A 71,489-nucleotide genomic window follows, 5' to 3' on the forward strand; every position below is an offset into this window, starting at 1 on the left:
CTAGGCTGGGCGGGGCCGACTCTCCAAAGAGTGATTTGTTGGCCTGGTGCCCCTCCCCCCACAGCCCGGGCAAACCGTTCTAGAGAGAAAGAGGCCTGGGAGCGGCCGAGAGAGAGGTTGGCAAAGTAGATTAAACCGAAAAGTGCAGGCGGAGAACGCAAACCCTGGACCGCTGCAGCCATGGCAACGCCCGCATTTGTCTTACGCTCTGTGCCCATCCCAGGAGGGGAGGAACTGCCTCAAGAGGAAAAAGGGTCCAGAACAGTGGTTCTCAACCTTCCCAGTTTCTCGTGCTGTGGTGACCTCCAACCACAGATTCTTTTCGTCGCTAGGTCGCTACCCCATAACTGCACTGTGATCGCACTGTAAATGTTTCTGGAGACAGAGGGCTGTCGAAGGCGTTGAGAACCACTGGTCTCGAAGGATGCAAGGCCTCTCTCTCCTTCATCCCACCTGGATAGGCGGGGGCACCCTCTTTCTTCTTCAGGAGGAAAAAGGAGGCTGATGTCCCAGAGGGTGGGCTTGCTCAAGAGAGCTGTACCCCAGTACTTCCAGTGGATATGGAGAAGGTGGGGAGAGAGAGAGAGGAGGGAATGTCTCCCCAGACAGGCACACAGCCTGTCTCCTAGCCTCTTGTCTTTCAGGATTCTATCATGAACCCCTCCCGCCACTAATCTCCAACTGGTAGTTTTTCCATCGCATCTTCCATCAGATTTTCTTAATCCCGAGATGAGGCTGGATGACAGCACCGCTTAAACTGGTATCATCGTGAAGGAGACAGGAAATAAGAGGGCTGCAGAGCACTTGCTCATTACGTTATGTGCTTCGATGCCCAGCACCGGCCAAACAAGACAAGAGGAGTAGGTGAAAATAGGGTGCATTGAATTTGAGGTTCTAGACGCTGGAGAAATGACCTGGAGCCTAAGAGCTCTTGCTGTTCCTCCATTGAACTTGGGGTTGGATTGGCGCCCATTAAGTGCTGCTGTGGATGGAAACCTGTTTTAATCGCAGGTGTAGGATATGGGACTGATTCAGATGGTCCACAGCAGCAGATTATTTGCCACGTGCAGGCTCTGAGAGTGTCCCTTTGCCAGCTGCAGATTAAATCTGAGGACTCTAAGGGGGAGGGGGAGGAATGGAAGGAGAGACAGAGAAAGAGAGACAGAGGACACCGAGAGGGAACTGGACTCTACTTCTGCCTGCCAGGGCCAGGCCAGAGACGGTGAGATTCATTGATCCATGTGGATGCAAATGGTATTCTTTCAGGCTGTAAAACACTTTAAAGAAGAAATGGGCAGGACGCTGGGCCAGCCCAAGGACCTTCTGTCCAGTGGTCCTTGAGGATAATAAAGTGAAAGCCTCCACTCCTCGATATACTGAACTCAGGTTTCACCTGAGAACCAAATTGCAGGGCCCGAAAGAACAGAAACAGACACGCAGGGCTGGATCAACTAGCAACTCAGTGAAATAAAACTCCCCCTATTCCAAGACAAATCACTGCAAGGAATGTGATTCCTCTAGTTGCATTCAGAATCAATGAAGACACTGGAGTAATTAGCACAGGAAATCTGGGGGCACCCAAAACTTTTCCATTAAATGAAGAATCTTGATTTGCTACTTAGTGATACTGTCATTTGGGTACTTGTCACATCTGCCTTAACCACCTCCCTGGGGGCTTTTCATGACAGGGTAATGTCTACCCTTGCCTGGCTTACTGTGCGTTTAGTGGAGCTGTGTGGCAGGGCTGACTCCCATACTGTACCCTGGTGCCTTTCCACCCACCCTTCTTTGTGGTACCACGGTACCAACTAACCCTCCCTTCCCAGCCCAGTATCAGGAAGTGCAAACCCGGAGAGGAAGGAGTACTTCAGTCATTTCTCTACCATCACAGTGAACTGAGGAAGCTTCTGCAGCATTAAGCAATCCATCATAACAGTTGTGACTGGTTAACTTTAATTTGTCAAAATAAATCTGCAGTATTTTGCATGTTAGTAATACAGTGCTGGTATTGACAGGTAAAATCATCATCCGAGTACATAGAAACCTTCATTTAGGAGCACACCTTGGGAGGGAAATGAATACACAGTAAAAGGTAAATGCAGGCCGAGCAGCGAGCCCTAGAGCAAGCGTAACAGGCTGGATGTCAGATTCGAGGATTATCTAATACAACTGTTTAGCTGCCAGTCTGATAAAGGAAAGCTCTCCACCAGGTTACAACCAGGAGGGAAACACACTCTGCCTTTTTGTAGAGTGGTGGCTGTCGGTGCCTTCCGCACATGGTTGAATCAGTTCGTCACCATCACAACTCAGTTTCCGTTCCAAGACACAGGAGGAGTTCACCACACAACCTGCCTGTGCCCCCTTGCAGTGGCCTATCCTCACCCTGTCCTGTCATCAACTCCTCCCTCCCCAAAGAAGACACAACGTGGCTTTATTATTGCAGACAAGCTTCTTAAGTGAATAAAGAATGCATACAAAATAGCATTTTAACTGAAGTCATACAATGAAGTCTCACTCCTGTTTACAATGAATTGAAAAGAACAATCATTTCTAGTATATATCTTTTTTTTCCCCCTGTAAGAACTAATACTTTCAGGATCTTACGACCACGCTGTAGCCTGGGGGAAGGGCCCACACCTTCCCACTTTGAGAACTGCTCCTTGGCCACTGTGGAGGAAGCCCGGGCTGTCTGAACCGTGAAGGACCATGACAGCCAGCACAACACAGATGACAGGACCCAGCAGGCAGAGCACAGGCCAGGAAATGTGGGTTTCCTCCACATGTGACCACTGCCCCCCAGGTCTCAGCAGTGCCATTTCTAGGCCTTTCCCACATGAGCCCTTCCAGTAGCTCACACATAATGATCTACACATAAAAACAAACCATTTTTCAACTGTGGATAAGAACTGTTGTAACAAAGCCATAGCTACATATTTTTCTCTACATTTTGTTTATTGAGACAAACTAATTAAAAGGCACAAACATAGGGCATGTTTACATGGACATTATAACAAACATATACATTAAAAGTGTAGGAATGTGTTGCCTTCCTGCTAAACAGAAAGTTCCTAAGCTTTATATATACAAAAGTTGTACAATTTAATGTCCTAAAGTACAAAAGATCATTTATAAAATTATTTTACACTAGGTACTATTTATTTTAATTTTTTTTTTTTTTTTTACTATGTAGTTCATCCCCCTAGAACTGTTTTGTATAATGACACACAGATACCTGTCCCTGATGTAGCAAGTCTGCTTCAGATGCAAGGTATTTTGATGTTTGTACTGACACAGTGGGGTATAAACGGAAGTCATCCGGTGTGACAGTCCCGCATGCATTCTGCAGGGCTAACAGAACTCATTTCCATTTCTCTTAATTGCAAGATTAAAAATGAAAAAGACCCCAAACACATTGCAATGTAAAAAAAAAAAAAAAAAATATTACAGCATCTTGGTTTGAATGAACCTTTCTTTAACACAATGCTTTGAAAACATGAAGTGTGGCATGATGGCGTAAAGAGCATCTGTTTCCCTAGCTTTTGGTTTCTACCGTATGTACAGGGATAAAGCATCCCACTAAGAAACAAAAAGCACATGTCTCAACGTGCACAATCATTGCAGGGTTTCCGTGGAGCATGCAGACAGCTGCCTCCCTGAAAACGCCAGAAAGCGGATACAAGTGTTTTTTTTTTTTTCCCCCCCAAAGGGAAAAAAAAAAGTGATGTCCATATTTACAAAGTTGAACAAATCTGCACAATACTTGATTAAACAGAAGAAGGGGGAAAAGATACACTCTGCTTGTTCTGAAGGGGCATACTACCTAGTTAGTGGTTAGAATAAAAACTGTATACAATTTAATATAAGACATAAACTCTAGTGAGCATCTAACACATCTGTGTCTGTTGTAACACCAACAGACGATGATTGGGAGAGAGAGGGGCATATCACATCCCAGTGCCTCCAATGTCTTCCAATTTAAAGCAATAGATTTAAACTGTCCCAAAGTTCTCGTTGCTCCTGAACAGGCCCCACTGGCCTGCTAGGAGCCTGCTGTGTGCACACCTGACTTCTCCTCAGCCAGCCGCAGCCTTTTCTCATCAAAACACAATTTGTTTGGTTGTTTTTTTTTTTTTTTTTTTAAGTTTTTTTCTTTTTTTAAAAAGTCAACTACAATGCTATATTCCATCAGGATTAATATGCTGAGCAATATTTACACTCCAAATATCAGGTCACAATCCCTAGTATATGTTGAAGTTAGAATGATAAATTATCATATGCTTTGCATATCAGAGCTGGTATCACCTTTCCCATAGGGAATGCTGCCTGAAATTAACATATTCCCAAAGGTAAAATGCATATTCTCTGAAATGCATTTTATTATGACAATGCATCTATTTACTCATACGAACAAAAAAACACAGACAGTTCTACACTAGCTCTCAGTCTGTGGGTTTAGAACTTCAGGTTAAAATCATCCACCTTTCACAGAGGGAAAAACTCTGCTAGTGTTTTTACTGGATTAAAAACAATAATAATTAAAAACAAATAATGCTGTTTTTTGATTTTTTTGTTTTCGTTTTTTTGTTTTTTTGTTTTTTTCATTTTGAAATGGGTTTGATGATTGGTTTTAGATCTGGCATTTCATCTTGCCAGCTACTATCCTGTTTAAGCAATGCTGTCAGCTAAAGGGGGTTTCTGATTAAACTAAAGTGGTCCAGTGGTAACTTACACATATACCCTACTTTGAACCCCAGCCAAATTGGAGCAAAATGCTACTACACTCTTATTAACTAACATAATAAAACCTCCAAATTTCATAGCTTTAGTCAACTAAAAGTACGTTGCTGGTAAATATTTACTTTAACCCATACTTTGACTTTATAATACTGTTTACCAAGGTGGTGATGTAGGCAAAGCTTGGGGCAAAAAAGGCATGCTTTCTACAGGCCTCATCGCTATATTGAGAGGAGCAGCCAGTGTCATAGGCGTGGGCAGGTTCATGGGAGATGTGATGGTGACAGGGTGTGCTATATTAACTGGGGCGGTTACAGGGGTGGGGAGGTTGACTGGGGTGGTGAGTGTTAAAGGAGAGGTCATGGACAATGGGCTGGTTATAGTTACAGGATGCCCTATGTTCATTGGGCTGGTTATATTAACTGCACTTGAAACATTTACTGGACTTCTCATGCTCATTGCAGCTGCCACTGTGACTGGGTTTGACATAGTCCCAGACGACACAGAGGACGTTATATTGAATGGAGTAGTGAGAGTCACAGGTGTCGTAGCAGCCGTGGAGGTTTGGCACAGGTTGGCAGCTTCTAAAATGAGAAGACAAAAGGGACTTTAGACTCTCAAAACTATAAGCAAAATTCAGCTTCTGAATTAATTTCTCTTAATTAAAAAGAACATTTAATAAATCAAATTACAGTTTCTACCAAGTGATCAAATCTGAAGAGAGGACCTCCTGAGGACAGTCCTGGGGCCAGGGTTCCCACTAGGAGGACTTGGGCAACTTGTTCAGCCCTGAACTTCTGATTTCAGTTCACATTTACTTACCTACCTCAGAGATGCTGAGAGGATCACTTAACTTCCGTAAGGCACTCTGAGGGACAGAGAGTCTAAGTAGGACTAAGGGTCTAGCTATCTTCATGCAGTTCCCTGAATTCTACAACCTGTCTTGCGAAGAGTCATCCAGTGGCAGGCCCGTGGAAGGAAGCCTGTCCACACAGAGCTGTCCCTAGCAGAGCTGTGTACTCATGAATACAGCATGGTAAAGGTTTCTCAGATGTGAAGCCACATTCTGTTGAGTTTTAAAATGGGTAAAGAATGATAAACACTATTTCTGTTGTCTGTGTGAGTCAGAAGAAAACTAAGTTAAATAATGATGTAGTTTATAATGTTTCTTTTCTTTTCTTTTCGAGACAGGGTCTTATTACATAGCCCTGGCTATCCTAGAACTAGCTCTGTAGACCAGATGGCCTCAAAGATCATCCACCTGCCTCTACCTCCCCAGTGCTGGGATTAAAAGCTTTCTCCATCAAGCCTGGCTTATACAGCTTCTTGCATTATGGGAATGCTACTACTCATGATTGTGTTCTTCTTTCCCTCTAACTTTTACTTCCTCTTCTTTCTAGTGCTGATATATCATCTACCTGTACACATGATACACACCACTAAGCGTACCAAGGACTCACTAAGACAAGGAAATCCTGTGGCATGCTGGGAAACCCCAGTCCTTGTTACTCAGCAATGCCTGAAGAGCTCTTTGAGAGCTCCCTGGGGCTGGAGAGCTGCCTCACAGTTCAGACCATATTTTACTCTGGCAGATGACCTGGGCTCAATTACCAGCACCTACATGGGGGCTCACAACAATCTGTAACTCTAGTTCCAGGGGATCTAAAAGCCCTATTCAGGCTTCTGCTGGCAGGAATACACACAGTGCACAGACATACATTCAGGTAAAACTTCATACATGTAATTATTACATCTTCATTAAAAAAAGAAAAGAAGAAAATCTCTGGAAGGTAACGCCCCATTCCACTCCCCTCAAGAAAATTCAACACTACCTATCAATATGCCATAAAATGGCCATAAGGAGACAGACCCATGACACCCATTCAAATTACGACTGGAGGTGTGCACAGGGTCCACACAGGGGTTGAATGCTTCAGGTCAGTAAGCAGCTCTTCTATGATTGGTCTGACTTTATCTGGTATGCTTCACACTACATAGTAGGAGTGCCAAACAGGACTGATGACGGAAACCATCTACGGAGGCTTTCTTTTTAAATAGATTGCTGGGATAGTCAATAGAGAAACTGAAATGGAACCTGGGAAACTTACAAAGTTAAAAAGCTTCCTCTGTGATTATCTGATTTTCATCCAAGTTTGGGAACTTAAACTTATTCAGGTCTAATATTTAAAGGGCACTTCTGGCTGGGTGCGAATCTCTGGATTTGAGGCCAGCCTGGTCTATGTAGGGAGCTCCAGGCCAGCTAGGGCTACATAGTGAGACCTTGTCTCAAAAACAAACAAACAAATAAACAAGCAAACAAAAAAGTGACATTTCTGATTCAAGTTTAGGTTTTCAATACTGCAGTCTCCTCTCTCCCAAAATGTGATGTTTACTAACAGAGAAAGACTCCAGCTACAAATGGGAACACAATAGCATTTTGTTTAATGAAGGTCAGAAGATGAGCTAAACAATCAAGTCTTATTGTGCAAAGCAAACAGCACTGCAACAGTGAACACAAGCGTGCACGGAGTGGGAATGGAAGAAGGCTGCTCGCTTCCTGCTTCCTGGGTGATGCTGCCACTGCTGAGGCTCTTCTCATGCTCGGCTCAAAGGAAGGCGTTTCTGTCTCGTGGGCCACTTCCCTGCCTCCCCTCCAGTCTTCTTTTCACTCTAGAGGATCAAACTTTTGGTACTGTACATAGAAGGCAAGTGTTTACCACTGAACTGTCCCCCAGTTCTCAAGCATTCTTCACGGTGACTTCAAAGACTTTTACTCCTTCTCTAGTGAAAATATCCTTCACAATATGACTTTCAACTACTACACAGTTATCCTCATTCTCAACTTGTCTAACTAAGTCCTCAACCACAGAGGTGCAGATATGTTAAGGTAGGGACAGTCCTGTGAAGGGCTAAAGGAGAGACCAAGAGCCAAGAGAAAAGACAGCAGGACAGTAAGTTCTGAATTATACACCAAATAATCAATGCAGGACCAGCCCGAGGAAACAGAAAACTGGCTATGAGAAAATGAACACGAACAGCTCAACCACCTCAAAAGTTGAGACTATTTTAGAAATTAAAAAAAGGAGCCCATGGCAGGCATTGTGGTGCATGCCTTTCATTCCAGCACGCGGAAGGCAGAGGCAGATGGATCTCTGTGATTTCGAGGCTAGCTTGGTCTGCAAAGAGAGTTCCACGACAGCCAGGGCTATGTCGAAAGGCCCTGCCTCAAATCAAAACAACAACAAAAAGGAGCCCATAACACAAGGACCCTACCATAAAAAGGAACGGTAAGCATACCAACCTTGACTGCATATGTAACAAAAAGTAAATTCACAGAAAGAACATGTCAGGAAGCACTGAGGACTTTCCCCCACAAGAAAAACCTAAATAGAAGCACTGATGCTAATAATTACGACCCAGTAAGCAGCACTGTGCAGCCAGATTCCTGCACTGCGGTGTGCTCTTCTCCCATCCCCTGGAGTTCTAAATTGCATGCCCCTGGAGCCACACCGGCAGCACGAGAAGCCCCTTCTTACCTTTCTTTCTGGCTTTGACGGCTTCTTCCCACAGTCTCAGTGTCTCTACCTGCTTCCCTGGCCAGCTCGTCACATGCTGTTGCTGTTGTTGTTGTTGCTGCTGCTGCTGCTGCTGTTGCTGCTGCTGCTTCTGATTGCTGGTCTCTTCACTCATGCATGCTATTCCAAAAACAAACCACAAACATTGTGTTTACTTTGACAAAGTGTGGCCATGTTTTCAAATGCAAACCTAGGAGCTACAGACATAGGTCAGCTGTTACAGTGCTTGCTTAGCATGCAGGAAGCTCTGGCTTCCATTCGAGACCTTGTCAAAAACAGAAGCAAAGAAACCCCAGCCAGGCATGGTGGTGCACACCTTTAATCCCAGTGCTCAGGAGGCAGGTGGATCTCTGAGTTCTCAGCCAGTCTGATGATCTATACTGTGAGTTCTAAATCAGACAAAACTATAGTGAGACCCTATTCCAAAAATCAAACAAACAAAAAAAGCAAAGAAAAACAACCAAACCTAGATGCTTCAACTCCTGTGCCTCTATGACCACTACCATTTAACTAATGGCTCTTTTTTTATTTTTATTTATTTATTTTTATTTTTTTAATTTATGAGACAGGGTTTTCTCTGACAGCCTTGACTGTCCTGGACTCTCTTTGTAGACTAGGCTGGCCTCGAACTCACAGAGATCTGCCTGCCTCTGCCTCCCACAGTGCTGGGATTACAGGTGTGAGCCACTGCCGCCCATTTTAACTAACAGCTCTTAATGTAGTACATCCTTTTTCCTGCTTGTATCTATATCGAACAAGACAAATAAGTTTGCTAAGAAACAGAAAACTAGGGCCAGCAAGATGGCTCAGCAGGTAAAAGCACCTGGCACTAAGCCCAGTGGCCTGAGCTCAATCCCTGGGACTGTAATGAAAGGAAAGAACCTCCTCCCCAAAGTTCCCTCTGACCTCCTTGCCCTATGCCATGTGTGTGTATACACACTAAATAAAAATTTTCAATAGTCTACAGAACCAGAGAAAACTAATATAAGGAAGAAATTAATTCTTTGCTAAATTAAAAAGGAATTATCTTTGAAAAAGGAAGTTGGATGTTAGCATGGGTTCACCATTCAATAAACTATTAAATATATTTAACCACAAAGACAAACATTAGAAGTGAACTTTTACAAAGTATAACATGCTAGATAATGAACCCAATCTACTCACAAAGATGCACAAATACATAGGATTAAAACACATTAAACTTAGCCAAGTGTGGTGGCACATACCTTTAAAACTAGTACTTAGGAGGCAGAGGAAGGCAGATCTCTGAGTTCCATGCCAGCCAAGGCTACAAAAACAAAACAAAATGAAAAAAAAATATTAAACATTGCCATTTACATAAGTCCTTCACGCTCATTTATTTATAGAATCTGACATTTCTGTTGCATGAAATACGTTAAGTAATAAGATATAGAATTATGAAAATAGCTTTCTTCTAGTGGTTAGGAAAATTTTCAAAATAAAACGTTGGGTAAATTAAGTATTAAAATGTATCCATGTCTCTGAAATATCTTGTCTTCAGCTCTGAACTTAAGACAAGTCAAATATTCAGATCTTCAAATGTTATGATATCCCCTCTCCATGTGCCCTTGTTCCTGTGTGTGTGTCCATACATGTGTATAGAGAAAAGGGCTCATGTAGCTCAGGCTGGTCTCACTCAAACTGTTTCTGTTGGTGATGCTAGCCTTGAACTCCGGATCCTCCTGGTTCCATCTCCCAAACGCTAGAATTGTAAGTATATGCAACCACACTTAACTCAAGTTTATTATTACTATACTATATTATAGTATTTTGAGATAGGGTCTCATGTACCTCAGGCTGGCCTCCAATGTATCCTATAGCTAGCTCTGATCTTGAATTTCTAGTACTGTTTCCACCTCCCGCCCCCCATGCTCTCGGAATATAGGTGTGAACCACCGCCCTCAGCTGCTGTGGTTCTGAGCACCAGAGCTTACTCAGCCCTCATCAACAACAGCACTGAAAGAGCTGGGATGAAATTCTGCTCCATGGGTATAATGAGTAGTAGACAAGTGTGGGGCTAGAAGCGAATGAATGGAAAGCGTAACACTGCTGTTTGCGTACATGTATTCAAAGCACAGTTCCGACACCAACGTGTGCTCTCCGTCGATGCCCGCTTGCCTATTTTGGTGACGGGAGGAAACAGGATGAACGTTAATATAGTCCTGAGAGCACAGTCTCGGTTATCCCTGACACATTGAAAAAAGCCTGGATTGTCATCAATATGAAATGCAAAACAATCTGCAGCGTCACCTACTTTTGCTGATGCCTTGTTTACAGGTGTTGCAGTTGATGCTTTGGCTTTGCCCGTGCGTCTTTAGGTGGCTGGTGATGTACGCTGCACTCAGGAGCTTCCCGCAGATGTTACAGGAAACCTTGCCCTCGTGGCGCACCATGTGTGTCCGGAGTCTGTCTTTGGTGGCAAAGGCAGCGGTGCACGTCTGCATGAGGGAGGAAAACTTTTTTTAAATATAGACTATCCTGTTCAACTCATTTTAAAGTACGTATATCTTACACATCCCCTACCGGCGTCAGCAGGCTGCCTGAACTAGTATAATTTTCATTGCACGTGTTATTGAGAATCACAGATCATACTAGAACATCTGGTGAATTTTAGATGCTTCTACTTTGGGGGAAGAAAACCTATCAACACAGAGTAATGAAAAGATATAAGGCTCACACTCAGTTAAACCTAGATTCAGAGCTGGGATGGGGCTCAGTACCTGCCTCCTGGGTTCAGTTCCCCTCCCCACAAGAACAAGACGAAACGAAAGCCTGGATTCAAACTGAGTTTTTCAAGCCACGAAACAGTGGAATGCTGAACAGGACGATCTATCTGATGTCTCTATGGAACAGGGTCAACACCCATCACAAAACTCCTGGCAGATTAAGCACCTGATATGCATAGCACTAGCTAGCAACCTTCTTCCAATTAGACTTGTCTTAGAATTTAAGTCACTGACTTAATAAAATCAGTCATTAACAAACAACTGAAAGGAGCACTAAAGAACTTCCAGCAACAAACTAGAATTGACAATGTCTAAATCATTCATTCGATTTAGCAAAATTCTTAACTTTTTCACTCTAACAATTTGTGCCTAATAAAATCACCAATATAAATATATATTTTCAAATTTTCCAATTTGGCAACAGCAGACAAAAATCTAGTAAATAGTAAGTCATCCCAAGGATAAGAGAAAATGCAATATAAAGTTCTCTCCTTCCCTGGGCTAGAAAGACAGCTGGCTGTTTAAGAGCCCTGGCTGCTCCTGCAGAGGACCCAGGTGCAGTTCCCAGCACCCGCACAGTGGCTCACAAGCATCTGGAACTCCGGTTCCAGGGCCTCTAACAAGCTCTTTGCCCTGCCTGGGCACCAGACATGCATGTACATGCAGGCAAACATTCATACACATGACATTGAAAAAGAAATCTTAAAGAGAAATTACAAAAGGGGCTCAGCAGTTCAGAGCAGTGCCTACTCTTGTAAAAGACCCAAGTTCAGTTCCTAGCACCCACGTAGTGGTTCACAACCCTCTATGCTCTAGTTCCAGGAGTTGATTGCCCTCTTCTGACCTACTCGGGTTCCTGTGCACATACGGAACACATACATACACTTAGGTATACACACGTACATAGAAAGTAAGTTTTTTTTGTTTTTTGTTTTTTTTTAATTACAAAAACAAAAATTCCAGGGCTGGAGAGATGGCTCAGAGGTTAAGAGCAGTACTTGCTCTTCCAGAGGTCTTCAGTTCAAGTCCCAGCAACCACACGGTGGCTCACAGCCATCTAGGCAGGTCTAGTGCCTTCTTCTGCCATTCAGGTGTACATGCAGACAGAACATTGCTTATATAATAAAATAAATAAATCTTTTAAAAAAATTCCCCTCTAACACCAAAAAAAAAATTCATTGCTTAAGAAAAGGAAAATGCAGTTACACAAAAACAATATGCTTATATTTTAAAAACCATCTTTTACTACAAAATATACTGCCTTACATATCACAAAACTAGTATTCCAATGAAGCACACTCACGCCAACCAGTGCCTTGAAGGCCTTGGAGGACCATGAGACTTGACTGGCTCCAGCTTTCTAGATAATGTGCACCAAGTGCTATGTTAAAGATAAGTCATTTTAACTCTTACTTGGCATTTGAAGGGTCTTTCTGTTGAATGCACATGTTTGACATGACAGCTGAGGTGGTCAGGCCTGTAAAAGAGTTTCAAGCAGAGGGTGTAACAAACACATACATACAGAGAGAATGCTACTTATGTGACCCTGCACCTTGGCGGACTGTAGGGGAATGTCCTGCAGAAAGCAAGAACTACAATCCCTCAGCCCTCACTGCAAATCACCTCACCTTTCCAACCACGAACACAAATCTTAACCCATCACTGTTATTTCCCTTCCACTCATAGTAAGTCCTGACTCTTTACAATCACAAACACTCAAATTTTAGTCCTAATACCAGGAATAAGTACCACTGTGTTAACTCTAATAGCTCTTTAAAAAAAAAAAAAAATGAAATAGCACACAAATTTAAAACTGGGGAGGGCGGAGGTAGGAGAAAGAGCCTCCTAAAAGCTGCATTAAAAATATCCAAGGTCATCCCAACTGACAGGAAAGTTTCTTTGATGTGCACAGTGACCCTTACATCCAGTTCTCCAACTGAACTAGAAAGTGATAGGATTTTTGGAGTGATAAGAATCCAGGTGCCAAAAGAAGGCCTGGAGCTACCAAAGTACCTCCTTAATGACACAACAGCTTAACTGCTGTGTCTCCACTTGTCAATCACACCAAACCAGAGTTAGACCTAAATACATCATATTTATCACCAACCTCCTCTAACAATGCAGACCTGCTCATATATCTTCCCACGTCAACCAGGATCACAGACACAACCTGAAGCTCACAGATACCATAATGAAAAGCAAAGCAAAATGTGGTACCTTGAGAAGCCTTTCCCACAAACACTGCAAGTATAGGGTTTGGTGATGCCTCCTTCATGAGATCTCACATGGTAAGTCATGCGGTCCTTCCTCTTGAAGCGCTGATTACAGATAGGACACTCAAAGGGCTTTTCGTCCGAGTGGGAAAGCTTGTGCCGATTGAGGTGGTACACATCCCGGAAGGCCTTCCCGCACATCTCACAGGCATGGTTCTTCTTGACAGGCTTGCTGGGTTTCTTGACAGACTGGGGCACAGGCATGGCTGTGGTACTGGCGCTGCTACTGGGGTTGGTGCCCGAGGAAGATGTAGTGACTGTTGACAAGATGCCTGCAATAGTTGAAACCAACGAAGTTCGGCTGCTGTCCCCAGCGATGGTGGAGATAAGGGGAACCACCGTGGTGGGGGTTTTCTTTGCCCGAGACACCAACTTGATCCCTGTGTGGCAGGACTGGTGGCGCCTCAGGTGATAGCTGTCCCTGAATGCTTTACTGCAGTAAGTGCACACAAATGAAGTTTTGGGTTTTTCTTTTTTAATCCCAATGGCATCCTTTAATGTTTCTGGTGCAGCCTGAGGTTTCTGAGTTATTGGTATTGGAAGCAACGGTTTCTGATCAGGGGGCTCCACAGCGGAACTCAGGAGGGGCAGCAAGCTGTTCTGCGCTGCCTGTTGTTGGTGATGGGAGGCTTCGTGGGCCTAAAACAAACATTTACACTTGAGAAATTGAGTCTCCACGGTGACCCTAACACTCCATATGCTCCAGACAGGAAAGAGAGGAGGAGACAGTCCAGGAGCCCGTGAGCCGCTCTCTGCAACAGAGCTGCAGTGACCACCCGCCCTCAAGAGCTCCAGTTACAGAGCACTGAAAACCGCTGCTGATCAAAATTTTTGTGCATCTACATTGCTGACAGCAATCTTACTCTCAAACAGTGGACTAAAGTATACACTACCCTTGCTCAGGAGAGACATATAAGCTGATGAAACCACTGTGTATTTGGCTGCCGAAACAGAAACCAAGTTTAAATAACTTGTCAAAAAAAAGTACATGCCAGGCTGAAAACTGAACAATACCTTAGGCTGCGTCAACATACAAACTCTGTCCACGGCCATCACCATCATCTGCTGTCCGTTACAGGACAGAAAAAGCACCCAAGTTTCTCCCTGTCTTTCAGAAGAAAACTAGTGCCTGAGAAAGGGGCTGCTAAGCAGTGAAAGGAATGCAGCTCTGTGAGTACATATGTTAGCTGTTACCTTTACTTATAAAGCTCATCACTTAACTAAAGATGTGGCTGGCGTGAAGGCCGCCATTTATCAACTGGGAAGGCAGCTGTGAGGGTGGCCTGTCAGGTGTTTCTCAGCTCAGGGATCCTCCGCTAGGGTCTGTGTCCTTTGCCAACACTAGTAAAAGAAAACTGAACCGCAACCACGGTCACGTCCATCCTCTTCCAGAAAGAGGATTTTGATAAAATACTAGATGTATGCTGTTAAGATATGCTTCTCTACTTCAAAACTGTAGCTGGACCACTGTTTGGAAATTTTAGAAAACAATGGAAAAAAGTTCTTGAAATAGCTCTTCCTAATATGCTGTTGTGCACCAACATTATTTTTTAAATACCTGACAGTGAGCCCAAGCCCCTATGCTTGAGTTTCATAATCCTAAAAGGATCATGCTAAGAGTTAACATATAACATCCTAGGAAGAGCCTATCCCACCATCTCAGACACGTCAGATGGTTTTTCTTACTGGTCAGTCTGTAGTCACTTGACTAGCTAGGTTGATTAAAGGCACAGAAAACAAACCAACAAACACCCGAGGAGGCTGGCAGAGCTCCTCTGATGGTCAAGAACATCTAGCCCACACATTCACTCAGTGACAGGTCAGCAGCTATGTCTGGAGCCACTCTCCCCCAAAGGTCAGGACACATGGTATCCAAAGGTAGGGGTCTGAATGTAACAACTTTGAAACAAATGTCCTTTAGGCTTTAGAATGACGCTAGAAATCTTAGATACTAATGGGTGTCTTTCCAGATTTAAGGCTCACACTGAATCACAGCTCATTTTTCATTTAATTTGTGAGGCTCTCATAACTTGGGATCTACCTCCCCAGATGACTTCAGCAGAAACTTCACAGAATCTGGTCTCTGATCTTACTCTTTTTTCCAGCTAAGCAAGGTACCCAAGTTTCCACACAGAATGCAAACAGTTAAGAGCTAAAGCAAGCTCAAGATATACAATTTCAAAGGCTAACAGATCAGACGCTGCGGAATGCAAATCTTCTGGACAAAGTTCAAACTTATAACATTTGAGCTATTTTTCAACTCTAAACAACCATTAGCAGGATGAAGGACTAAAAGAAATTACTGTCAGGTTCCCAATTCAGAAGTTTGTGCAGTAAAAATTACGTTTGCAGCATCGCTGATGCTCACTCATGAGGGTCACACCGGGTCCCTGTTTCTTGAGTGAAATACTGGAGGACCACTCAAGGACTCTCTGAAGATTGCTAGGAGCCCACACTTCTCTATGAAGCTGGCTAAGAGCGCAATTTTCCTCAACTTGTTCTCTAAGGGAGAGAGTTAAATGACAACTGTGGCCCGCCTTCAATGAAGTGATTTATTTCTCAAATGTAAGTCCTCGGTAAGCTTTTATGAGGCTAGCATCATCACAGCAAACTTTAAGTTTCACCTTCTAACTCAAGTGCACAGCTCTAACCCTGCCCAAGCTTTCCTTTTTCTGGGACTGGCAAAAAAACAAAACAGAAATGTTATTTCATCACCCAGGGTGGTAGGATGTGGAACCATGAAATCTCCATGGCCAGAGGGTAAAAGATTTTGTACTGAAACAAATTAGCATGGGTGAGTCAGATCTTGAATGTCCTGTTAGAAGAATCATCATCCATCACATATTTTAAGAGCTACACTTTCACTTTCCATCATGTTATCTGGAAGGCAAGCAGGTTATTAAAAACTGCTTAAAGATATAAATTCAACAGGATGCTCCAAGAAACAGAGTTTAATTCTTCATGTCCCCAGTGAAAGTTACTGAAAACTGGAACTCAATGTCTATTTGTACCTTCCCATAGGAAAGACTGAAAGTCTCTTTACTCATTGTCCTCAACCCTAAATTTTCACAGCACAAACCAAATGTCCGAGATCAATAAGAGCTTTCACATTTCCTCACCAGGTGGAAAAAATTAACAGGTTGGCATTAGCTTTATCCAGGGGGAAAAAAATAGTTTAAATAGCTTTCAAAAGTATTTCGTGGGATCTTTGAACTAGCTTCCCAAAGATGAATTGTGGGTTTCTCCTTTACATGAAGAACGTGTTTTGTTTGGTCTCCATTAGGTTTACAGATACTCTGTCTGATACTGTTTAAACCACTTCCAAGGCTCCTCAGTCCTTTATCATAAAATGACTATTTGTAAGCTTCTTCTAAAGAGAGCATTTGCCATCTTTGCACCAACCCCCATGCCAACTAGTTCTGTATTTCTTTGCCAAGGCATTCATTCTTAAGCTGATCATCACTTTATTAACAAGCTCTTCAAAGCATAATAAACCAATACTAGATCAGGATGATAAAGTTTGACGTTCACGAGTTCCAAAAGCTTAAGACTTTCCAGTTTTAGTAACCCCGTTTATTTCATTAATTACTTAAAATCAAAATGCCCACATTTGAAATACGTCTTAATACGACAAGCCAGATTACACAATGGGTAATTTTGAATTCTCCAATTCCCTGTATTAACTCCATCGGGATGGGACCAGATGCTGCGAGGACAATCTTTAGAAGATTCTGCATTTCCAAAGGTTTCAAGCGCCCAAGCTATGCGCTTGGAATTTCACGAAGTATTTAGGAAAATAACTCAAAGAGGCAGGCGGGAAGAACACACTATAAAAACGACCAGCTTCGTAACCTTCGGTTCTGAAGTTTCTGCGTGAGCTCATCTCTACTGCTCATCAATGCATTTGCAAACAGAAATGAAGTAGGGAGAGAGAGAGAAAAAAAAAAAAAGAAAAAGAAAAAGAAAGAAAGTTGCAAACAGGGGTCCCGCATTAAAGTGGCAGGGAATGGGTCTGGCCAAAGTATCCGCCACAGAGGCTTCGAAGTCTCTGGCAAAAGATGCGAAGACCCCTACACTCCACGAGCGACTCCTCGGGGGGCTTTGTACGCGGACTCTGCGCTCGCTGTCCGCTCCCCGTCGCCCACTGGGCTGGAGCGAACGCTCGAGCGGGGCGCGAGCGAGAGGAGCGAGCCGCGCTCCGGAGAAGGTCGGGCCTGCAGGAGTCCCGGCCCCCGCCGCTCCCCGCCCCCGCCCGGCCCCGCCGGCCCGGGGATTCCCCAAGCTCAATGAGTCTGCGGCCGGACAGCTGGACAGAGGCGAGGGGACCAGCCGCCGGGGCTCGGCTGGGACTTGGGCTGGGAACGGAGAAAAGTTTGCAGAGGGGAAGGACGCTCGCAACACCCCCGGCCGGGGACACCCGAGGGGGCGGCGAGAAGGGGGAGTGGCGGCGAAGCCAGAGATACCCGCTATTCGCGGGATGTGGGAGGAGGGTCAGAAAGTCAACACACAAGCACACGCACAAAAAGAGGTGACGCGAAAGCACGAGCGAAGGATGGATGGGGAGTGGGAGTAGGACCCGGGGACCCCCGGGCTGCGGCGCGCGGCCCGGGTCGGGCGCGCAGTGGCCGAGCGGCCCGCGCTTGCCAGCGGCCCGGCGCCCTCCTTTCTCTGGGCCGCGGGGTGGTGACAGCGGCCGGCCTCCTCCCTTCCCCTTCGGGGCGGGAGGGAAGGGTGTGTGTGTGCGTGTGTGCTTAGGGGGGCCCCGGGTTCACCCCGAGGCCTGCTTCTCCCCCGCACCCCGTGAGGCCGCCTCCTTTCACCTCAGCCGCCGGGCTCCGCCGGAGCGGGCGGGCGGAAAAACAAAGGGGGATTAAGGCCGGGCCGGAGAGCGGAGCCGGGAGGGGAGGAGCGCCCGCCCGAGCCCGGCCCGGCCCCCCTTGCCCCCCGGCCCCCCCGGGGCCCCCAGTACCTGGAACAGGAACGCGGTCCAGTTGGCCTCCATGGCTGCGGCGGCCGACCCCCCTCCTCCCCACTCCCCCCGCTCGGGGAGCCTCCTCAGCCGGAGGAGGCGACAACAAAGCGGCGGCGGCGGCGGCGGCAGCGGCAGCGGCGGCTCCTCAACATGGCAGCGCCGAGCGCGGCCACTTCCGGTAACCTCCGGGACGCACCACCGCGGCGGCGAGCGCGGGCGGGGGGGGAGCCCCGGCCCGGCCGCCGCCGCCCCCAGCCGCTCCGACCCCCTCCGGGCGTCCCCGCCGCCGGCGCGCCGCCTCGGAGCTCAGCCAGTGCCCGCGGGCGGTGGGGTCAGGGCGCCCGCGCGGGGGCTGGGGTGGGGCCGGGGGCGGGGATGGGGCGCGGCGTCCCCCCCCGCGGGGGTGTGTGATGCTGCGGTCCGTGGCTCAGGCAGCTGGAGCAGGGGGAGCTCAGGAGAGAAGATGGAGGACGCCAGGGTCTGGCGCTGGCCCGCTGGGCACAGCTGGGTAGCCTCGCGTGACTCTGACTTGGTGCCCAGCGGCGTCGAGTCGCTATCATGCCCTCAGCAGCAGTCAGAGCTCCGGTTGGTCACCTGGCTCTTCGGTCGGTCAAGCACATCCCAGCTTCCACCTACCAACTAGGGGACGCTGGCCTCTAGTGTCCCCCTACCCTCCGGTATTTTCATTCCTGGCCAGCTAAGCCCTCAGCGCTCTTGCTATGTGATATCACCATCACCCTTTGCGTGGCCTTCCAGTTTGAGCAGGGAATTCCACTAGGGTACAGCCGAATGTGGCGGGAAACACTTCCCACGCTTTCAGATGTCATTACTGGGTTATTCTTGGGTGATGGGACTGCGCTTCCCCGTCCTTCCCTTTCACTCCAGACACAGGAAATTCTGCTTAAAAACCCCTCTCCCGCCAGGGTTAAAAACAATGAAAACAAACGAGAAAGTATAGAGACCAAGTATTTTAGTCTTTTAGTACATTATTCAATGCTCCCCCCCACACACACACATTCACAAAAGTCAGACTTCTGGTTGGACAGCGTCAGATGTCGCTGAGGTGACCCCAGCCTCTGCAGTTCCCAGTCTTCTGTGTGGGAGTCAGCCAGCACTGCTACTGGTTGGAGTCTGTAGATCATAGCCCGTATGATGTCTTGAATGTTTGCTATCCTTTCCTCACATAGAGGTAGCTACTGTGAATATCATAGACAAGCTATTATTAAACATGTGTCTCTAGTCCAAGAAATCTGCGGTGGGGAAATGAGGGGGCAGGCTCCATCTATGGTATTTTTATAAACTAGTTTTAAAATTTTCCTCAGATGGGTACATTATTTCAAGACTTCAACATATTCCAAACTCATTACTTCTAGACACTTCTAAAGAAAGACACATCTTCAACTTCCCCCAATATATATATACGATCCAAACAGCATAATTGCAGAATAAAGACAGGTACAGTAACTTGATCTGTTTTTCTGTCCATTAGACAAGCAAATATATTCCTCTCCCACTCTTCCATCAGTCACCAGAATAAAGGGGCTGGGAAATGATGGTCTGGTTCCTTTTACAGTTGACTCCCCATTAGATACTGCCTGGAGGCTTTGGGTATGACCGAGAACTCCAGCAATTTGGATGGATCAATAGCGGTAATCACCAGAGAACTGGTCAGCCTAAGACAGGAGGGACAGAAAATTAGTTTCTGATATATATCTCTCAGCTAAACTGCTGCATGTCCCCTGTGTCTATTAGTCTCATTTGACATTTCAGGAAGCATGTATATGTAAACTAAAGAAAGAGGATGAAACCCAAGGAACAAGACAAAATATGTTCTTGCTGACCTTGGACATAGTCTGTCCTTGCATTTTCATTCAATGGATACGTCTCTGCTTCTTCCCTACCTTACACCTTCAAGGTCTCTGTGTATGTTTGCTTTCCCTCCTCCCATGCATAGCTGCTTCTCTTTAGCTGCTATTTTAAACTGTAATCAAAATGAAGCTTCAGGACCACAAAAACGAGTACTTAATATAAGTCTTATGCCAATACTGTGGGATTTCTTATACTTATTTTGGAATCTAGAAGCTCCTTCCCCAATAGTTTTTCTCATAGTGCCTCTCAGCAGGGGGTTCCCCATGAACAGGAAATAGTCAAGTGAAAACAGTTAAGCTGTCATACGGAAGACGGATTTTAGGGGAAAATGGCTAATTTCACCTGTATCTTAAGTATATTGCTTACAGTATAGTATTAAAATCAACTTCCAGTGACTTGGTCAGTGGTATTACTGAAATCAGAAGTCCTGATTATTCCTCAAAATATTGCCTCAAAGGAAATTAACCATGTCTTTAAAATGTTTAAGTTGTATTTTTAATTCTGGGGTGTGTGTGTGTGCATTTGGAGAGCAGATTCCCAAGGATGTCAGAAGAGGGTGTTGATCCTCTGGGACTGGAGTTATGCTGCCATGTGAGTGTTGGAAACGGAGTACAGGTCCTCTGCAAGAGCAGGATGTACTCTCAATCACTGAGCCAGCTCCCCAGTCCCACCAACATTTTAAATTTAATTAAAAAATTAAATATTATATATTTTTCATTAAGGAAAGGTGTCTCAAAGTTTGGAATATGAACTCAAAAACAACCAGATTCAACTGTTACAGGAATATAATCAAACCAAGGATCAAGGACTCCATCCTTAGGAAGGGCTTTTCTACATTTAGGAGAATATCATCAAAATGATTATCATCAAACAATATAATAAACAAAATGAGTCAGTCCTTTCTCAAAGGCCTGTTTCCACAGACCTTTTATTGAAGTTCAGTCAAGATTACAAGTGTCTGCATACAGTATGTTATTAAAATCAACTTGCAGTGAATCAGTCAGTGGAATCAGGTATTACTTTCAGACATAAGTATCAGAACTCTTCAGTGTCTATACAAATAAACAAAAAAATTCTATCTTTGTCCATCTCAAAAAAGTCAGGTTCCAAATTCACCTTGTTCAGATTCCCCTTTCACTTCAAGCTGGATAACCTGTCACTCACTCATATCTAGACAACGAGAACAAAATACCTATCCCACAAGGGCAACCTAAATGAAAAAATGTATGCAGAAAGTTCTTAGAATACACTTAAAATGTAACAGGTACTAGATAAATATTTTTACTGGTTCAGTGGTTAAATTTGGGCCTGAAAACTCAGCATACAGACTCTGAGCCAATCAATAAGCCCTCCAACTTACTCAAAAGAGGCAAGTTTAGAGATCCTGTCTTAAGAAAAAAACAAAAACAACTTCAAATTGGCAAGTTAGCATCCTGTGTGTGCATGTGTACACATACACCAAGCAAAAACAAAAAACAACAAAACCAAAGTAACAACCAACCAGAATTGACTAGAATAGTGACATAGGCCTACAATTCCCATACTTGGGAGGCTGAGGAGAGTATTGTTGAGTGTTTGAGACTAACCTATAGAGTACAGGTCAGCCAAGGCTCCTTAGCAAACAAAAACTCTTGAGGCATGGAAGAAGGGACTATGATTGATACCAAAAAGTACTGGCCATAAAGAATTGTCACCCCTCAACATCAGCCTCAATACAAACATGGGAGAAAGCATACCCCTGCCAGAAAAAAAAAAAAAAAAAAAAAAGGAAGGCTTGCTGGGAAGGACAGCAGAATTCTCCTTCCCTTCTTCTTGATAACCACTCTAATGTATCATTGCTAGTTGTCTGTTTTAACTAGCAGGATGAACAAGAGGAAAATAAAGGTTTTTTGTTTGTATTTTATTTTTTGGTTTTTTCGAGATAGGGTTTCTCTGTGTAGCCTTGGTTGTCCGGGACTCACTTTGTAGACCAGGCTGGCTTCAAATTCACAGCAATCCACCTGCCTCTGCTTCCCTGAGTGCTGGGAATTAAAGGCGTGAGCCATCATACCCAGCTAACAAAGATTTCTTTATTCCTGAATACCTACTTTAGTTCCTTGATAGCAGGAACAGTCACAAGGATTAAATCTACTCATATGTCTAGTAGAGTCCAGCTGGTATTTGAGAGAACTTGATTAAAACACGGTTATTTTTACAAAAGGCAACCCAAGACTTCAGAAACTGAGTCTAAGGTCATAACTCTTTTTGACTCTATCAAATTAACAAATCAACAATATACCTATCAGTTTCATCAATAAAGCATTTATGTCAAAATACTAGCTTCTATTTTACTCTTGGATGACAGAATGTCCAACAAATAAGGGCTGAGGGTATAACTCAGTGGTAGAGCACTTGTCTAAGACAGGTGGTGGTGGCACATGCATTTGATCCTAGCCCTTGGGAGGCAGAGGCATATGGGTCTCTGAATTTAAGGTCAGCATGGTCTACAGAATGAGTTCTAGGACAGCCAAGGCTACACAGAAAAACTCTGTCTCAAAAACAAACAAACAAAGCACTTGTCTAGAATGTGATAAGCCCTAGATTTGATCCTCAATAAGCAACGGTAAGCAAAAAGAATTGTGAACACAAGCAAAATAGCATAGGCCACAGCAGGAAAGGAACCAAGGCAGGTCAAAAATACACTAAGAAATTCAATACATCTGGAAAACACATTCAGGCACCAACATTTCAGATCCTTTGGACACCTGCTCCTCACTGCCCTTAGATGCCCCAGGTCCCTAGAGCAATGGATAACTTAACAGTCCTACAAATTTGGTGGGCCTGAGTGAACCACAAACCTCTGCCTCAGTTACATCATCAAACCTTTGCAGTTGCTTCTTTGGAGACGGAACCCTTCTCTGTGGCTATTGCTTCTACACCATATATAGTTATTGAAAATAAAGTGAGACTAATCAGTATTGTGCCACCAATCTAAAACTGCTATTCATGTGTAAATATATATATATTTTTTTATTTTTATTTTACTAATTGTAGTCTCTCTCCAAATGTTTCCATAAAAGTAGAACAAGACCAAACTATTTACTTCAACAGAAACAATTTTCTTCAGTTTCTTTTACTGGGCCAATTTGATTTTCAGTCTGCAGAGATGGGTTGTCCCCCCAGTTTTTGGTAGTGAAAGAAACGAAATCATGAAACCAGTGTTGAGGAACCTATGCAGTAAGTTCTCTCTCTGGGTTAAAGAAGTGAATAGCAAAGACCTAAGTCTTGATGTGACATTACAAGACTAGCCAGATTAAGATCTAGAAAAGCTGTTCTGATCTAGAAAATAAGCCAACCGAGGGCAATAGAAGAGCAGGTAAACCTAAAATCTTCATCAGCTTCCGGAAGTAGGAACTAATAACTCTTAAGAATGTTTCTTGACTTTGAATCTCTGAACTATAAACTACTACATTTGGTTATGCAGTCTAGGTATAAGTGACATGAAAAGGCAGGTGAAGTAGTTTTCTCTACCCAGAGACAGAAGCTGTACTCAGCATTTACTCTTTAAATTGTAGATATATACCTGTTTGTTGTCAAAATATTTGATCCCTAGTTTTTGTGCACACTGGCAGCAGGCTCTCTGCTCAGTCTGAAGAAATTTGAGGAGGGCAGGATAGTTTTGAGTCAATGAACTAGTTAACTATGGTACACAGGGAAGACTAGTGTCTGTGACCTCAAAGAATACAATTGACAGAAGTTAATTAGCTATCAGCTCTCAGGACCTAATCCTGTCCTCTGCTTTTATTATCTTATTTAAAAATCTTCCTTACCTTCTAGCTGTTTCCTATTTCCAACTTCTTTCTTCCCACCTCTCACTTTCTCCCCAATTTCATTCAGTACTGAGAGCACAGGGAACAAATGGTAATCAATCTAAGGCAATGTAAATGCTTCCTGTGCATTAGGTATAAAGCCCTCTGCTGGGTTTGTAATACACATTATTTCTGTTTTTTTGTCATTTTAGATAATGTCACAATATAGTTATGTTCCACATATGAAAAATATTTCAAACCAACTTATTAAACTATGTATAATCTGGGATGGAAAACACCCCTTAGTGATACTTATGTGTTAGAACTGGTAACTCACTCAAAGAAATGTCTATGGCCACCTAGACATAGGTACACTTAATAAAACTAATGCTAACACCTGAGGTAGCACCCATGTATGTTCAAGACACAACTATATATATATATGTATATTCCCAGTACTTGGGAGGCAGGGGCAGGCAGATCTCTGTGAGTTGGAGGCTAGCCTGGTCTACAGAATGAGTTCTAGGACAGGCAGGACTATATAATAGGCCCAGTCTCAAAAAACAAGAAAAGTTACACAGCAGAAAGTTAGCACTACAACACATATGATCTGGTATGACTAATGTCATCAAAAAACAACTGTGAAAATTCAAGCTAACCTGACCAATGGTAAGAGTTCATAGCTGAAAGAGATCCAATACTTGTTTAGCATAGATCCCCAGAACAAATTAAAAAAAGGTGCTGCTGCAGCTTAGTGTGACAACCTGAGTTTGATCCCTAGGGTTCTCACCAAGAATAATGAACAGACTCCCACCAAGTTGTCCCCTGACTTTTCACACTTGTGCTATGGCACACACATATATACATAATGATAATAAAATGTTTAAGTGGGGGAGGTGGCTGGAGAGATGGCTCAGTGGGTAAAAGCACTGTCTGCTCTTCCAAGAGTCTTGAGTTCAATTCCCAGCAACCGCATGGTGGCTATTAACCATCTATACTGGCATCTGATGCCCTCTTCTGGTTTGCAGGTGTATGTGCAGATAGAGCACTCATACATAAAATAAACCTTTTTAAAAATATATATATTTTTTTAATGGGCTGGAGAGACGGCTCAGCAATTAAGAGCACTGGGTATTCTTCAGGACTGAGATTCCAATCAGAGCACCCATATCTTGCTCACAACTATTTATAAACCCAGTTCCAGGACATCCTTTTGCTCTCTTCAGGTACCAGGCACTTACATAGTACAGACATACAGACAGGCAAAATATCCATATACATAGAATTAAATAAAAACTAAAAACAAAAAACAAAAAAATAAAAAATAAAAAAACCCAGCAATGTGTTGAAGCAGTCTGGGGATGGAAACACATTTAGGGGAACTCAAGAAAGGGAAAGTGACATCAGAAATCCAGTATTTCAAAACAGCAGTATACTCATACAGTCTCTCCTAGCAGCTTGGAGCCATCAGCCCTTGAGCTATCACTTAAGGAGAAATAGCTTAAACATAGTCCCCATCACACCATGATCAGAATTCAAAATAGAAAAACGCAGTGAACATATTGAAAGGACAGTCAGGGCATTCCAAGGACAACCTTCCCCAGTTCACATGAATTTTAATCAGTTGTAGAATGTACTCAAGCTAAGTACAATACAAACATTTTGACTGCATACTGGAAATTGGCACGTTCACCATACCAACTTTAAAAACTCACCTATCCCAAATGATTAACAGTTCAATTTGAGCTGAGCAGTGGTGGTGAAAGTCTTCAAATCCAGCACTTGCAGAGGCAGGTATCTCTGAAAGTTTGAGGCTAGCCTGGTCTACAGAGCTAGGTCCAAGATATCCAGGGCTACACAGAGAAAACCAGTTTTGGAAACAAACAAACACTAAACCAAAGAAAAAAAACAATTGGGCTTGCATTTGTAGATCTATTTTACTAATATAAACTTTAGTGTATACTCAGCCAATACAGAAGGTGGGGATGTAGCTCAGTACCCCATAAACCAGGTGTGGTAGTCTACTATCCATGTGGCCCTAGCACCTGATGGGTAGAAACAGGAAGATCAGAAGTCATCTTTGCCTACATAGCAAATCTGAGGTCAGGCCAGACAACAGAAGACTCTACCTCAAAACAAAAAACACAAAGTAAGAATCTTTTGACGTTTACCATTGACAGGTTCTTTGGCATCCTACTGCCTTTACAGGCCTGTTGCCTAGTTACTTAGTGGCTGGATAAGCCCGACCTCTGTATGACCTGTTGTCCTTCCATGAGGCCAAAAAAGGGCAAATGCTTTTCTGAGCTGTCTGCGCACTACACACTGGAAAGCCAGGAAGTCAAGCATTTCACTGTCTTGGAGCTGGGCTCTGGGCCAAGACCAGGGTTGAAAACACAGCTCAGACAGCACCAGGGGACACCCTGGTGGCTTTAGATAGGTATTACAGGTGGTATTCTAAGGAAATTTCCAATTAGAAGAAAGATCAAGAAAATGGGGTGGGAGTGAGGGTGGGAGAGGGAACCACCAAGACTTGGATTCATGTTTGTTTTGGCCCTCCCATTTTTAACATCTCTGGGGGTATTTCTTCAAAGTCCAAAATGAAGTTGGCATTTAAATGGAAAAAAAAGTGTCAGCACCCTGTAAGTTAGCCATTACTTAAAGAGACACAAAATCCAGATTTGACAGTGCATGCCTTATATTCCTAGCATTTGGGAAATGAATTTGGAAGATGCAGTTTATGGCAGGCTGGACAATGTAATAACCTATCTAAAAACAAAACACAATCACAACAAACATCACTTATCTACCCTATCCAATTTCCCATTTAAAAAGCATGAATCTAAAAATAAGCCCATTTTGACCAGAGAAAACGTGCATCTCAGACCTAAACTAAGCAACTAATTTGCCTCAAATTTTGCAAATATATCCACATTTACTCTGCTGTGCATACTGGTTTAACTGGTGTGCATTTCTTAGGGAAAAAATGCAGAAAATTAAAACAAACGAACACAAACAAACAGGTTTTGCTCAAAACCACCCATAACTCCAGTTCCAGAAGATCCAACAAACATGCATGTGACACACAAAACGTTCACATACATAAAACATTTTTAAGAGCCCATGATGCTGGCAGGTGAATAGAGCAATCTGAAGAGAATGCATTTAGTGCATGTATGTAATGACATATTTAAACCTGCAAAAAGCAGAAATAGAATGCCATTAGTTAAAAAAAAAAAAATTCCTCAGCTACTAGCTAATCCACGGTTATTTTTGAGACTATGTAGCTCCAGCTGACCTGAAATTCCCTATGTAGACTACCTGTCCTGGAGCTCAGAGATCCATCTTACTACCTCTGCCACCATGCTGGCACTTAGTTGTGGGTTTATTTGAATTGTTTAAATATTTTATGTGTATGCCACAAGAGGGACTCAGATCTGGAGGTGGTTACAGGCAGATGCAGGTGGGATGTGAGGGTGGGAGAGGGTCCTTTTTCTTTGGAAGGGCATCAAGTGCTCTTAAGGGCTGAGCCATTTCTCCAGCCAGATGGAAGAAATGGGGCTGCTGTGGGGATTTAAGGAGTTAAATATGTGTATTCTGAGTTGTCTGGCTTTAAGAAAACTGCCTAAGTATGTTCTTTTTCTACTGGCCTGAAGACTAGGGCCAGGAATCCTGAAGTTTTCTAACCCCAAAATCACCTTACATATTTAATGTATGAATTCCTATAAAGTTATCTATAATACAGTCCAACAAAAAAAGAAACAAAAGTACTGAGGAATCTGCAATGAATCAGATGAAGAGCCACTAAATTCAGAAGGCCATATTTAGGCTTCCTTTGTAAAAGTCTTAACTACTTAGCTCTTAGGGACAATGCCATCAATTTTCTTAAAAGTTCCAGTATTGCTGGCATGGGACCTTGTGTCAAAAAAGGAAACCAAACACCCAAAAGTTGTCACTGTGTAGCTATTTTGCCTTAGCTTCCCAGTACTGGGATTACAGATATCACCAAATTGATGCCACTACTAGTGGGCCTTGCTATATAGCTAGCTCCTGATGACCTTGAATTCAAGATGCTCCTGTCTCAGGCTCTGAATAAGGCTTGGATTATAATGTATACTGATAATCCTGGCTTGCTGCCATCAAGACAAATCAAGATAGGTGACCCAATGTTAGGACTAAAATAATTTTTTATAATCCAGTTAACTAACCATTAGGAAATAAGACATCTCTACCATTTTCTATCATTTCCTGTCAAATTTAAACCTGAAACAGCACTTCACTTGGTTCTTGGAAAATACAATTACTAAAATTAACATATAAAAACATTAAAATAGGACTGGAGACATGGCTCAGCAGTTAAGTGCACTGGCTACTCTTTCGGAGGACCTGAGTTCTATTCCCAGCAACCACATGGTGGCTCACAACCATCTGTAATGGAAACTGATTCCCTCTTCTGGTATGCATGTAAACAGAGTACTCATACACATAAAATAAACAAATCCTTAAAATTTTAAACTAAGAGTATTAAACACAATTGCAGAAAATTACAAGTAAGTGTTTAACAAGTGCTAGGGATGGATGAGCAAGTTAGAGTAGCATTCTTCCACTGGATCTGGGTTTGATTTCCAGCATCCACACGAAGGCTCACAACTGTTTTGACTCTAGTCCTTGTGGATCCTACACCCCCTTCTCACCTCCAGAGACTGCACACACGTGGTGCAGACATATATGCGAAAGACCCACACACGTTTTTTTTTTAAAAATATAAAAAGCATGATTTTTAAAAGAACAACAATAACCTGAGCTGAACTCATGAGGACCATTAAGATGTCAAGCAGTAGTTGGGCAGTAGTGGCACACCCTTTTAATCCCTCTGCCTTTAATGCCTCTACTCCAGAAGCAGATAGAGGTGACCTCCTTGAGTTCAAGGACAGCCAAGGCTATACAAACCCTTCTTGAAGAACCAAAACAAACAAACACAACAATTTGAGGCAGTATGCATGAAATAAGTGGACATACAAAAGTAAAACCAAAGGTTAGCATTCACATGTCAAAGAGACACTCAACAGTGATTAAAAAAAAAAACAAAACACAACAACTGGAAAGGTAGGGCTGGAGAGGTGGCTTAGGGGTTATAGAGCACTGGCTGTTCTTCCAAAGGTCTTGAGTTCAATTCCCAGCAATCACATGGTAGCTCACAACCACCTACAGTGAGATCTCACACCCTCTTCTGGTGTGCAGGTGTATATGCAGGCACAACACTCTAAACATAATAAATAAATCTTTAATGATATTTATTATGTATACAGTGTTCTGTCTGCATGTACACCTGAATGCCAGAAGAGGGCACCAGATCTCCTTACCAGATTTCATTATAGACGGTTGGGAGCTACCGCGTGGTTCCTGGGAATTGAACTCAGGACCTCTACAAGAGCAGCCAGTGCTCTTAACCTCTGAGCCATCTCTCCAGCCCATAAGCTTTAAAAAAGAAAAAAAAAAAAAAAGAAAACAAATGGAAAGGTAAAACGACTGACTATAGGTGTGACATTTTAGGAAAGTCATATTTTATAGTCAGGATGAAGCCCCATCACTGAAACCATGAAGAATACATCACTAACATATCTGGGTACAGACCGGAGTGCTAGAATGTCAAGTGGGATGAGATAAATTTAACAAAATTCCACCCTTACTTCAACAACCAGAAGTGGCAACCACCTATAATCCTCACACTTGGGAGGATTTCGAGTTGAGGCCAGCCATATAGTGAGTCCTTGTTTCAAATGAAACCCCTAGAACTAGTCTGGTTCAAGTCAATAGATATGGTGACAGTGACGCAAAGATCGAACTTGGCGAACTTGGCTATTACCTTTCTGAAACTACTTTTCTGACTTCCAGGGGTGGGAGGGAGTCTAACAACTTACTGTAAATCTTACCAATGTTTTACATTTCTAGTCTTGTAACTGTGATGTCACGCTTTAGTCTTCTACAGATAAAATATCTAGGACTTGCTAATGTTACTGATAATTATACTTAAGCTCAGGAATTCAGTCCCTTTTAGTTTTCCTTTTGATAGTTGAAACAACTCATACCTAATTGCTGTGGCCTTCAAGTGACCCCAAACTTAACTCATAAGGTCCTCTAATACTTCAAGAAACAACCTCCCATGACTTTGGACATTTTTGCAATTTAAACTTAACCCTTCTTTTACTATGTGTAATGTAAAGCTGGAGTTTATGAAAAAGTTTTACTTGCTGTAAGTATGGACATTAGAGTGGAAAATAGAAAAGGGCAGTATATACATACCTAAGACATAGGCATAAACTTCCTGAAGAATCATTACAAAAGATACTCTGGAGTACCAGTGTGAATTCAGTACCTCTTTCCATGTATTCTCACTATAGACCAAGCTGGCCTTCAATTGGAAATCTTACCACAGCTTATCCAAATACTGTGGTTATTGTACATAACCATACATGGTTGAGATTTCAATTTTGTAGGCCCATGTAGCCTCCAACACAACTTAATAGGCAGGTAAGTATTTATATAAATGTGATCAAGGTCTTCTCAACTGCAAAAATAGTCCACTTACAATATCTGATTTTCCAAGTGACAAGTTTTCCCACAGCCAAGTTCTTAATAAGGAGGCTGCCATAGAGGAAAAGCTCTGAAAATATATTCATTTCCTCCTGTTATTTTAAGGTGGAATACCACTTAACGTAACCACTATTTAAAACCTAGATGGACCCAGAAGCTGAAACGGGACATTGCTCATGGTTACAGGCAGATAAATTAACCAAACCAGCCAACTTTGTAGGTGACCAAATTTTGTAAACGGCACTGCAGTAAAACCTATTTCCTGGGGTTTTGTGGCAGAGCTCCCTCTTGTGGCCAACTGATTTTTCCTATTAGTCAAGTTTTTGTTGTCTCTGGTAAGATTGAATCATACTGTCCTCTAAGTCTCTCAATTTGCAGATAGATGGCTTCATGTTGATATTACTCACGAATAATTCAGTTAAACCAGGAGGTGATGATGTGTGCCTTTAATCCCAGAACTCTAGAGGCAGCAGCAGATGGATCTGTAAGTTAGTTCCAGGACAGCCTGGTCTACAGAGTGAGTTCCAAGACAGCCAAGAATTTGTTTTGTCTCAAAACAAAAACCCCAAACAAACAAAAAAAACTGAACATCTTACTGTACATTTTATAGTACAAAAATCAAGAGATGTTTAACTATTGCCTCCATTTTTTTTTAAAGCACTCAGCTGAACTTCATTTTGCTATCTAAATGGTAATTTCATAAAGGGCATGCATGACTTTTCTTTCCTGTGTAAGCAACTGACACTATCCAAATGTATCTAAGTCTGAAGTTGCAGCTCAGTAATAGTGTGATTTGAACCAAGGACCTGGGTTCAAATCCTCAGTACACACACACACACACACACACACACACACACACACACACACACGAGTGGTACTTCTCTGCTTCTGAAGTAGGTTCCTGGAATTAACTTGTACAGGCTATCTAGTCTATCCTATTTCTTTGCACTACAAAACAAACTATTCCTTGGGCTCGAGATGGCTCTTCCAGAGGTCCTGAATTGAATTCCCAGGCAAGCACATGGTGGCTATCTATCTTCGAGACCTGGTGCCCTCTTCTGGCCTGCAGGCATACATGCAGGCAAAAAACTATATATAAACTAAATTGATCATTAAAAACAAAACAAAAATAATTCCTTTGATCTCTACAAGCACAACCAAATTCTGGATTATCGAGCAGAACTTTCAAAATTAAAAACAAAAATAAAAAAACAGCAGAGTACACTGTTCTTTGCTCTAAAGCAAAAAATATTTTTTGCAAGATTCATCACAATACAACTTCTCTTAACCGTCACTCCAATTTGAATCTTTTTCATAGAACCAGAATGGGCAAAGTTACTTAAAAACTGAAAAGCAGGCTTTGGAGAGATGACTCATTTGTTAAGGGCATTCACTGCTTTCCAAAGGACCCAGGTTTGATTCCCAGCACCCAGCAGCTCACAACTGTACAAGTCTTCGGTTCTAGAGGGATCCACTGTTCTCTCCTGGTACCAAAAGGCCACACACACAAACGCACACATACACACACAATTCTTGCAAAACACTCAACATAAATATAAAAAATCTTAAAAATAAAAAACTGAAAAATACCTACCTCAAGATATATATAGTGGGTGGGTGAATAGTCCCTTCCATGCAGTAAGTCTGCTACAGTATTAACTATATAGTAATGGAATATACCGTGTGGGTGACAACTTTTCTTCTAGTACCTAATATGGTCTAAAAAGATGGAGCACTTAAATCTCAATAAAGGTTCCAAAGTAACAGCTTTTTATTCACTCCCAAAATTACATATAGCAGCATTAATCCTCTGCAGTACTGGTACAATTCTACAATTCCTTGCCCACCCAAACTAGAGATGTATTGGAATTCATGGTTGTTCAGAATTTACATGTAAAGATCTTATCACATATACCTTTTATATAAAAACACCTTCAACAAGGCCTCTATGACTTTCACATGAATTACACAATGAAGGGACCTGGCCCAGATTTTACACTCAATAGGCTCAACAAAACCCCCTGATATTCAGGGTTTTCTAAGACTTCAGAATTGTGGATTGCCAATTTGTCTTCAAATTATAATGAAAATCAGCCACAAGTGGTTATTACAACAGAACCCAATCTTATACTTTCTCTCCTTTTAATACTATGTAAATACAGGATTTCATTTTTAATTTCACCACAAATTTCATATACAAAGCAAAAAGGTAAACACCAAAAATTAACCTTGACCACAGAAAGCTGAAAATAGAGGACCAGTCCTAGATAGAAAAACATGACTCAGACAAAACTAAGAAAAGCAGATCTTAGAATTTTCTATCATACTCAAGTCCAGGATTAAGATGGGTGGATTTATACACTTAAAATTAAAAATATAAGGTGTGGAGGGGGAGAGGACATAAGTCAAGATAATATTCATTCCAAACTTTAGTTCTTAAAATCCAGATCCCACACTAGGTATCAGAAAATGTTTCTTACCTTTGTCTCCAGTAGGATGAGCTGAACAGCAAGTTGGGTTATTCAATCAGATGTTATGAAAGTACTTGCTTAAAGAGATTTAATTGCTTTCTTGGTTAGAAAAACTAATCATAGGTTCCCTACAATATCCTAAGGGAACAGAGAAGGGGGGTGTTGGAAATCAAGGTAGTATTTGTAGTTTCAAATGGTAAAATTGTCAGTATATGGGCATAGCCCTACTTCCTTAAGACTTAAAACTTATTGAACCTTTCACACTGTGCTCTCTAGTGTTCAAGCCCAAGCCTGTAAGGCGAAGAACACTCACTTCAATCCAGGCCTGAACTGCTTAAAAAACAACCTTGAATAGAGACCATTTCTTGGTCCTGTTCCCAAAGCATTCAAAACAAATCCACATTAGCCTTTCAAAATCATGTTTAGTAAGCTAGGCATGGTGGTTGCCACTTATAATCCCAGAATTTGGGAAACTGGGCTATATACTGAGATCTAGGAAAGTCTGGACCAGTGAGGCTGTCTGAAGAGGAAAAAAATACACCCACCTCTAACACAACATTTTTAAACATTATATTCAAATTTAAACCTTCAATCATGCTAAGTCATTAGGGTTATTTTAAAAGCAAACCTCCGCCTCTTGATTGTATTCTGAACTCTGTAATACAGCTATTTACCCTTAATGAGTCTACACTAAATGCTTTTCTTAAAATTCTGGTTTTTAACTCAATTTTTCTTCTGGGAGAAAATATACTAAGTCTAGGTCTATAGGGTTCATTAACATGTAGATTGGGTAACCTCATTTCTTGAAACCTGTTTCTTTCACTATCAAGATTCCTGGTCTCCCCTAAATATTACATCTGAATAATCGCAAATACAGCCTGCAATCCAAATTTAAAGATCTAGGCATTTCTACCGGAATACTCAGAGTGGTTTGTTCATTTTTAACTACAAGCTTTGGATTTTAATTAAAATCAAAGCAAGATGAAGATTCAGCTTCAAGGGACTATCAGTAGAGATACAATAGTAGACAAAGACGTAATTGCTGATTTAATACATAACAGTTTAAGGACAGAATATGCCATGGCTGATAGAGGTATACAAGGTATTGATTCACCCAGTAAGCAGTTAATTTGCCAGCATACTGTCCGAAATTCCAAAAAAGGTATGTTGCATTCTAGTACTTCTGCTAACATTAATACTGAATTTGAATTCCAATGGCTACCTCAAAACTAAAATCTATTAGCTATCAACCAACTCTATACAAAAACCTATTTTGTTTCAAGTATCCCAAAATAAACAGCAACTGCATGTTCTTAATACTTTAGCAAAATATGAAAGTTTAATTTCCAGACGATTACCCCTACACAATTGTACTACATATGTAACTGCCTCTTACTCAATTTATTACCCCCTTAAGACTTCCACAACAGTGAGACAGTTATGATCATTTATTAGATTAAAATCTTTAATATACTAATACATAAACAAAGTCAGATCTTATCAATTTAAAGAAATAACTGATACACTAGTTAACAAGTTTAAATTTTACATGAAGAGGAAAAAGGACAACCATGCATCGTTTTTTAAAAAATGTTTATTTTTCAAAGAAAAACGGCAATAGCCAATTGGAAACCTACTTATTCTTCAACTCCAATTTTGTTCTTTAAATTTAGAAGTGACTTACTGATTTACTATTTTAAACAAACCCCCCCTTTTCCCCTTTAATTGTTTACCATCTACTCGTGCTGAATCCTTCCAAGGAGATTGCTCCAGCGTATATCTCCAGGTCCTCGCTTTGCTCCTTTTACCAAAAAATGCAAAACACAATTCCATCGTGCATCTTAAGGGCTCCAATCGTCAAAAATAGGAAAAAATTCTTTGGAATAGCCAATTAAGTTGAATGAAAAAAAAATCCACACGAATGCGGTTTGGTTGGGGCAGGAAGGAATCCACTCCTATGTTCCTGGTAATCTGATCCCGCTCCATGAATCCTGGTAATTCATCCTCCCTATCCTATCCACATTATGATTTGAATCCAATGATCCAGCTCCAAGGATTGGGATCCAGTGAGCCCTCTCCAATCCAAACCTTTATAACCAGCAAAACCAAAAAAGAGGAGGCAAAATGTTAGATACTGTAATCAAAAAAGGTTTCTGGGGAATGATGAGTTATGTCTGTCATCAGTTTAACAGATGCACATCAATAACTATCAAATTCCCCAAAACAAGTTTCTGTATGGTGTTTAGATAAATTTTAGAAACTTAATCATTATAGAGACTAACTGGAAGAAGCACTTTATATTTACAGTTCAACTGATAATGCCAACACTTGCTACTGTACAGGCATCACAGGGTTTGTGGTTGCAAAGCTATGTAATTGAAGTTTTCTGGTATTGCTACCCACCTAAGTCTAAACTGTATCTATTGCTCCCATCTGCAATTTAGCTTGTAAATTAAAGTTTAAACATGAGTCAATTATGAATATTAAAAGGGAAGGTGAGACTTAAAGTACTCCCAACTAGATTATCTACACTAATATGTTGGAATTATATATTTTTGCTGTCATTTTGTCTTTAAAAAAATGAAATAATAACGCTCTATCAGTCACACAGAGGACATGCAGATTTAGCAGTATTGATATTATACTCTGTTTGGAAATAGACACCCTGTACCCACATGTACACCAACAGCAGGCCACACATAAACAGTTGTAACTAAGCACTGACAAATTAGCCATTCTTCCCACATTAGTCCCTATTAAAACAAAAAGGGGGGAAGGGAGCAAATAACTGTTACAAAATGGGCAATTTTCCCACAATTGCCAAGGTTTAAAATGCAAAGCAATTGTAGCTAAAGATAACTGCATAAGATGTTTGCAAGTCTTTTAAGGTAGATAAAAATTTTAACCCTCGCCTTTTAGTATAAGGTCAATACTGCCAATTTCATCTGTGACAATAGCACTTGGAGTCATACCATTGCCTCCATTATTGATCTGATCCTCCTCAATCCTCCTTTTGACAATCCTAAAATGATTGAAATGTGCTCCACAATCCTTAATCCAAAGCATTCTTAATCCATCTCTTCAGATATGTCTACAGAAAGACACATGAAAAGCAAGATAAACATAAGAACTTCCCCAAGTAAGATAACCACAAACACCCCCAACATCCCATTTCACACAAACCAGAGCAGAATAGACATTTACACAATATCACAGTCTGAAGAGCATGGAAATTTAACTAAATTTAAACAATCCTGTCTATGACATCACTTAAAATACAATTTACCAAAGACATGAGGGGAATGTAGATGTTAGGAGCAAGGGGATATTACACAAGAATGCAATTCAACACTTTAGCCCATTCTGAACAAAACAGTTTGAATTAAAAAAAAAAAAAAAAAATGAAAAGATTGTACTGAGTAAAGGAAAACTGTATACAACATGGGTTCTACAAAAAGTGTCACCAAGCATCTTATGTACGAGAACGAGATCTGCTATGACGGGGAGAATAGCGTGGTGATCCTCTGCTTCTCCTTGGGGAGTAACTGCGACTCCTGCTGTTGCTTCTGCTACGGCTTCTGCTACGACTACGGCTTCGAGATCGAGATCTTCCATAACTTGGACTTCTGGGCCCATCAACTTTAACCCGGATGTAGGCAGTTTCTCCCTATTGGATAGACAGAACTTTCCATTGAAAGATCTAAGCTTTCACCTGTCTTCAGACATGCTGAACGAATAAAAAGACAGACCAGGTCTCTGGTAATTTACCTGGATACCCTTGCCTGTATCCTTACCTTCAAATTCCACTGTTAAGAACACTGTATCCAATTCTGGCCAAAGAAAAAAATAAGTGTATAACCTACCTCATGAGATCTAAACTTAGTGTTATCCAGTTTTCGAACTGCATACGTCATATCTTCTTTCCGTACAAACTCCACGACACCAGTGCCATCTCGGTAAACATCAGCATAACATACATCACCTGCTTCACGCATGTGATCCTTTAAGTCCTGCCAGCTTCCACTCGGAGGCAGTCCTGAAAGAGCGATGATTTCCCCCAACTTAATACTAATTACCCTGTCCCACAATAAACGTATAAAGTACAGTAAAACAAAGATTATTTTAAAATACTTAATGATTGTACTTAAGTGTTTCCAGGTAAAGAGCTGGTAAGAGTCTGAGATCCAGAGTCCAAATTTATTTGTAAAGGATCTTCATAGGCTAGTACTGCAACCTAATTTGGGTAAATCACCACCACAGTAATCACCCCAAAGACCGAAGCAGTTTATTGTAACAGCAAAACCAACCAAACAAAACCTTGCAGTTGTCAAACCAGTTAGGCGGAGGGGAAGAAGAAAAAGAAGAAGAAAATCTTAACCCGCACGAGGTCAACTCACCAGAGACAACCACTCTGTTTTCCGACCGCCTGGATGGCGGGCCATAGCGGCCTCTCGGGGCTCCGCCGCCTCCACCCCCGCCGCCGCCTCGGCCTGTACCGCGGCCGCTCCGAGGGAACTCGACCCGCAGGCGGTAGCCGTCGTAATCGTAGCCGTCGCGACCGTACACGGCGTCTTCCGCGTCTCTGTGTGATCACAGAAAGCAAAAGGGGGGAGGGGATGAGGAAGAGGGGCGCCGCGGGCCGGGCTGGCTGGCTCGCTCGCTGGCTTGTTCGCTCGCTCGGGGAGCCGCGGGCCGGCGCACATGCGCACCCCACGGCGCCGGAGCCCACATGCGCTGCATAATAGGCCGGGCCCCTCCCCCACCCAGAAACACGCCGGGCAGACTCCCGACCACCACGCCAGCCCTCAGCGCCTCAGTTTCCCGCTCCGGGGCCGCGCATGGGCTCTGGGGACGTCCGAGGCGGCCAGCCACGGGAGACAACGCGCCGACTCGGCTCCTTTACTCGGCTCCTGCAGGGGCGATAGCGCCTCGCTCCCGGCCTCGGAGCCCCTCCTTCCCCGCCCCCCCCCACACCACACACACACACACTCACACACACATCGTGTTAAAGGCCTCGGAGCCTCTCCCCAACTACTCCAGCCTATCTCCTCAAGGCCGCAAGCCCCACGCTGCCTCACCGCGGGTCCTCGAACTCAACGAAGGCGAAGGGCGGTCCCCCGCGGCGGTTCTTCAGGTCGATGTCGCGGATGGCGCCGTATTTGTAAAACACGTCCTCGATGTCCTTGGTTCGGATGTCCGGAGGTAGGTTACCCACGTAGATGCGGCAGTCGTTGTTCCCCGCCGGGCCACGAATCACACCACCTCCTGACATGGCGGCGACGAAAAGCGCGGACTCGAGGAGAGGCCTTCCCACCAAGCCTAGCGTACGGCAGAGCGAGCCCTCAGCGGCACCACGTCTCCCGCGGCCCGTCCAAAATGGCGCCTTTATCAGCTCGGCGCACTGATATGGGGGGGAGGGGGAGGAAGAGAAGCCGGAGGAAGCGGCTATTCCATCTCAGTGCGCACGCGCGGGAGCGTAACGGGTGCTGAGAAGCCCGGTCGCGCACGCGCGACGTCACCCTCCGCACGGAGGGGAAAGAGTCCCTCGCTGCCCGCGCGTGTGGACCGAACGGCTAGCGGAGCGGCCGGCCGTGTGGCAAAAACGACCCGCCCTGGTTTTAGAGGGGTTATTAGTCCCTGCCGAGCCCAGGACAGCCGGTCTCTTCAGGAGTGAACCCTCTGCGGGAGCAGCTCGGCGCTTCGAAGGGAGGTGGTGAAACCTAGCCTGCCGCCGCGTCCCGCCATGCTCTGCGCTAGTAACGGCCTTTGGCGGGAAAGGCGCCGGGGGCGGAGCCAGGGGATGCTGGGCTGTTGCTCCGGAAACCTGGGCATCTGGAGCGCCTCGGAGCCGCCGGCCGGGTTGCAGGTGATTCGTCCTGAGCGCCTGAGCGGAGCAGCGTGGCTTCCGCCTCTGCCGCCCCGCGGTGGGCTGCGTTTCACAGAGCTAGGGAAGTGGCTAGACGGGCCCTCCACAGCTATCCCAGTGAACTGCGCCTCCGGTTCTTCTCTCCCACCTTTCAAGGGATGCCAAAGGACGAGTAATAAAACAGATGCGAGGACTGGAACTACTGGAGACCACGGTTGCTCCTCGGGGCCGAGATCCGGCGACCGTGCTAGTCCAGGGAGATAAAAGCTTTTTATGGAGATATCTGAAATAAGGATTTTTATGTTGGATACCACGATTTTGCTCCTTTTTTTTTTTTTTTTGTTATAACAGGCTTTTAATTTTATGGGCTTTTAGTATTAATTTTATGGGCTTTTTAGTTTGTTAATTCATTCGAATTGTAATAAAAGCAAAACCAAACTGAACTTTAGCTTGTGCTTGCAACCCCCATCACTCCGGAATCTGAGGCAGGAAGATCCAGGTTACCTGTGACACAGTTTTAGGTCAGCCCTGGCCAAGTAGGGAAACCTTTTCTATTAAATTTGAAAAAGATTAAAACCAAGACCTTTTGTTATTTTGTTTGTTTTGAGACAAGATTTCTCTCCTGGAACTCAGAGATCCCCTTCTACTGGATTAAAGGCGTGGGCCACCTGGCTAAAACCCAGAGCCTTTTAAGATTAGAATATGCATAACACAGCCAGGCGTGGAGGCTTACATCTTTAGATCCCAGCATGTGGGAAGCAGAATCTCTTAGTTCAAGGCCAACCATAGCCACGTAGACCCCATCTCAATAATAAATATGCTAAATTAGATCCCCACAGGTTTTACCGGTGATTTTCTACACTGTTATTTTAGTTTTTTTTTTTTTTAAATAAATTTTTATTTGGTGCATATTATATATTGGGGTGGTGGCTCATGCCACGGCCCACGTGTAGAACTCAGAAAATGAGTCAGTTCACTCCACCCACCTTGTGAGCCCTAGTGACCAAACTGCCAGGCTTTTGAAGAGCACCTTTACCAGATGAGCCATCTGCTGCCCCATACATTATCATTTACAACAGTCCAATGACGTAAAGCTGCTTAAAATGAAACCATTAAATATTAAGACTGGCTAGAGAAATCAAGGACAAATGAGAAAGGGGAGGGGCAGAGTGATGTATAAGATTCCTAGGCAAAATGCCTGACATGAAAACTTGTTGAATTTCTGGAAGATCATCTGCAAATTTGACTAGTCTCCCTACAAGTCACAGTAAAGAAGAGAACATAGTTTATTCAAATTTTTAAATGACTTTGAAATACAAAGAAATAGTTCAGGAAAGGACAATTCGTTGTTGTTGTTGTTAGGCGTAAAGCTGGTTGAAATGAATTTTACAGCAAGGCATGGTAACCCACATCTAATTCCAGCACTCAGGAAGTTAAGATAGTAAGGAAGATAGTGAGCTCATGTCTGGGTTACATATGACATCCTTCAAGAAACAACAAAGAAGCCAGGCCTATAGTGCAGGCCTGTAATCCCAGCGCTCTAGAGGTAGAGGCAGGCAGATCACTGAGTTCAAGGCTAGCCTTGTCTACAAAGTGAGTCCAGGACAACCAAGAAATCCTGTCTCAAAAAAACAAAAAGAAAACAACAAAGAGAATTACGTTTTGTAAATGTCTTAGTGACCCAAAAATAACACAAATACAATTCGAAATGATCAAAGATGCTTGGGGAAATTGGGGGCTTTGGTTTTGAGCCAGGCTCTCCTATAGCTCAGGCTGCCCCTCAACTTTCAATGGTAGCCCTCCTGCCTCTACCATCAGTTTTTTGAAAAGCGAAATGTTTTTTTTAAATCTCTAAGGTACGTATGGGTGTCCCAAATCTGTAATCTCAGCACTGGAGAGGCTGAAGAAGGAAGATAAAAAGTTTGAGCTCATCTGCTACTGTATTTCCTGTTGAAGGCTGGGCCGATCTATGTGAAACACTGATTCAAAAGCATGCAGAGCATGCCTTTAGTCTTGAAGCAGAGGTAAGCTACGAGTTCAAGGCCAGACTGGTCTATGTAGTGAGTTCAAGGACAGCCAGGACTATGTAGAGAGATCCTGTGTCAAAAGTCTAAAAGGAAAAATCAGGGTGACAGGCAGAGGGACAGCCAGGGCTACATAGAAACACCCTGTCTCAGAAAAAAAAAAAAGATGAAATAAGATGGGGCCAGGTCCTGTGTATTTCTATAATCAGCAAAATTGTTAGTACAGTTATATCACAGAAGGTGCTGCTGGAGTTTCTGAGAGTAAATTGAATTCAAGTATGGCTTTCCTAATCTGGATTATTTTTTCAAAAATTTTACTCTTCTCTTTTTTTAAACATTTGTGCTAACTCTAACTCTGGAGATAACTGTTATTAGTACTAAGTGAAAAGACACAAAGTCCTAAGTACTCAACTGGGATAAACTGACATGGTCCCCTTGCTTTGTTTTGGTTTGTTTTTGTTTTTTTCGAGACAGGGTAGCCCGTCTCTGTTTTTTTCTCTGTGTAGCCCGGCTGTCCTGGAACTAACTCTGTAGACCAGGCTGGTCTCAAACTCACAAGAGACCTGCCTGCCTCTGCCTCCTAGGTGCTGGGATTAAAGACGTGTACCACCAACGCCTGGGTGGTCCACTTGCCTTAGTGACACATTATTTCAGAAAATGAAAGAAACGGTGCATATCTTTTTATTTAATTTATAAGTGTCTCATTTTCCCTTGTAAAATTACAGGAAAGAAGAAAGAAGCTTTTCTCCTATAATGATTACCAGTAAATTACCCATTAAAATGAATATTGATTATTTACTGACTGTACTATGAAAAATCGGAACAGTAAGTGAGCAGAATGTTGTTTCCATGGAAACTTCATGTTGCTGTCAGTAGAGAGACAAAGGTTATAAGGATTGTTTTTCATTTCGCAGATAACAAAAGCCACTTTTAAAGCCCAACTAAGACATCTAAAAATACTGTCATGGTAATTTTATTTCAGGACTAGTTTCCTTAATTCTTTGGAAACCAGAGAAAATTCTGCTTTCTTTTTGGCTGAATTGCCCCATCTTTGTTGTCATTAATAACAATATGATTTTGCCAAAAAATGGTTCATAAAATGATCTGTCACAAAAAGATTATCTTCAGTGTGACTTCTTCCTCTATTAATTACTTTTATAGCTCTTTTCTCCTTTTTCTCTTTGTCTTCTAAGGTCAAATTCAATTCAAATTGAACACTTCCTAGTTGAAGTCATTCTTTTTGTTCATTTGTTTATTTTTGGTGTTTAGAGGCAGGGCTTCTCTGTATAGCCCTTGCTATTCTGAAACTAGCACTATAGACCAACCTTGGTCTCAAACTCAGAGATCCACCTGCCTCTGCCTCCTGAGTGCTGGGATCAAAGGAGTACAGCATGACTTCCAGTAATTATTTATTTTTAAATGCTAATGAGTCCTATATTGTTTCCCAGAGGTGTGGCAATGGGTAGGTATTTCCCATCCTTTTCCTTTCAGCTAACATCTGTAAACTGTTTTTTGAGATTAGGGGTCTCACGTGTTGCCCTAGCCAGTCTGATTCTGATGATGGGCTCAAACTATCTTTTTGCCCCAGCATACCTAGCTGAAATTCTTTTTTTTTTTTTTTTTTTTTTGGTTTTGCAAGATAGGGTTTCTCTGGCTCTCCTGGGCTCATTTTGTAGACCAGGCTGTCCTCAAACTCACAGCACTACACCTGCCCCTGCCTTTCGAGTGCTGGGGTTGGTTAAAGGTGTGTGTTTTCACACCCGGCTAAGTGTTACATATTTTCATTGCTGCATGTTCATAATCCTGCCAAGTAGAAACTTTGTTTTGATAAAAATATTTATTTGAAGTTTTGAAAGTGTGACTTTCTCTTTTATTGTTTTTTAAAGATTTATTTTTGTTTTGTTTTGGGATTTTTTTGTTTTTGTTTTTCAAGACAGGATTTCTTTGTATAGCCCTGGCTGTCCTGCAACTTACTCTTTAGACCAGACTGACCTTGAATTCACAGAGATCTGCCTCCCTCTGTTAGGATCAAAGGCATGTTCCACCACCACCATTACCTGGCTTTGTTTGTTTGTTATAAAATTATGTATATATATGTGTGTGTGTGTGTGTGTGTGTGATTTGCGCATGCACAAATGCAAGTGCCTGTGGAGGCCAAAAGAGAGCACTGGATCCCCTGGAGCTGGAGTTACAGAAGATGGTGAGCCTTCCGAGGGTCCTAGGAACTGAACCTGGGTCCTCCACAGAGCAGCACATTCTCTTTGCCACTGAGCCATCTCTCCAACCCTTTTTTTTCCCCCTACTTTTGTTTTTTTGTTTGTTTTCTGAGACAAGATCTCTGTAGATCAGGCCTCTGCCTCCCAGGTGCTGGGATTAAAGGTGTGCACCATCACACCCCAGCTATATTACTTGTTTTTACTTTCTGTGTATGAGAATATTGGCTGCCCTTATCTATATACCACATGTTTTCAGTGCCCTTGAATGTCAAAAGAGGGCATTGGGTCCCCTGGAACTCCGTCTCCATTTGGGTGCTAAGATTGAACCAGGGTCCTCTGAAAGAGCAGCCAGTATTCCTAACCATCTCTCCAGCCCCCTCACTTTGAATATTTAGTTTTGCAGTGCTGATGGTTAAACTCACAGCCTTAGGCATGATAGGAAAGTGCTCACCACTAAGTTGCATCCCTTGTACTCTGTTTTTATTCTATAAGTTTTTATTAGCATAAATTAGGTAATTATGGTCTTCGTTATGATATCTTCATATTATTGTGTATTATGTGTTTTGGTCATATTCACCCATTCATTTAACCTTTTTTTATTCTCCTATTTATGTTTTCCCTCTTCCCAGTTGATCTACCGTCTACTTTCATGTCTATTTTAAAGGTTTAATTTTTATTATTTTTTAATTATGTGTATGTATGCATTTGTGCTGGTGCCCTAGGACCAGAGACATTGGATTCCCCAGAGCTGGACTTACATTGAGCTACCCAGTATGGGTGCTGGGAACTGAAGAGCAACACATGCTCTTTAACTACTGAGTCATCTCTTTAGCCCTCATTTATTTTAAAAAAAGTATTTTTTTTTAATTTTTGGTGACTTAGTAGTCACCCATCTTGTATGATGGACTAATCTTATGCTGCTAATCACAAGAATTAAGAGTTGGGGCTGGAGAGATGGTTCAGGAGTTAAGAGCACTTGCTGCACCTCTTGCCTGTATTGTGACCTGCAGCATCTGTGGCTTTTGGTGACAGCTCTCCTCCAGCAGCCTGCACAGCACCTTCCTGCACTGAGCTAGCCAGTAGGGAGGAAGCTTCCATCTCAGTTCCAGCTTGATTTCTCTGCTATGTCCTCAGCAATAAGGTCTTATCATCTCCTCAGTGCTGTTAGGCAGGAGGGGCAATGGCCTGTATTGTTGTGGAGGCCTAGGGAATTTACATGACCAACATCTTGTATGGAGGGAGCCCACCACTGGTGCTGGGGTTTTCATTAAATAACCTGTGGCTTCTAGGGGCAGTTTAATCCACCCCTGCAAAGTGCCTCCATTCACTTTTTTGTTTGTTTGTTTTTGTTTTTGATCATTGGAGACGGTTTCTCTGTGTAACAGTTGTGGTGACAGTCCTGGACTCTTGTAGACCAGGGTAGCCTCCAGAGCCGCCTGCCTCTTTTGGGATAAAAGATGTGCTCCACCTCCCGACCCCTCCCATCTGACCTTCAAAGACCCTTGCAGAAGCAAGTGGATCTTTGTGAGTTCAAGGCCGGCCCAGTTCACGGAATGAGTTCTAGGACAAAAACAGGGCTACACAGGAGACCCTGTCTCAGACAAAAAAAAAAAAAACAACAACAACAAAAAAAAAAAAAAACTTAAAAAACAAAACAAAACGAAACAAACCGGAACACTAGACAATTGCAATAGCACAGAGGGTAAAGGTGCTTGCCAGAGGGTAAAGGTGCTTGCCATGCACTCTTGACTTAGAGCCCCAGAACTCCTGTAGGAAGTAGAGAACCAACTCTGGGAAGTTGCGCTCTGAGTTCCCCATGTATGCTGCGTGTCACCACCCAACCCCTGGACACTGTATACACACTCTGTATCAATAGTTACCAGTATCAATAGTTCTTATCTTATCAATACCTCCGTGCCTTGTGTACGTGAGAGAAACAAGGTCCCTGTGTACCCTGATGAAGGTCAGAGGGCAACTTCCAGAAGCCTAGTGCGGGTTCTGGGAATCTTAGGTCAGAGGGCCTGGAAGGCACACCTTTTACCACCAAGCCATTTCTCTGGTTCTTGTTTCGTGGTTTGTTTGTTTGTTTTTTCTGAAACGGGGTCTCATGTTGCCTGTGTTGCTGTGTGGCTGAAAATGTTCTTGAACTCTTTTTTTTTTTTTTCCAATAAAGTTTTTAAAAAACTATTTCATGTGTATGGGTTTTTACCTGCATGTATATCAGTGTACCATGTGTGTGCTCGGTGTCTTCTAAGTCAAGAATAGGGCATCAGGGGGCTGGAGAGATGGCTCAGAGGTTAAGAGCCTGGCTGTTCTTCCAAATGTCCTGAGTTCAATTCCCAGCAACTACATGGTGGCTGACAATCATCTGTAATGATCTGGTGCCCTCTTCTGTCTTGCAGGCACACGTAAGCAGAATGCTACATAAATAAATAAATTTATAAAAATTTAAAAAAAGGCATCAGATCGCCTGAAACTGGAGTGACAGATGGTTGTGAGTCATCATCACCATGTGGAACAGGGAATCAAACCCAGGTCCTCTAATAGCAGTCAGTTCTCTATCTATCTATCTTAACATCACTTGTGAGGTTCTTGGAATGTAAGAGTGCCCATCCAACCTTACCCCAGGGATGAAATTTCAGTCTGGTTTGGGTTTTGAAAATATTGTACCTAGTCCTCTGCCCATCCTCTTTTTTTGTTTTTTGTTTTTTTCAGTGCCCCTTCCCTCTCTTCCAAGTCCTCCCTTTCTCCTCCTTCCCCTCCCCTTTTCCCCCCAGAAAAGGGGAGCTCCCCTCCTCTATATCAGCCCTCCCCAGCACATCAAGTCACATCAGGACTGCACATATCCTCATCTCCTGATGCCAGGCAAGACAGCACTACCAGGGGGAAGTGATCCAAAAGCATGCAGTAGAGTACATATTAGAAACAGACCCCCCCATTCACTAGGCACCCCATATGAAAACCAAGCACCCCATCGGCCACATATGTGAAGGGGGCCTAGATCCAAACCATGCATGCTCCTTAGGTGATGTCTCAGTCTCTGTAAGCCCCCATGGGGCTGGGTTAGTTGTCTCTGCTGGTCTTCTTGTGAAGTTTCTTTCCCCTCCAGGTCCTTCCATCTTTTCCCTCAACTCTTTTACAGGACCCCAGGAGCTCTGCCCCATGCTTGGCTGTACATCCCAGGATCTGTCTCAATCCCCTGCTGGCTGGAGCATCCCAGATGGCAGTCAAGTTAGGCTCCTGTCTGCAGCCCATGCTCTTCTTGAGGATACTGTTCTAGTGGCCCCAGGTGAACTCAGAGCCTTCTGTGGCTAGTCAAAGCTCAGACAACAAGATCTGTAAAATCTTTCAGACATTTGAAGCCAGTTCTCAAGCCCAGTTATCACAAAAACACAAACATCCAGATCCAAGAGATGCAATTTTGTTTTGTTTTAAAATAGGATCAAGTTACCTGGGCTTGGCAATACATGCCTTTAGTTTCAGGCAAGGCAAGTGGATCCCTGAGTTCAAGGTCAGCCTTATCTACAGAGCAAGTTCCAGGACAGCTAGTAAGTACAACACAGAGAAATGCTGTCTTAAAAAAAAAAAAAAAAGACCAAATTTTCCCCATAGGTATATATGTTCATCTCTATGGCAAACCAAGAGACTAAAAATATTCACAAAAAGAAGAGTTAAGTAATATGTCACAAACTTAGGTTAATTTGACCTGGGAAATTCCTGAGCCAAAGGTTTGCCAGGCATGATGCTGAACACCTTTAGTCCCAGTTCGGGAGGCAGAAGCAGGCAGATCTTTGAGTTTGAGGCCATCCTGGTCTACAGAGTCAGCCTGGGCTACACAGAGAAACCCTGTCTCAAAACAAAAACAACAAAAACAAAACAGTAAGTCAAAGTTTTGCTTTAAAAGCATGGTTGATGGGAGAACCCCAGGACTTATAAGTATGGGGTAAGGGTACCTCAAAATTAACCAGCCTAATAATTTACTTTTTAAATTTTCTCATAAAATTATTTTTATTCTACTTATGTGCACCTGTATATGCGTGTGCATATACAGGGAAGCTAGAAAAGGGTGTCAGATCTGAACTCTTGTCCTTCAGGGCTGAACATGGAACACTCTTAACTCTAATTTTATGATGGACAAAAGCAGCCTCCTCCTGAAGGTCTCGGGTCTGAGCCAATTGACTCCAGGTCTCTGTTTCAGTCCTCTGTTGGCCACTTGGTCCTGTGGGGCTGAGGCTTCATGAATTCTCTGTGAGTGTGTGTCTGTGTCTATGTGTGTGTGCGCGAGCGCGCTTATGTGTATGTGTACGTGTGAATTGTTTTGGGGGGTTCATAAATGTATCATTGTAGAAGGATTGTGGGGAAGGGAAGCCTCAGAGGAGGAAAGTCAGAGGATCTGGGCCCTTCCAGGGCTGAGTTAGAGGCTGTGTTAAGAAGGAAGGTTTACCCTTGTGGCAGGGGTAAGATTAAGTCAGATAGAGGGGGATATCAGTCAGGTGGTGATACACAAGCTCCATCTGAGGAGAGATGTTTTAAGACAGGAGGCAGTGGTGACACAGTTGCAGTGGAAAGGAGTGTGCCAGCTTCCCCTCCTGCCAACCTCCCCGGGATTTTTCTGTAACAGCTCTGGCTGTCCTGGAACTTACTCTGTAGACCAGGCTGGCCTTGAAAACTCAGACACTCTTGGCTTTTTAATATCTTGTTTCCCAGTGCTTCCCAGTGCTGCATTGATACACACGGGTGTATAGGATCAGAAAAGGCAAGGTGGTAGGTCTCTGCCTGATTGATGCTCAGCTTGAGGTCACGTTTTTTCTGGGATGTGTCCCATGAACTCACTGGGCAGCCTTCCAGAGGCCTGACCTCCAAACCACCTTGGGTAATTTCCACAGACTGTTTCCATCCTCCCTCGCCCACCTGCACGCTTCAGCTGAGGAAAGTCCACTTACCTAGGAGGCAGCCTTAAGTACAAAAAAACCTGTGGATAGTACATTATAAACCAAGAAAGCAGAGGCACCAACCGCTCAGCACCCCCTCCCACCCAGCCTGGGGTTGAATCCCTCCCATCTGGACTCATAGAGCAGGAGCTGTGCTCAGGGCTGCTTTTATAAAAAGGCTCAGCTGCACCATTCTCCTTCTCCAGAGCAAGGCAAGCTGGCAGTCTTCAGCCCGGCACACGCTCAGAACTGGCTGGCAGTGTTTTCACCAGCTGCAGGCTGTGACGAAAGAGCAGGCCTGAGGAAAGATTACCCAAGGTCAGGCCTTCGTCACTGTGCCTGGCACATCTGCACCACAGTAGAAATTCAGGCAGATCCCGTTACTTTCTTTTTCAAAAAGTCTTTTATTTATAATTGATACTATATTTGTTCTTATCTACGGGCTTTATCATTTTGGAGTTAAATTTGTTTGTTTTTTTGTTTTTCGAGACAGGGTTTCTCTGCGTACCCTAGGCTGTTTTGAAACTCGCTCTGTAGACCAGGCTGGCCTCAGACTCCTACAGATTGATGCTGGGATTAAAGGCATGCGTCACCACCAACTGGCTGGAGCGATTTTTAACACATGTGTAAAACACATGTGTTATTACCACACCAGGGACATGTAATTTGTTGTTGTTGGAAACATTCAAACTTCTCTTTAACAAATTTCTGTAGATTTTTTAAATGTGTATGAGTGTTTTGCTTGTGTGTATGTATGGGTACTGCATGTGGTCTGGTGTCCTTAGAAGTCAGAAAAGGGCATTTCTTGGATCCTCTAGAACTGAGGTACAGATGGTTGTTAGCTGCCATGTGGGTGATGGGAATCAAACCTTTGTCTTCTAGAAAAGCAGCCAAGTGTTCTTCTTAACCACTGCAGCATCTCCAGTCCCATAACTTTTTTTTTTTTTTGACAGAATCTTAATGTAGCACAGGCTGACCTCTAACTTAGAATGGCCTTGAACTTCCGATCATTGTCTCACCACCTCCTGAGTTCTGGGATTACAGGCATTTGCTGCAAGGTTTATGTTTATTCATTGCTGGGATCAAACCTAGGGCTTTGTGGGTGTTAGGCAATCTTTTTACCTGCTGAGCCACATCCTTGCCTGGCACAAGTCATTTAAAATATTCCACTAACTGTGGTCAAACACTTTCATTCTACTCATCCGAATGCAACTCTGAAATTCTGGTGTTCCTGTGTTCCCTTAGGTTTGAATACAGTCTCAACTCAGTGGTTAAAATGTATGATCATGATTCCAAAGATGACATAAAAGTAAGGTTCCTCCCCTGGCTCTCACTCAGACTACATATCTAGAAAAATGTGTATGTCTCTGTGTAGGTATGTGCACATGATTGCAGGTGAGCACAAAGGAGTTAGGCACCCCTGGTGTTGGAGTTACTGGCAGTTGTAAGCCACCTGACATGGATGGCTGCTAGAAATGAACCCTGGTCCTCTAGAAGAGCAGACGACTCTTTCTCTCTCTTTCTCTCTCTCTCTCTCTCTCTTCGAGACAGGGTTTTTCTGTGTATCCCTAGATGTCCTGGACTTGCTTTGTAGACCAGCTAACCTCGAATTCACAGAGCTCCCCCAGCCTCTGCCTCCCTGAGTACTGGGATTACAGGCCACCATGCCCAGCCCAGCCCTGGAGATTGAACTCTTAAAAAAAAACAACAAAAAACTGTGATGTTGGAGTGATGGCTCAGTGATTAAGAACACTGACTGCTTTCCTAGAAGACCTGTGTTCAGTTCCCAGCACCCACATGATTACTCACAACCATTAGTGATTCCAGTTCTAGGGAATCTGATACTGGCTTCTAACTTCTATTGGCACCAGGCTTACATCTGGCACACACACATACATGAAGGTAAAACACTCATACATATAAATTAAGCCACATATATACACATATATAATTTTGATATGAGTGTGTGCCTGTGTGAGTTTGCATGCACCACCATGTGCATAAGAGGTCAGAAGAGGCCATCCAATCCCCTGAAATTGGAGGTAAAGGTGGTTGTGAATCACCAGATGGAAGCTGGGAACTGAATTCGGGTCCCCTGCAAGATCAATAAACGCATTCACCCACTGAGCTGGAACCAAACTCTGCTTGGCAGTAATTGCTTCTACCCCCTGGGATAGTTCAATGGTCCCTTTCATTGTTTTTAGTTTTTAAAAAGATTTATATTCATTATGCCTATGAGTGCTCTATTTTCATGCACACCAGAACAGGGAATCAGACTCCATTACAGATGGTTGTGAGCCACCACGTGTTTCCTGAGAACTGAACTCAGAACCTCGAGAAGAACAGCCAGTGCTCTTAACTGCTGAGCCATCTCTCCAGCCCCTCTTTCTTGTTTGTTGTCGTTTTTCAAGACAAGGTTTCTTGGTACAGCCTTTGCTGTCCTGGAACTCACTCCGTAGAGCAGGCTGGCCTCAAACTCAGAGATCCGCCTGCCTCCGCTTCCTGAGTGCTGGGATTAAAGCCGTGTGCTACCTCACCTAGCTCCCCTTTCCTACTCCTCAGGCTTTGGTTTTGGATTCTTGCAGTGTTGCAGTGGGACAGAAGCAGGTACATTTCCACTTCCTTGTTCCTGGCATGGGGCTCTGGCACTGATGTTTCCTGCACTTGGCAGGTGTTTATTGCTGACACTTCTGTGGGTGCTTTATGTTCTCTCATTGCTGGGACCTTAGTTGAGGCAAACATCATCCTTGGGTTCATTTCTTACTCCTTCAGCCTTAAGAATCCCGCCATCTCTTTAACTTCTGTTGGCCAAGATCTTGTTGTTCCTCTAAGCTACTCTCTTGGGTGAAACCTGCAGTCATGACAGATGTTTGGGCTTGATTTTTTTTTTTTTTTTTTGAGACAGCCTCATGTAGCCCAGGGTGGCCTTGAGTTCACTGTGTAGTTGAGGATGGTCATCTGCTTCCACCTCCCAGTGCTGGAATTAGAGGTGAGGGTCATCATGCCTGGGTTATGTGATGCTGAAGTGAAAACCAAGGCTTTGTGCAGAGCAGGCAAACACTTTAGCACCTGGGCTACATCTCTAACCCATATAGTTTCAATATGAAACATCACCCATAGGCTTCTATACTGGGGGCCTTGGTCACCTGTCGCTCCAGAGCCCAAGTCTGCTTCTTCCCTTTGGAGTGGTCAGATACCCATGTGTACAGGTGCTGGGCTTGAAGGAATGAAGCTTAGCCAGGCAGTGGGTCTACAGGATCCTGATTCAGCAGAGGGGAGAAGGTAATGGCCATCCCCGCCATCTCCGCCATCTCCGCCATCTCCGATACAGCTGTTCCAGTGATACAGCCCTTTTAGTGACCCAGCTCTTCCAGTGCCCGCTCTCTTTATTGGGGGACGGGGGGATAAGTGTTATATAAGCCTTGGGGAAGTGGGTAGGGGTTTGGGGTGAGTGAACATCATTTGGCTGGGGCTGAGGTTCTGGGAATGCTTCATTTGCATGGAGAGGAATTCCAGGTGCTAGGATACATGACTGCCTGGAGAATTGCAAGGGTGGGGTGTTGAAAGACTATGTGCATGGGAGATGCAGATTCAGAACAGGGAGGAAGCCATCCTTACTCCTGCCAGTTTCAAGATTGAGATTTTCAGGGTTTGAACACATTGACCTTCAGGCCAGTTCCTCTGGCTGCATAGTCCACATGCCCCACAGTTGCCAGCTGATGGGCTTTTGGGAAGTGATTGGATCACAAGGGCTCTGACTTACTCAGTACAATATATCTTTGGTGTGTTCAAAACGTGATGTCATTACTAGGAGGCGGTGAAAAGCAGATGCCTCGTTGGAAGAAGCAGGTCCCTGGGTGCATGCTGGGACAATCATATTGTTTCCTGTCCTTTCCTATTTCTCTCATTTTTTCTCACCTGCCATGAGGTGACTTGGTACTCTTCCACATCTCCCCACCGTGATAGTCAGCTTCTCAGGCCCATAGCAATGAAACCAGCCAGTTACGGACTAAATCTGTGAATAGTTGAAATAAATAGATCTTTTTTTCCTCAGGTCCTTTTGCTCAGATACTTTGTGAGAACAATGAAAAGCTGGCTATTACACCAGGCCAACCTTCTCTCTTACCCAGAGTACACATCTTTGCCTCCAAATTCTAGCCCATCCCTCACCATTCGGTTCCTCAGGTTTGGCACCTCCCATTTTGTGAGACTGGGATAAGACTCAGCAGAATTCTTTCCAAAGAAAGACTCATCTCGGGTCTGGACCTGTGGCTGAGTCAGTAGAGTATTTTCCTAGCATGTCCAAGGCCCTGAGTTCCATCCCAGCAATACAAAATCCAGGAGTGGTACATGCTTGAAATCCCAGCCTTCAGGAGGTAGAAGCAGGAAGATCAAAAACTCAAGTCAGTCCACATATGGTAGAACATAACTTTAAACCCCAGCACTTGGGAGGCAGAAGTAGGCAAATCTCTGTGAGTTTGAAACCAACCTGGTCTACATGTGGAATTCTAGACCAGCCAGGACTGCATAGTGAGACCCTGTCTCAGAAAAACATTAAAAAGTTCCACACCATCCTCTAATGAGGGCCAGGTGAAATACATGTGACTCTATCAATCAGTCTAAAAAAAAAATACAACTGGGCAGTGGTCATGCACACCTTTAATCCCAGCACTGACAGATCTCTATGAGTTCCAGAACAGCCTGCTCTGCAGAGCTAGTTCCAGAACAGAAATGTTGGGGTTTGGTCTGGTGTGCTGTATATTCAGGTGATGATTTCTGTGCCCTGAGATCTGGCTCCAGTCCAGACATGGCATTGTCATTTCCATGGAAAATCCCTTGTATCAATGTTGTGTGAAGAATGTGCCCCTAAACTCTCTTGATTGGTTAGTAAAGAAGCTGTTCAGCCTATAGCTGGGCAGGAGAGCCTTTAGCTATAGAGGACAGAAGGTAAGACTTTTGTTCCCAGTTGAGGGGTCTCAGGTAGGGACCATGAGGAGAGAAGAAAGAAGAGATAAAGGACTTGGCCTGGAGAAGAAGCAGCTTAGGCAGGCAATATGGCAAGCAATTCGGTGTGTATAGCTGGGAAGTAGCCAGACTAGGATAGACAGGGTTAGAATAGATGAATATCTGCCCAGTTCTAGTGCCTTAAAGCTCACTGAATAAATCTATAAGTCTTTGTCTCATTACTTGTGAGATAGGAAAAGCCCCACAAATGGACGATTAGGAAAGGCCCCACAAATCATGCTCTATCTTTATACAAAGATACACATAAAAACCCTGTCTTGAAAAACAAAACAAAACAAAACAAAAATCCCGTCTATTTTTTGTGCCTTAAATATATCCTGACCACTTTGTAAATCTTGCTGCTGTAACACAGTACTTTGGAGAGTGGTGTCGTGCTTGCTTCTGCAGCACATATACTAAAATTGGAGTTTAATATCTATTTGTTATTCAGCTGAAATGTCTATTTAAACATATAATTACATGTAATTGATGACACAAGCTGAATTTGGATTTGTTCCCCAGGCCAGACATTCCTACGGAAGGGAGATTAATTAGAAAGCGGGAAAGCCGCTTGGTAGTGGTAGACCAATCTCTAAATTCCAGGCCAGCCTTCTCTACAGAGTGAGTTCCAGGACAGCCAGAACTACACAGAGAAACCCTGTCTCAAAAACAAACAAGGAAGCAAGCAAACAAACAGAGTGAACGCTTTCATTTCAATCAAGATCTGGAAGTCTTGGAGCATCCCGAATGGTACCCTAGCCCTGGTGGAGGGAGGGGAACCATTCCTGTTTCCTAGCATCCCAAGGGGATGGTGTGAAAAGGTGGAGGGCAACAATGGTTATCTTCTCTAAGTGTAGATTGAGGCCTTGCTGGGGATGAATGGGTCTGGAAACTTGGGCCATGTAGAATCCGAGAATGTCTTTCAGTCCCTCATGAGCCTTGGTTTCCACATGTGTAGAATGAGAACGATCTCATCTTCCCAGATGAGATCTTATGGCAGGCTTCCTGCGAGACAGGGGACAAGTGTCAGGTATAGGCACTGATAGCTGAATCCTGTTTAGGCTGTCTCTTCAGACTGTGGTCACCCTAAAGTCAAGACCTCCTGTTTTTCTGCTCTCGGTGTGAACACAGATTATTGGATAGGATTGTGTTGCTGTTGGTGTGTCTGTGTGGAATGTCTGTGGGATGTGCTCTGCAGAGGGACACATTGACCTCTCCTATGCCCTCCCCCATCAGGCTGAAATAAAAGGAGCCAGTGCTACTCCAACCTGCTGCCCCAGCCTCATCCCCCCAGAATGGAGCCAAAATAAATGTCTTTAACCCCTTATGTGACTGTTTAGGTTCTTTTCCCAAGATTTTTTTTTTTTTTAACATTGAGCCCAATTCCTTTTGCTTCTGGTTTTGCTGTGACTCAAATTCCTATCTGAGTTTTGTTTTTTTTTTCTTTCTCCCATGTTCTCTCAATCATGTCTCTCTGCATCTGACTGCCTCTGCGTTTTCAGTTCTCCTCATGAACTGTATACAGTTGCTCAGACAGGGGTGGGAAGAAAGCGTAGGCTAGGAATCCCCCGCCACCTGCCACCTCGAGTTAATGCACAGAGCCCTAAGCCTGGTGATTACTCCAATTGTTGCTTAGTGGGAAAGTGCGCCATTAGCTGGGCTCTCGCCCTCCTATTAGTATTACCCTGTAATTTAGTGACAATTAGATTCCCAGAAGCCTAGACATAGGAGGCAGATGGCAGAAAGCAACAGTAGTCAGGGGGTTTTAATTAAAGGCACTGTTTCCAGAAGGTGCAAGGCCAAGGATGAGGGGGGCTGGAGCTTGGAGCAAGGCAATGATTACAGGAACTTTGACTTTATTTATTGGCTTTCAGCTTAGGGGCTACCACGTTGAGCCCAGGAGCCGGGTGAGGCCTGGTGGAGAGCAATGGGATTAAGAGGCCTGTGAGATCTCTCCATCTGCCTGGCTCCATCTCCTTGGGATCTACAGGGAAGAAGTTGGGCTCCCAGAATGCTTCATCTCAATTTCTCCCTGGAGGAGCCAACACCATTTCCACTCCAAGCTCTGAGACCACAGAAGGCTCAGATCTGGAAATGAGCTTTCTCGTTGGCCAGGTATGCAGATGGGGAGTGGAAGCGTAGGTAGGAGGGCTGTGCTGTGGTTTGGGTGTGGTTTCTCCCTCGGGAGATTTATGTATTCAGAGCCTGGTCCCAGTGCAGTATCCTTCAGAGGAAGTGGAATCTTTAAGAGGTGGAGCCTAGCGAAAATCTTTGTTCCGGGCTCCCAGGTTCTCTCTGGCTTATCTGGCTTGGAATCAATCTCTCTCTCTCTCACATGCTCCTGCTATTAGGCCATCTGTCATCCACCCTGAGACCTTCCCTGGGGCTGAGCTGAGGCTAGCACTCAAGACTTTGCATCTCCAGAATTTCTTTTCTTTATAAAGTATGTAGCCTTGGGTGTTTGGTTATAGTAACAGAGAATGAATCCATCCTGAAAGGAGGAGAAATTGTGAGTTACAGAAGACTGGAGGGTGTTCATAGATCCTCTCATAGCACTGCTTTTCTGTTCAAGCTTTAGGATTTTAGCTCTGTGTCAAACCCTAGAGTGTGAGGTCCCAGTGGTAGCGATAACATCACTCTCTTCCGTGAACCCATTCAGGAAAAAAAGAGCCAGTTGTGAAATGTCAGCCTAGCATGGTCTCTCCCTCTAGAACAGTAGGTACCTATGGCTGCTGTCAAGCTGCTGATGGCAGTGTTGGCTTAGAATGCTAGGTGGGATGTAGTGGTAGTGGGTGCAGGGAGGGAGGGAGAGTGAGTGTGTGTGTGTGTGTGTGTGTGTGTGTGTGTATATGTGTGTGTGTGTTCGTGTTCCGGGATGAGGTAGGAGTGTACCAGGCCAGGCAGAAAGGATCTGCCGACCCAAGCAGATATGAGAAGCATTAGGAAACATTTTTGGAAGGTTCCCATTTCTCCTCACTCTCCACATACCTCTCAGGGTCCCGTCCTTCTAAAGCACTTAAAGCCACCAAAGTATTTAGTCACCAAACACCTTCAAGAGTATTAGAAGATTCTAATATATGAGGGAGTTGGAGAAACCTCCCCCCCAAAAAAAAATTAGAGGGAAGAACCTGGGTGCATAGGGGAGACGTTTTCCCCTTCTGGCTTTCTTGGCATCGAATTCTCCACTTCTCCCTGTAACCGTGTAATTCCAAGTTGGGGACTTTCCAGGAGAGTTTCAGTTTTAAACTATTATAGCCTATTGTCCTCCGAAGTACTTATGAGGCCACATGTCCCAATTCTGTTGTGGAAAAAAACTGTAAGTACAATCCCAGCTTAGAGCTGTCTGCCTGAGACTACATAAATCTTGACTTTCCCTGGCACCTTGGAATTGTGGCACTTGGAAGATTTGTAGGAACCCCTCCTTAAGAAGTTTTAGCTTGCATGCTAGAGAGACAAAGGATGGGTACCCTCTCTGATTTTCTGGAAACAGCTTGATTCTGAAGCTCCCAAAAGTGTACAAAAGCTTGCCGTTGGCATGGACAAGCTCAGACCTCCAGCATTTAGCCTCATGGCTTTAGAGAACGCTCCCAGCTCTTTAGAATTCTTTCTCACAATAGCAAAGTAAGTAAAAGTGCCTTCAGTAGAGGACAGTCTGTTTTGTTTTGTTTTTTTAAGACGAGGTTTCTCTGTGTAGCCCTAGCTGTCCTGGAACTCACTCTGTAGACCAGGCTGGCCTAGAACTTAGACTTCTGCCTGCCTCTGCCTCCCAAGTGCTGGGGCCAAAGGTGTGCAAATAACTGCTAGTGCTGCCCACACTTGAATAGTCTTAATTTATAATTTCAGAGGTAACTGGCTACTTCTTGTGGGGTGCTTTGGTTACATTGGTCTCAAGCCACTTTTGGGTCATAAAATCAGATGTATGTCCTGAACTTTGGCAAACCTTCAAGGCTATTTTATATGCAGTAAAACTGGAATAGAGTAATAATATACCACGTATAAATTATTATCTACTACATACACATGGATAAAATAGAATAGACCAGAATGCATTGCATTTGGTTTGGGTAGGTATTTGGATTTTTTGTTTTTTTTCTTTTCTTTTTCTTCCTTCCTTCCTTCCTTCCTTTCTTTCTTTCTTTCTTTCTTCCTTCCTTTCTTTTTTTTTTTTTTTTTTATGAGATGGTCTCTCTACAGAGCTCTGGCTGTTCTGGAAATCACTATGTAGACCAGGCTGGCCTCAAACTCACAGAGATCCACCAGTCTCTGCCTCCCAAGTGCTCAGATCAGGGTATGTGCCACCACCATGCCAGGCATGGTTTGGATGAAACTTGTTTTCTTTATGCTTATATGTATGTGGGTTCTCTATCGCTATGTTCTATAAACTTTATTTCCACAGTCACAGTTTGAAATGTTTGAGCGCATGCTGCTGGGACAGGTCACACCAAGCACATAGAAACTGACATAGAACTAAGGCATGGAGTCCACTAGTTGACTCAGTGAATAGAGGTGCTTACTGATGACCTAAGTTCAACCCTCAGGGCCCACATGGTGAAAGGAGAGAACCAGCTCCCATAAGTTGTCCTCTGACCTCCACATTTATGTACTGTGACATGTTTGTACCCTCTCCCCATAAATAAATGTAAAAAAGATATGCATATGTGAAAGAGCAGATGCCACAGGGGAGGACAGGAGCCTGGCCTGGGCCAAAGGAGAAAGGAAGGATTCTTTGTGTATGTGTGTGGAGTCAAGCTACCTCCCCTCTGCACAGCTGTCTCCACAGAGAGCCCTGAGCCCTCTGCCAGGGTCTCACCGCACCTACTAGGGAAGCAGTACTGTTTTCACTGTCCCTATTTTATAGATGAGGAAGCTGAGGTTTGCTTGCCTGCAGTCACCTTGCTCCTATGTTGCAGACAAAAATGTGGCCTAGAACTCCGGGGTGCCCATCTTCAGCCCAAGCCTTTCTGCCTTTCTTCTTCTTCCTTTCTTCTCCCTTTTCTTCTTCCTCTTCTTCCTCCTGCTCCTTCTCTCCTTCCTCCTTCTTCTTCTTCCTCCTCCTCTTTTTTCTTTTTTCTTTTTTGGCTTTTCAAGCCAGGGGCTCTCTGTGAAGACCTTGCTATCCTGGAACTCATTCTGTAGACCAGGCTGGACTTGAACTCACAGACATCTGCCTGCCTCTGACTGGGATTAAAGGCGTGCATCACCACTGCTGGGCTTCCCAAGCACTTCTTAAATCAGCAGACAGCTCCCCTTTGGCATATGAAAGGGGCTTGCGGTTGGCCCAGAATCAATGATCAAGGTAGGCCAGTCCTAGCATCCTGCTGAGGATGCAGGGTAGACAAAGCCAAAAGTGGAGGAGGCCAGGTTTGGTAGCCCAGGGACGGGAAGTGGTGGCTGAGGGTGGCAGCCTTTCCTGAGCCCTGCTCCTGCTCACTGCCTGCTTTGCCATCACAGAATATGCTGCTAATTATAACCAAACACAATGAGCAATCAGAGCCTGCTGGAGCTCTCCTTAAAGATCTGGCAGGCTTTTCGTTAGAACTTCCCAGTAGCCCAGAGGCTGCAGCAGGCACTGCTCCCTCCTCTCCACTCTCTTCTCCCCCCCCCATCCCCTTGTCTCCTCCCTCATCTGGGGTGCCTGGTGCACCAAATGCAGTCAGTACAGGACTTACTTAGCTCCCACTGTGCCCAGCTCAGTGCCGCAGGAAGAATGGGAGCCAGGACTTTGTTCTTGCCTTGAGTGAGCTAATCATCTTCCCAGCAGTCTCTTGATTAGAATAAAAAGACATGGCCTAAAGGAGCCAAGGCCCAGGAGAGTTTTCCACATTCTGTGTCCTTGGCTGCTTTTCTCTGAGGCTTTTCTTTGGGCATTTGTGAACATTTGTTCAGGCACAAAAAGCACTCACTCCGGCAGTGCTCGTCTCTGCAGGATATGCCAGGGAGGGGATCCCTTCCCAAATTTTGGGGGACATAAACCTGAGTTGATAAATATATGCATGAAGCCATTACAGGTCTTGAAACATTTCTCAAATGAACTGGGAGGGATGACTGTAAGGGGAAAGGCAGCCTGGGATCTCAGATCTCAGGGAGTCTTTTTTGGGTTCTAGAGAAATGTCCACAGCTGTTTTTGTATGAACCCGTGGGCAGGCTGATTCTTGGTCCACCTTTAAAGTGATGAGTTTCCCTTTATGGTCCCTCTACCCTGTTGCCCTTCCTAACACCTAAAGTCTTCAAGGTATCAAGGAAGCTCTCTTGTGTCCCAACGCGGAGCTTTTCTACTTAGAGCATTAATCATTTCTTTTGTTACTCAGACAAAAAATGACTTAAGGAACGGAGCTCAGTCGGAGCCTCTAACCTCCTGGCCAATCAGGCAAGAATCAGAGGTGTCTCCTTCATGGTCCACCCTAGTGACTTAATTCTGTTAGCCAAAGGTTCTGAGCCTTCGAAAGACAGTGCCACACAGCAGGCGATCCCATGCTCCATCACACGTTCAAACACGCAAGCTTTTGGGAGATAGTTAAGATTCAATCCACAGCACCTGCTGTTGCCCACGGCACGTTAAGGCTTTAGCTGGAAATTCATCAAGCCAACACTTCTTCTCTGGGAACTGACATGGAGTGAGGGATGGTTGGGTCCTACTCATTGAGGATTTTCCAAAGCCTCTGTGGTACAAGGCCAACCCAGAGCAGCATAGCAGTGGCACATACAGTGGAAAGGCTGAAGGAAGGACTGGAGCATCACGGGAGGACATCCAATTCCCAGTCTGCCCTGGACTGAGGGCATTCCTAGTTTTAAAACCAGACAATTTCTTGCAAGTGTGGGTTGAATGGGAAGGGGAAGAAGGACTGGGTGTGTGTGTGTGGTGGTGGGGGGAGTGTTTACTGGGAAAATGACTACACGTGACAGAGACTGGAAAAGCAATTTCTTTGTTCTTGCTTTGAGACAGTGTCTTCCTGGGTGGTATAGGCTCGGCCCTTGATCTTCCTGCTTTAGCCTCCAGGGTGAGATTACAGTAAATCATCACTGTGAGAAGGCAATTTAAGGCCTTGCTTAGCCTTGAAGAGGCTATAAGAGCAGAGAATGACCTTGAACTGTTTCTTCTGTCTCTACCTCTCAAGCAGTTGAATATTAGACTGCTGCTATATATTGAACTGGGTGTTTCTTCTTCTTCTTCTTCTTCTTCTTCTTCTTCTGCCTACCTGAAGACCAGAACGGTACACCTGATGTCATCACAGATGGTTGGGAGCCAACATGTGGTTGCTGGGAATTGAACTCAGGACCTCTGGAAGAGGAGCCAGTGCTCTTAACCTCTGAGCCATCTTTCCAGCCCTGAACTGGGTGTTTCATACAAGCTAGGCAAGCATTCTACCACCTACCCACGGAGCTGTATCCTCAAGCCAAGCCAAGGATTCTCTCTCTCTCTTTCTATTTTGAGACAGGGTCTCACTATGCATGTCCTGGAACTTATTATGAAGACCAGATTGCCCTCAGACTCACAGAGATCAGCCTGCCTCTGCCTCCCAAGTAATGGAATTAAAAATGTATCACCACACTTGGCCTACACACAGATTTTAAAAAGGAGACCTAAACCAGCAGTTGGTGGCACATGCCTTTAATTCCAGTACTGGAGGGTGGGGGTAGAGGCGGGTGGAGCTCTCTGAGTTTGAGGCTAGTTTGGTCTACAGAGGAAGTTCCAGGATAGAAAAACTCTGTCCTGGGAAAACAAAAACAAAACCAAAACCAAACAACCAAACAACAAAAACAACCACACACAAAACAAACAAACAAACCCAGGAAGACCTGGATATGGTCACTAAATCCACAGAACAAAAGTTCCAACTCACCAGTTAACATCACACTACAGATTTAAAGAAATTTTCCTCTATTTGTCAAAGATTTTAAGACCAAGATTTTTATTTATTGGCCACAATTTAAACTGCTTCAGTCTCTCTGCAGAGAAATTTGATTCCAAATTAAAACAACAAACAAACAAAAAGACAAGAGGCTGGAGAGTCGGCTCAGCCGCAGTTAAGAGCACTCGTCACTTTTCCAGAGGACCCAGGTTCGGTTCCCAGCACGGAGGCTCACAGTCATATGTACCTCCAGTCCCAGGGAAGCCTGTGCCTTCTTCTGACACTAGACACCTGCCACAACTGTAGTGCACATGCACAAACATGCAGGCAAACCACCCATACACATACAATAACACAGCAGTATAACAATGTGCACAGCGGAAAGCCAGCTTTACCACATCTGTGCGATGCTGGCTGTGGTGACAAAGGCCTTTAATCAGTGGTTCTCAGCCTTCCCAGTGCTGCGACCTAATACAGCTCCTCATGTTGTGGTGACCCGCCCAACCATAAAGTGATTTTGTTGCCCCTTCATAACTGCAATTTTGCTACTGTTATGAACTGTAATGAGAATATCCAATATGCAGGCTATCTGATATGGGATCCCTGTGAAAGGGTTGGTTTGACAGCCCAACCCCAAAGGGAACACAGCCCTCCCTTGAGAACTGCTGCCTTTAATCCTAGTACTCAGGAGGCAGAGGCAGGCAGATCTTTATAAGCTCTAGTCTAGCTTGGTTTACAGAGTTCGTATAGTGAGGGCCATATAGTGAGATTCAAACAAATACCCATGTACTGAGACCAACTCATCAGTTTTTTTGGGATTTGGCCTTCAGGAAATAATCTGGAATATGTTCAGATTTGGGGTTCTGTACAAGGACGTCACTTCAAAATAAAATCAAATCAGAGGCAAACTAAAATTTCCTCTCAGGAAGCCAAATGCAACCCCCATCCCTACCCCCACCTCCCCCCCAAAAAAACAACTAAATTTCTCTCTGTCTTTAGCAAAGCAATTCAGCTCTCTTTGTCCTGCCCTCAATTCTCAATTTATGCCCCACAGCCTATATTTTAGACTCAAATAGTTCTTTTCCAAAGAAGAATGTCACCATTAGCCCTTAGGATATTTTTTCCCCAGTCATTCTTAGCTTGCACAACTCATAGGCTGTTCGGGTCTTTTGGCATAATTCAGTCAGAGCATTTTCGGCTGTAATGGAAGCCATCTCAGGCTGAAGGAGCAGGAGGCAGAGGAGGAGTGAGAGCAAATGCTATTGAATGTCAGAGCTCCATCTTGCCCTGGGTTGAGGCAGATATGATACACACCTTTGATCCCAGCACTGGGAAGGTAGCCAGTCCATCTCTGTGAGCTTGAGACCAGTATAGTCTACCTTGTGGGTTCCAGAACAGCCAGGACTACATAGTGTGACCCTGTGGATAAAACAAAACGAATCAAGTAAATAAAAATGCTTTGGGGGACATTTGTTACAGAATTTGAAGATTCTGTTGGCTTTTATTAAAAATGTGTGGCTACTTAAAAATTAAAAACAAAACAAAAAAATGCTTTGGGGGAACTGGGCACAGTGGTGCACACCTATGATCCCAGCACTCGGGGAGGCAGAGGCGGGCAGATTGATGCGAGTTCGAGGCCAGCCTGCTCTACAAAGAGTCCAGGACAGCCAAGGCTACACAGAGAAACCATGCAAAAATGCTTTGGAGGGTTGGATGGATAGCTCGGTAGCCTTGGCTGCTCTTACAGAGGACTTGGGTGTGTTTCCTAGCACCCAGATGGTAGTCCACAACCATGTGTAACTCCAGTCCCTCTCTGGCCCCTGTGGGCACCGGGCAGGACGTTGGTGCACAGACACACATGCAGACAAAACACGCATCCACACAAAATAAAAATAAAGCGGATAACCAAGAACCAGAGGCAGGCAGATCCCTGTGAGTTTGAGGCCAGCCTGGTCTACAGAGTTCCGGGACAGCCAGGGCTACATAGTGAGACTCTCAAATAACAACAAATGAATAGAGAGAAAAATGTCTTGGAATGGCTCCTCCTTTAATAGTCCATTTTTTTTGTTTTATTTATTATATTTGTTTGTTTGTTTGTTTGTTTAGTTTTCATTTAAAGCAAGTGTGACTTGACTGTCTAATCGGATAGACTGTATGCCTACGGGCTATATTAATAGCTTCTCAGAACTCCATTGACTAATGTTAAGACACCGAACTTCTGAAGTCTTAATATAATAATAGCATAGTGAGGGAAAGAAATCTGAAGCTTTAAAAAAAATTTACATACCTTAAATCACTTTTTAAAAATATGTATTTATTTACCACGAGACACCTGTGAGAGCAGTTATGGTAAGACAAATTCCTTTAATTAAAGAACTAGTAAAACGTTACTTTGAAACCTCTTTTGTGAATTTACCTCTTTCTTAGAGTCTGGTAGCAAGATAAACTGTTAGTCTTTCTCAGCTGGAGGCCCAGAGGCTCTAGGCCAGTGATTTTAACCTGTGAAGAGAACTGAGAGGGGGGAAGAACTGAGAGGCCGCTGAAGCCTTTGGGGGAGGTTTAGCTGTTAAAGCTGCAGTCAGTGCCCTCAGCGAAGCGAAGCGAGAAGGATCAATTATAGCTGGAAGTATAATCCAAACAGTCTGGGTAGCAACTAAAAGGACAGAGACTTGCCCATTACCTAAGATGGGTTACCTTAGGCTCCAGGAGTCTTTATGGTGTCGTTGGTGGGGGTAGGGAGGAGGGGGTGGTGCTAGGCTCTCCTAAGTATTACCATAACCCAGGTGGAGCCATTGTGTCCCTACATAAATCTTCTTTGGAGCCCATCGGGTTCCACCTAGGAAAGGGCAGTTCTGTCTCTTAGGGGAAACTTAAGCATTTTAAAGGCCATATCCAGCAGATCTCTGAAGAGTCTGAGCACCATCTATTAAGTATACCTGGGTTTAGGTTTAACCTCGAAAACACGTGCAGGAGGCTAAATAAAGCTTGTTCCTAAACGAATAGTTAACAAGTTAGTATCTTAATAAAAGGTTAGGATTTTAGAGCCAAATAAGTTTGAGCCTTAAAAATTTGAATTAAAGATTTAGCATCAAAACAGAATTATCATAGTTTTTTTTTGTATGATGTGATTTACCCAAAGAGCTAAAGCTTAACAAAGTAAACAAAGACAGAGGAGCTAGACAAAGATTACTGTGAACCTGAGGAGACCTTAGAAATTTATAAACCTTGATTATCAAATACACCTTATTTATCAAACATATGTTATTACCTATATTCTCTAAAGCCTGGTGTTGAACAATTAGCAAAGACATAAGCAATTAGACATACATCATAAATCAGCTTTTGTTAATCTGAGTAAACCTTTATAACCTTACATTTTATCATCAGACAAAAATCTATACCAATCCAAAAAATATTTTAGAGATGGCCTGTCGTTTCCTTGCTCTAAAAAGGAGGTACAATGATAAACCAAGGACTCAGTAGACGTTTTATAGTTACTGCGTTAAACCACGCACGCAGTCATCTTAAGACCGTGAAGTCGCAAGGCGGGTGTCCTTTACTATCAGTAAAGATGGCTGCCATCCATGTGGTTGTTTACACCTTGAAGAAGGTTACCTGCCAAGATGGAGGACAGCTACATGGTTAAACATATAGTATATTCTAAACTAGAGTTGAATCGCATATAAAGGATGTTGCAGCAAATGAAAATTCCTATGTATAGGTTTTGGGTTTTTTTGGTTTTGTTTTGGTTTTTGGTTTTTGTTTTTTTGAGACAGGGTTTCTCCGTGTAGCCTTGGCTGTCCCGGACTCCCCTTGTAGACCAGGCTGGCCTTGAACTCACAGAAATCCACCTGCCTGGAATCACAGGTGTGTGCCACCAACCTGGCTTTATGCATGGGTTTTAACTATAAGCCTTTTGTTATAATTTTTATATTAAGTCATATCTTTAAATTTTTCTGTACATTGTTTGTTCTGTCTGTATGAGGATGTCAGATGCCCTAGAACTGGAGTTACAGATAGTTATGAACTGCCATCTGTGCGCTGGGTCTTTTGGGGGAGCAGTCAGTGTTTTTAACTGCTAAGCCATCCTCCAGACCCCTTGTTATAAGTTTTAAGCCAAATCTTGTTACAGATTTTACAGATTCTTTACATACCCAGTGAATTTGCAAATCCTGAGATAAGAGATTTGTAAGATACAGCATAGTCTTAAGAGATTTTTTTTTGAGAGCAGAGCAGAGAAATGATAAAGATAAAATATTTTTAAGAGTGGGAAGCTGTATAACCATAGAGATCAGAGACTTTGGAATTGTTTGTTTATGGCAAAAGTTATTACAATCTGTGAGAATTTGGAAATCAAGTGCAGCAAGCTTTAGCCATTGATCTGTCCTGAGGCCAAGCTGTCCGTAATGAAACAAGTCTGTGGGGGAAGAAAGAGAGAGTAACACAATGGAGTGCCTCATGCAGGGGAGGGACAGGATGTTCCCATAAGTTCCAAGGGGGAGCTGAGAGTGCAAGCAGGCTGATGGACTGCGCAGGCAAGCAGGCTGTAAGGGGAGAGAAAGCTAGGAGGGAGCAGGGGAAAAGCTGAACCAGTAAAGAGACCCAGCGGGGTATAGCAGGCCAGAGCTGAGAGAGGCCAGTAACTGATAAAGTGTCAAGGTGACAAGAATTTCCACCGGTGTGTCCCCAAGTGGAATGGTAAACCTGTCAGAAAAATGTTCCAAACTACAGAGGAAAGGTGTGCCTTACCCTCAAGATTGGTGCCCGGTGAGTGTGAGAGGAGCCTCCCGGTACACACGTGTGGCTTTTGTAGTAACAGTAAGCAATCAGGCAGCTCTGGGTGACATAGATCCAGTAAAGGAGGAGAGGGGAGAAGGCAGGAGAGAAAGCAGGTAGAGGGAAGCAGCAGCAGAAGAACTGGACTCTGGAATTTGGAACCAAATTCTTCAAGTGGTGGAAGCCAGCAGAAGCAAACAAAAGATCTGTACGTACCTTAGGGGAGTCAAATCTGCAGCTCTGCTCAAAATGGCTGGGGTAGGGAACTTATCCATGCCTTTCCCAAGTTTTTGCACCAAATGAATGAATAAAAGAAATGAAAAGGTAAGGAACATGACTAGTCCTGGGTTTCGGCACAAAATGAATGCAAAAAAAAAAAAAAAGAAATAAAAAGGAAAAGAAAGGCCAGGCATGGTGGCACATGCCTTTAATCCCAGTACTCGGGAAGCAGAGGCCGACAGATCTCTGAGTTCCAGGATAGCTTGGTCTACAGAGAAAGTCCAGGGCAGCCAGAGCTGCACAGAGAAACCCTGTCTCAAAGCAAAACAAACAGAAAAAAAAAAAAAAAAAAAAAAAAAACAAGAAAAAGGAAAAGAAAGGAAACTTGACTGCTCTTGAATATGGGGGAGAAGAAGGTTTATTATAGATAGTAATATATATATTATATTATATTATATTATATTATATTATATTATATTATATTATATTATATTATATTATATTGGTAGAGGCAGGGACATCTGGGAGAGTACAAAGTGGACATGACCAGAATGAGCTGTGCCATATATGGAGAAGTGGGAGGAAGGAAGATGGGAGAGAAGGGAACACGATACAGCAGCCAGGAGGCCCAAAGGTATGAAGAGTGGGCAACCAAAATGGTTGGTTTAAATAGGGAAGAGCAGCCCAGCCCCTTGGGCTGGAGAATTGAGGACAGGAGGAGGGCTATGCCAGCAAGGAGAGCCCTGTAACAGGTAGGGACTGAGAGTTGCTGGGAGAACCTGACAGCCAGATCTTATTTGATCTGGTAAACAGCCATTTGTCCCTGGCTTGAAACCTAATATAACCCTAACATAATGAGATAGATAGAGAGCTCTGGATCTACCAGCCAGCAGCCTAGCCAAAAGTAAGCAACTTCAGTGAGAAATAGTCTCTCAACAAAACAAAGGAAACAAACAAACACAAACCAAACCAAAATGAAAAGATCCAACCATCCAGCCAAACAAAAAACAAAACAAAACAAAACAAAAAAACAAAAAAACCCACTGAGATAAAGAGTAATAGAGAAAGACATCAGAATCATCCTTTGACTTTGATATGCATGCACAGGATACATACAGCCACATACACAAATTTGCATAACACACACACATAGAAGACATGGCTCCTATCAGAGCGGAGTCTTGCCCTCGTGACCTCATTCAACCTTAATTATAGTCGTGCACAGATTAAATGACATTTCTGTCACTGATGGGTCACACAGAGGGCGGAGGTTCCCTAAGAGTGTATCGCCTAGTAACACTGGAGGCAGTTAACTTTATAAAATAAAATTGCCTAGTGACACGTATCTCAGAACGTATTTTTATCGTTTAGCAGTACTTGAAGGGCTGGGGTAATGGGGCAACGGGTAGAGTGCTTGCATGAAGCCCTGGGTCTGAACACCAGCACTGCATATAAACTAGGTGTGGTGGCTCATATCCGAATCCCCACACTAGGAAGGTGAAGACAGGATGCCAAGAAGTTCAGGGTCATCCGGGTTACACAGGCCAAGGCCAGCCTGCGTTACGTGAGACTATAGAACTACCACTTTGGAAGCTGCTTTCCAAGTACAGCCATACCGTGAGTTGGGGCTTCAGCCTGCAAATCTGGGGGGGGGGGCGCACACAGTCTACTTCTCCTCCCTCGGAGGTACAATGGACTTGGTGACTTGCTCCTAAATAGAAAGTGTAGCTAGGTAATGAATTTTGAGTACTGGGGGGGCTAGATCAAAGCAGGATATCAACTGTTCAGGTCTCCCTCCTGGCCTGTAGCTCTGAGAGGAGCCACTTGTAAGGATACCCAGGCAGCCTGTGGAACTGAGGAGGGTCTTTGGTAACTACCACTGCCAACCCGTCAGCCTATCTTCCTGCCCAGCTGTTCTGCTGTCTGTCAGGGCAGGTCTCAGTCTTTATCATGTTTTTGTTGTCTCTACAAAGCCCTGGCTGTCCTGGAGCTCAGGACTAGAGCTGGTCTAGTAGACTAGGCTGGTCTTGAACATGACAGAATCACCTGCCTCTGTCTCCCAAAGGGGTGTGCCATCATGCTAGACCAACTCTCTTAATCCTCGTGATTGCTTGCACGACATATCCTCTCTCCTCAGGCCTCCACATAGCTCTGCCCACATCTCACTTTCGGCTTATGACATCATTTTCTTCCCACTTGGAATAAAGGAATCAGAAAATAATCCTTATCCAACACCAAAAATAGCTCCTCCTTTTGGGCAAGCCCACACACCCTGCTTTCCCTCCATGTGCTGTGACTGGCCTGTCCACATGTCTGTTTGCGGCTAGCCCCTCCCCTTGTACAGGATTCTTTCCTCCTCTTGCTTATTAAAGGCATCACTCTGGCAATTATCCTCTCATCTGCATCATCAAATGTTCTCTCCCGGGGGATTGTTCACATCAGCATACTAATGGGACATAAGAAAAAAAAGAAAAAAAAGAAAAATCTTCCGTTCTCCCTCATTCACGTCACCATTTGTCTGCTAAACAGGCTTAACCACGGTTTAAAAATATCTCTACTGAACCAGGCATGGTGATGCAAAGATTACTAAGCACTTGGGAGACAGAGGCAGGTGGATCTCTTTGAATTCCAGGCCAGTTAGAGCTACAGAGAGAGAGACCCTATTTCAAACAAACGAACAACAAATTTATACTGCATGGTTGATGGTGCTGAAGAGATGGCTCAAAGCAGAGCAGAGCGTTTTCAGAGGAATTTGGTTTGATTCTCAGCACCCACGTTCAGTGGCTCCCAGGTCCAATTCCAGGGGACCTGATGTCCCTCGGATCCATGAGTACCTGCACGCGCACGCATGCACACACACACATAGATACACAAAAATTTAAGTGATAAAAATAGTAGCTGAGGTGCTAGAGAGATGGCTCAGCAGTTAAGAGCACTGGCTGCTCTTCAGGAAACCTAGGTTCAATTATCAGCACCCACATGGCAGCTCACAATTGTCTATAACTCCACTTCTGGGGGATCTGATACCCTCACACACCCATACAAGCAGGCAGAACACCAAATGTACAAAAGTGAAAATAAATAAATCATTAAAAAAAAAAAAGAGCTGGGCAGTGGTAGCACATGCCTTTATTCTAAAGGCAGAGGCAGGCAGAGTTTTGTGAGTTCAAGGCCAGTCTGGTCCATAGAGAAAGTTCCAGGACAGCCAACGCTACACAGAGAAACCCTGTCTCGAAAAAAACTAACTAACTAACTAACTAACTAACTAACTAAATAAATAAATAAATAAAGGTAGCTGGGGAGATGGCTCTACTGTTAATATCATTGGCTGATCTTCCAGAGGTCCTAAATTTGAACCCCAGCACCTCATGATGCTCATAATTTATAACCTCACTTTCAGGGGAGCTGAACCTCTCTTCTAGGTTCTGTGGTAAAGGCAGCTGGGCAGTGGTGGCACAGGGCTTTAATCCCAGCACTCGAGGTGGAGGCAGGTGGATCTTTTCTAGGCCAGACTATTTTATAAAGCAAGTCCAGGGCAGCCAGGGCTACATAGAGTAACCCCGTCTTGAAAAAACAAAACCAAAACAAAACAATAATGATAAAAAGGAAATGATCCATCTATAGGGTTTCTACTTCACTCTCCTTACGCTCCCAGCAGGCTTTTGTCACAACTTTGACATTGAAACCATATTTTCCAAGGTCACCAATGACATGCGTGTCGTCAGGTTTGATGGCTAATTTCCCTTTCTCGATTGACCCCTCAGTAGAATTTTGTCTGCGATTACTGATTACTCTGCCTTTCTTTTGGTCTTCTCCACTTTCTCCAGCTGCTCCCAGGACTCTGGAGTCATCCTCCTGCCTCACTACCTGGTCCTTCTCCCTTTACATAGTCCTAAAGGTTAGAGTGAGCCTCAGGTTTAATTCTCAATGCCTCTGCCTTCCTCCCCTCACATTTCCTTCCCCTGTGTGATCTCATCTGCTTCCATCCCCTGCTTGTTTCTCTAAGCCAGAGCCCAGAATGAGCAGTCTTTCTTGTGTGTGTGTGTGTGTGTGTGTGTGTGTGCGTGCATGCACACGCGCCCTGGATTTGTGTGAATGCCTGTAGAGGCCAGAGGTCAATGTGAGACACCATTCCTCAGAAGCTGTCTAGCTTGGTTTTTGATACAGGGTTCTTCACCAGCCGGATTTGCGCCTAATTTTTTTTTCAAGATAACTGAGGAGGGTCTGGCAAGGGGCCCACTGTCTCTGCGTCCCAAGTTCTGGTACTGCCAGCATGTGGCCACCATGCCACGCTTCTTATGTGGGTGCTGGGGATCAAACACAGGTCCTCAGGCCTGCACAGCAAACACAGCACAGGCAGAGCTGTCGTTTCAGGCCTCCTTTTGACACATCTTTCCCCAGTTCTCAGCAGTTTTTCTTCCTTCCCTTGATACCGTAAGTATTCATACTCAAGCGTAAGAGTTAGGATGAAAACAACACCTCGTGGGTTTAGTACAGTGTCTTGTACACAATGGAAATACTGATTCAGATTCAACTGAATTATCTCTTTCGGGAAGCAGTATTTACCTTTGCCCTAAAGGCGAAGTTCCACTTCCCTTTCAGTGAAGTGCCAAACCCAGGATCAAGTCTCCTCAGTTCAGGACTGGAAACAGGAATAGATGTGGATTTGCGAGAGGAATTTGCAGAGTCCCTGGAGTTTGCTGGTTGTGGACTTGGTCTTCCGGAGAGGATGTACCTGAGTTTTCTGTCTTGACCTTGTGGCGATGTTAGGGTGCTAGCGGGTGGCAACGTTGGACATGTGGAAAGCTGTGGATGTGGGGGAAGGAGAGAACGTGGCTTCAAGAAAACACTGAAGAGCGATCCTATCTCTTCAAAAGATAAAACAACAAAGCAAGCAACAACTACAAGGAAAGGTAGAACGAAGCGGAATGTGGGAGTGCGCTCACGAGCGCCCCCTAGCATTTGGAAGCGGAGGTGGGCAATAACAGAATGCAAAATCATCCATTCCCTGAAACAATTTAAAAAGATAAAATGATTGAAATTCCTTTTAAAGTTACTTTTAGTTACCTAAGCCTTTCTTTTAAATAGTGGGTGCAGCAAACATAGCAGGCACACGTGGAGGGCGGCGGACAGTTCTCTCTGTCTCTGGCTTGCACATGAGGTCTCTGTACAAGCGTACGTGTGCCCCTGTGTGTGTGCGCGCACACATATGTATGCCTATACTCCTGTAGCTAAGCCTACCAAACTACAAAATATATAAACTGTCCAGAAGCTTCTCTTTTCTCCTTTACGGCCCTTCCTGCCCTTCCACTGACCTTTCAGGTGCCTCAGGACCCTTCTACAGTACGTCCCTTCCAGAAGGGAGCTGGGGGCCTTCTGGAGTCAGCCCCTGTTAGAGGCAGGCGCACCGTTACAGAGCTGGGTAGCCCTTCAAGCTCAAAAGCAGAGGCATTCTTTCAGGGAGAGGTCTTAGCACTCTGTGTGGTGAGGCTGTCCATATTCGTCAGTAGTTTTCCAACACAGAAAACTACTGAACCCCCAACCCATGTGTGTGTCGCTTATTTTCACGTTGCCCATAACAAA

At 43.8% G+C, this 71,489-nt stretch overlaps 2 protein-coding genes across 6 annotated transcripts; both read right to left on the minus strand.

Moving 5' to 3' along the window:
- Positions 1-1,930: 1,930 nt before the first annotated feature.
- Vezf1 (vascular endothelial zinc finger 1) lies at positions 1,931-18,610 on the minus strand. 4 transcript variants are annotated; one of them, XM_060387007.1, is made up of 6 exons: positions 18,299-18,595; positions 13,274-13,968; positions 12,470-12,533; positions 10,585-10,786; positions 8,271-8,429; positions 1,931-5,318 (listed from the first exon to the last, which is right to left on the minus strand). In XM_060387007.1, exons 1-6 carry the CDS (start codon positions 18,329-18,331, stop codon positions 4,891-4,893), a joined length of 1,581 nt encoding a protein of 526 aa, XP_060242990.1. In that variant the 5' UTR covers positions 18,332-18,595; the 3' UTR covers positions 1,931-4,890. The 4 variants fall into 4 exon arrangements, with proteins under 4 accessions (XP_060242990.1, XP_060242991.1, XP_060242992.1 ...); XM_060387008.1 differs by having other exon boundaries at positions 10,585-10,768; positions 18,299-18,590; XM_060387009.1 differs by lacking the exon at positions 1,931-5,318 and adding an exon at positions 5,328-7,426 and having other exon boundaries at positions 18,299-18,610.
- Positions 18,611-32,296: 13,686 nt separating this feature from the next.
- Positions 32,297-39,319, minus strand: Srsf1 (serine and arginine rich splicing factor 1). Of its 2 annotated transcripts, XR_002477188.2 has the most exons (5): positions 38,099-39,319; positions 37,418-37,602; positions 36,884-37,056; positions 35,993-36,687; positions 32,297-35,108 (listed from the first exon to the last, which is right to left on the minus strand). XR_002477188.2 is itself a non-coding variant. In XM_021658135.2 (4 exons), exons 1-4 carry the CDS (start codon positions 38,290-38,292, stop codon positions 36,493-36,495), a joined length of 747 nt encoding a protein of 248 aa, XP_021513810.1. In that variant the 5' UTR covers positions 38,293-39,319; the 3' UTR covers positions 32,297-36,492. The 2 variants fall into 2 exon arrangements, 1 of the variants encoding a protein (XP_021513810.1); XM_021658135.2 differs by having other exon boundaries at positions 32,297-36,687.
- Positions 39,320-71,489: the final 32,170 nt, after the last annotated feature.

The sequence above is a fragment of the Meriones unguiculatus genome, chromosome 7, assembly GCF_030254825.1.
Source record: "Meriones unguiculatus strain TT.TT164.6M chromosome 7, Bangor_MerUng_6.1, whole genome shotgun sequence".
In the NCBI taxonomy this organism is placed as follows: Eukaryota; Metazoa; Chordata; class Mammalia; order Rodentia; family Muridae; genus Meriones; species Meriones unguiculatus.

Excerpts from the sequence above, each read along its gene's own strand:
- Vezf1 (XM_060387007.1), bottom strand. The coding sequence starts at position 18,331 with ATGGAGGCCAACTGGACCGCGTTCCTGTTCCAG. Across the intron at positions 10,787-12,469 it reads AAAGACCCTTCAAATGCCAA|TTTTCCTCCCTCATGCAGAC; the intron begins GTAAGAGTTAAA and ends ATTTAAAAAAAG. Across the intron at positions 8,430-10,584 it reads TAAACAAGGCATCAGCAAAA|CATGCATGAGTGAAGAGACC; the intron begins GTAGGTGACGCT and ends TTTTTGGAATAG.
- Srsf1 (XM_021658135.2), bottom strand. The coding sequence starts at position 38,292 with ATGTCAGGAGGTGGTGTGATTCGTGGCCCGGCGGGGAACAACGACTGC. Across the intron at positions 37,057-37,417 it reads AAACAGAGTGGTTGTCTCTG|GACTGCCTCCGAGTGGAAGC; the intron begins GTGAGTTGACCT and ends TCGCTCTTTCAG. Across the intron at positions 36,688-36,883 it reads CTAAGTTTAGATCTCATGAG|GGAGAAACTGCCTACATCCG; the intron begins GTAGGTTATACA and ends TCTATCCAATAG.